The 72,089-nt window shown below is 37.1% G+C and overlaps 1 long non-coding RNA gene across 1 annotated transcript; it reads right to left on the bottom strand.

Moving 5' to 3' along the window:
- Positions 1–47,849: 47,849 nt before the first annotated feature.
- LOC134739658 (uncharacterized) lies at positions 47,850–55,867 on the bottom strand. Its single transcript, XR_010126529.1, has 3 exons — positions 55,763–55,867; positions 52,850–52,937; positions 47,850–52,032 (listed from the first exon to the last, which is right to left on the bottom strand). It is a non-coding gene; the product is annotated as an uncharacterized LOC134739658 (long non-coding RNA).
- Between the last annotated feature and the right edge of the window lie 16,222 nt (positions 55,868–72,089).

The following is a 72,089-nucleotide window of genomic DNA, read 5'->3' as shown; positions in this document are numbered from 1 at the left end:
TATTATTATATATATTATATATTATATAATGTGTGTGTGTGTGTGTGTGTATACACACACACAAATATATTCATCCTTCACCCATTGATTTATACTTAGGTTGGTTCCCTATCTTGACTATTGTGAATAATGCTGCAATGAACATGGGAGTGCAGATATCTCTTTAACATATTGATTTCAATTCCTTTGTATATATACCTAGTAATGGGCTTGTTGAATTATATGGTAACTCAATTTTTAACTTTTAAAGAAACTTCCATCCTGTTTTCCATAATGGCTGTCATAATTTACATTCCCACCAACAAAGTGCAAGGATTCCTGTTTCTTTATAGTCTCTCCAACACTCGTTATCTTTCATCTTTTTGATAATAGCTGTCCTAACATGTATCAGGTGATATCTCATTGTGGGTTTAAATAGCATTTTCTGATGATTCGTGATTTTCAGCACTTCTTTCATATACCAGTTTGTCATTTGTGTCTTCTTTTGAGAAATGTCTATTCAGATTCTTTGCCCATTTTTAAAATCAGGTTACTTGTTTTCTTACTATTGAGTTGTTTGAGCGTTTTCTTTTTTTTTTTAGATGGAGTCTTGCTCTATCACCCAGGCTGGAATTCAATGGTGTAAGCTTGGCTCACTGCAACCTCCGCCCCCTGGGTTCAAGCCATTCTCCTGCCTCAGCCTTCCAAGTAACTGGGACTGCAGGCATACGCCACCATGCCCAGCTAATTTTTGTATTTTTAGAAGAGACGGGGCTTCCCTATGTTGGTCAGCTGGTCTTGAACCCCTGACCTCAAGTGATCCACCTGTCTCAGCCTCCCAAAGTGCTTGGATTACAGGCGTGAGCCACTGTGCCTGGCCAGTTGTTTGAGTTTTTATATACAGATGAACTTTAGAATTATTTTGGAACATTAAAGAAAAATCTCATGCATATATTTAGGGTATATTGCTTAATTTTTAAGTTAATATGGAGAAAATTATTCTTATTATATCATTTCATGTACAGAGTAAATCTGAGAGAAAAAAATTCTGACTTACTTCTGAGTAATTTTGCTTGGTCTACAGAGGGGGTCTCTATACTAAAGCTATTTCCATCCACCATTACAGACAGATCTACTGGTTTTTGTTTTGTTTTTTTTGAGGGGACAACAGTGACTGGGAAAAAATTTTAAACAGGCAGTGATATAACAAACCAGTTCATTTCCAAAATGCCTGAATATGTAGGTATTAAGTTTTATGCTACATTATTTTTTTACTTAGTCACAAGAGACTTACTTATCTGTAATGTTTAATTTTATGTGTTAACTTGACTGGGTCACAGAATGCCCAGATATTTGGTTAAACATTTTTTTGGGTGGGTCTTTGAGGGTTTTTCTGGATGAGATTAACATTTGAATGAGTAAAGAAGATTGCTCTCCTTGATGTGAGTGGAACTCATTAAATACATTGGAGAAAAGAAAAAGACAAAGGACCAAAGAAGAGAGAATTCCCTCTCTTTGCCTAACAGTTTTTGAGCTGAAACATTGGTCTTTTTAGACCTCTGGACTCAGACTGGAACTTTCACCATCACCTCTCCTGGTTCTCAGGCCTTTGGAGTATGAATTCTGGGATTTTTCAGCCTCCATAATCACATGAGCCAATTCCTTATACATTTCTCTCTTTGTCTTTCTCTCTTTCTTTCTGGTTTTCTCAGTCTCTGTCTTCCTCTGTCTCTGTATCTTTCTCTGTGTTTCTGTCTCTCTCTTGGCCATTCTCTCAATTTCAGTCTCCCTCTCTCTGTATGTATGTGTATATATATGACTAATTACAACAGAATGGGCCTCCTGTGGTAATTATTGTTGTAGAGTTTGAGTTTATTGAAAGATTTAATAGGTATGTATTTAAAATAATTCTTCACTGGAGCAAACCCTCATAGAGTATTTGTAGTATTGGAAGCTCTAGTCGACTCCATGGAAATATTCCTACATTGACATCATAAAGCTTTTTCAACTTATTTTGTTGTACTTTTAAGTGGAAAAGTCAACTTGGATGATTATGATCTCCATTTAAACATATGCCATTGAAGACTAACATGAATTTATAGTGTTGAAATCCTAATAAAACCTTCAGCTTGAATTGAAATATTTTTCAGAGTCATGATTGATAGAATATTTATTTCCCCTTCCATGTTTTGAAGATTTAGTGTACTCTCTACAGAACTGCTAAATATACATGTCCTTTAGTTCAATTCAATTCAGAGAGAACATGCTTTCCTTTTTTGTATGTTTGTGTACGTGCTACAGCTCATAATGACCATATTGCGGTTTGAAAATATTCATCTTTTTTAGTTTTACCAGGAAATACAAAGCTCTGCTGCTTTTAGCACTGAGTTAAAACTCCATCTAGAAAATGTCAAGCCCTCAGAGAAGTTATTCTGATGAAATGAGAGAGGAGACTTGGCTTCCTAAATTATTTTGCCTTTTGCATAGTTTTTATTTCTTTACTCATTATTTGTTGGGTGTGGGTGACAATAATCTAAAAGAAAACATCTGGTTAGCATGTGACTTGCATCACCAAATCTCTAAAACTAAAGGATATGTGATTCATTATTGTCTTCTTTTTTTTGAAGCAAACATTCTACATTTCTTTACTGGAAAAAAGTGCAATGCTATACTTTATGAAAATTAGAAAAAATGGGAGAGGATCTTGGGGTTTGACTGAACATAATAACCATCTAGACATAAGGAAAATACATATATCAATTATCAGAAAATAGATAAAACACTGTTACACAATTGTCAAGGCAGGGATGAAAATGAGGAGAATTAGATGATCTGTAACAAAAATAAAACAATAATAGTAATAATCCTAATCATTTATTGAACACTCATTATATGCTAGACACTGTGCTAGGCTAAACATGAATTTTCTCATATATAATTTTCAGGGAAACCCTGTCATCCAGATACTATTATTATTATTATCATTTTTGAGTCTCAGAGAATGACTTACTCAAAGATAAAGGTTATTTGTAAAGTAACATTGGAATTAACAAAGCTGTAGAATATTAGAAGGAGGATAGATCAGATAGGAAATTTAGTCAAGTCCTAAAATAATGCCAACAATCTCAGTAGTTATAATTGCTAATATTTATTAGGAATTATAATTGCTAATAGTTATTCACTAATATTATTTATTGTGTGCTTATTATGTGTCTTTCACTTACTTTGTAAGTATTGTCTCATTTATGGTCATAGTGAGTCTATGAGCTAGGCACTATGTTCATTCTTATTTTACAGACAAGAAAATTAAGGCACTGAAAGATTATTTAAGTCTCTTAAGAATCAAAATCTTAGAGAATGTCCTTCAAAACATCATGACGTCACCTTTCCCAAGTTCTGAACCAGCTGAGGAAGAAACTGAGATAGTCAGCTAAGGGGAAAATCAAAATATCACTTTATGAGCGACATATTAGAATGTGGCTTCTTTGTGTGGGCAACTGGACCTCCGAAGAACGAACCTTAGGAATGGTTCTGCTTGCCTGGGCAGGCCTATCTAAATGGGGCTGTGAACTTGCAAGAAGAAGGACATGGTGGAGCTGAAGCTGACAAGATCTCTTCTTGGTGGGCCCATTCCTGAGTGATAAAAAGGGTGGGCATTGGTCCTTGAGTGATCACTTTCTCCTACTAAATTCACTAGCCAGATATGCCATCCACCCTCAGGGTTAAGTGAGGTGATGGAAAGAGGCCTGGAGGATGAAGCCAATGAAATATCTCCATGTAGAAGGGAACAGCAAGAGTATAGAACAAATGTTTTCCCCAACAAGCTGCTTAGTGGTGAAGCAGATCCACTCACAGATGTACACTGGCATTCTTTCTAGTATGTCAGTAAGATAATGTGTATAAAGCACCTCGTACATTGTGGCACTGGGAAGCACACAATAAATGGTAGTTGTTGATATTATTATCAATATTGAGCTGTTGCCCTAGTGTTGGAGTCAGGCTTTTCTGACTTCTGATCTCACATGTTGAACCCTGTATTGTTTCTCAAAGCGTGTCCGTGGGAGGAAGTGTTTTTTCATCATATTGGCTAATGATCTTTCAACAGAGTAGCTTTCTCTTGTAATCAACTGTCTAAGACTGGACAAATGAGGCACAGAAATATATAGTGTGAATCAATATCTTTCAGTGGCTGCACAGGGAGCCTCTGGATGTCACTCGGTGGGAAGGAGTCCATTCTGTAGTGGCCCAGCAGCAGTTTTGGAAACTCAGGCTTTGTTCTTTCCAAGTCAGGCTTAACCAGGTCTTGGGTAAAACAAAAATAATGTTTTTTCTTTTTTTTTTTTTAAGCAAACTACTGCTTTGTCCATGAACACCTTGTCAACTTCAAAGATTCACTTCTGTTGGAAATAAACAGCATGAGCAGAAGGCTGCCAAGTTACAGAAAATTTGAAGATTCTTGAAGATTCTTTGATGACAACAAGTACTTTTTCATTAATTTGAAAGGATATTTTATGAATAGCCAACAGTTCTAAGAAAAAAAATGAAGTCAAAGATACTTTGATAAAAGCTCATTTTTTTCCGTGTGAATTTCTGAGGTGATGGACTTTAACTAAGCCATTAAAATTTTTAGGTGTTCGTGTGCGGGTGTGTGCATGAGAGAGACAGAGAGCGAGCAAGTGCATGACAGCGGCTGGTATGGACGTCTGTATGCCTGATTTGCTTCTTCTGCTGCCCTTATTTATAAGGAGCTCACTATGTGCTAGGCACTGTACTATTTACCTGAATTATTTCATTTAAGATTTGTGACTTCTGCTACTGTCATTTTTAATGAGCTTACTGTGTGCTAGGCACTGTGCTATTTACCTGAATTATTTCATTTAAGACCTTGTCTGTCTTTCTCACTCCTGTATCCCCAGTGTTTGGCACCATGTCTTATGCATAGATACTTGGTAAATATTTGTTAGTTGTTGAATAAATGAAATAATAAGAATGGAAACCATTAGTCAATATGGAGGTATTAAACCAGTGATGTACAAGGTTTCTGATATTCTATAGTTTTCAATTCCTGCTCCTAGTTAAACAATGGACATTTATTGAACACCTACTATGTGGCTGGAGATGTACAAAACTCTGAGGACATAGCTAAACAATTCGCAATCTCCAGACTTAATGAATTCAACTTATTGCCCAGCATATGCCAATATTAACTGGTAAGTCTTGAATGTAATTAAAATCTCACAATTTATTTGATGCTTTCTCTATTAAACAGACTTGGCAGGGTGGCTTTTTGATGCTTGAAGTGCTGATAAATGCTGATTTTTAATGGTTTTCAATTGAAGATGTGGTGATGACAACATCCCAAACATAACTTTGTTCTTCCAAGAGGTAAGAAAAGCGACATTCGTCTGTCTAATTTTACATTTTATCAACTAAGTCAAGCAATCAGAAATGGGCTTTACTTGTGTGGAACAAAAAGTATCTCAGAAGAAAGAGGAGAAGGAGGACAGCAGCAGCAGCAGCAGCAGGAGGAGGAGGAGGAGAAGGAGAGGGAACTATTCTTTATTATTTTTTAAGGATCCACCTTGGTTCCAGGCATTATGCTGGCCACTTGACATGTTATTTTTAATTCCTAAAACATCCTGCAAGGTATGAATTATTATTCCAGTTTTGCAGATGAGGAAAACCAATATTGGAAAGGACACTTGCCTTGTCCTTGCCACACAGCTGTTAAGTGGTAGGAGCAGAGAACTCACACCAAGGTCTGGTTTCAAAAGCTTTGTCTTTCATCAGGAAGGGCTGCCCTAACTCTTGATTGATCAGCATGTGATCAAGAACATTTTATATAATCTAAACTCCTTTTTATTTCATTCATTTCTCAGAAGTCTCAAGACTATTTATTAAATTCCTAACCTTCTTTGTTAGAAAGGTTGTAGCTAGACCGAAGAATCAGAAAAAAATTTAGATTATATCAAAGATGTATCTAATTTTCATTAAATTCTGAGTAGCTAAAAGTGTAGACGTTAAATTAATATTTTATAATATATTACCAAGTATATAATGCATAATAAAACACATACATATTCCAAGCAGAGAATAGATGGGTACCTTTCCTTATATTTTAACTCACCATATTCAGCTCACATATTTTTAAATAATTTATCTCCAACTTCTAAAAATATGGCCTTTATTCCTTGATCTTAATCCTGTTTTTCATTCATAGGAAAGTGCTATTTTTATGGTCCAGTGAAGCTTATATACCATTGAGTGACATTTAGATACTACAGTTATTTCTGTGTGAGGAGAATTAATCTCTGCAAGAAGGAAACTCAGAATCCTTCCCTCTGTGGCCAGGCCCATCGCAGAATATCCCCAGTTATGTTTTCTGTTGAGAGAGCACAGCCTTCAATAGTGTTTTAAAATTTAAATATGAAAAAGTTTTAAGAGCCAGTGTAGTATCTTGTTTGTTGAACCACTTTTGTATCATATTTTGTGACAGTTAATTAACAAATACATGTTTTTATGTATAAATTAATTTTTATTAGAAATTAATGGTACTTGTGTCAGCATTGTGAAAGTATTGAGTGTGAAAGTATGTGAGCAAGTGAGTAAAAATTTCTGCAGTTGGAAATGAATGAAAAATATGCTGGAATATGTTTATGAAAAGGGAATTACAGCTTTTACACTGATTTAAAATTTTAAGGATCAAGTAACTGAGTTTGATTCTTTTTAAACATTGATTTGATTTTTACAATTTAGTTTTATTTTCAGTCCTGTCTCCAGTAATCATTTTGTTTTCTTTCTTTCTTTTTTTAAGGAGAGCTCTCTGACTTTTTTCTTTCTTCAGGCAGTGGAACACAGGCTGGTTAAATGTACAATTTTTCTTCCTTTATCTGCCATTCGCCTTTCTTCCCTCCTGCCCTTCTTGAAGCTTTATTCCTTGGTTCCTCTGCAACAATACATCCATTACTGATGGCTAAACAGACCAAGTATAAACAACACTGAGAATGTTCTCTCAGTTTGGCTTTTTTTTTTTCTTTGGTCTTTTTTTAGTCTGGCCTTTGACAAAGGTTCATGACAGTAAATTGCTGTATGAAAAATGTTAGTTTGGTCACTGGTTGGTAATTGGGAGTGGACTTGAACGCATGGTCTTGGTTCAGATTTCCATAGTGAAGAGAGGTCACTGTCCCAATTGGAAAGAAATTAGCCTTGAGCTCTGGAGTCCTCTGCTGTCAGGACCCCCTGGGATTGCTTTGTCTGCCTGTTTACCTTTTGGTATCAGTTTTATACATGTGATCACTAAGCTTTGTTTGAAAATGTGATATAACTGAGGTGGTAAGATTAACAAAATGGAAGGCAGAATGAGAAAAATGAGAAAGATAGTTTTGGTAGTGAAAACCCCAAAGAAAGCTTAAATCCAGCACAAACCAGATTTTCTTGTTGGTATTCAGCTTTTAGGTAAATGACAGAAGTAGGATGTTTGAAGCAAAGAGTGGAAGGAGATGATGGAAACAATCCTAATCATTAAAGCAAGAGACAAAAACAGCAGAATAGGTGAGTGGGCCTCTGTGTCAGGAGCAGGTGAGGCTAATATATCAGTTCCTGACAGTTGGATACATCAGGTTGCACAAATTACAGGCTTTTACCGAGAGAATTTTGGAGCAACATTAAGGTTTTAATATGAATTCCTTCTGGTGACAATTATCAGTTAGAAGGAACTGTGTTACACATTGTGAAAAGAGGGCACAGATCTCAGGTCACTGAATGCTCAGCCTTTTAGTTGTGCTTGGATCATCTTGTGTAGCAAAATGCACGGCTGATTTAAACGACAAAATGGAGGCAGACGTTTTTAGAAAAAGGGGAGGTGTGCACAAGCTCTTTAGACTTTACTTTTGTGTAGGTATCATGGGAAAACAGATAGCTAGGCCAAAGAAACATACACAAACAACACATTCTATTTACATCTGTGTCCTTTAAAAACACAATTACTTTATAATCAGTTATTCTTTTAGCAGGAGAATTTTTACATTGCCAGCTCCCCACCTCTCCAGATGACAAAAATAATCAGCTTCTTTCCTCAGTTTCAGTGATTAAGCATATGTGGAATTTTTCGATATGTTAAATTTTAATTTCTTTGTTGTGATTGTTTTATGACTTTGAAGGTTACTTTAAAGCATTTTGTATTTGATTTCCTAACAGTTTAATAGAGTATCTGTACCTTACAAGGAGACTAATCAAGTAAAAGATGTTGTTGTATGAGAAATAGGAGAGGGCATAAAATGGGGTAACCCATAGCTGATTTTCCTTATCATTGGAAGAACAAAAGGAATGACTTTAATGAAAAAGAAAAAAAAAAACGAAATAAATACCAGGCACGCTTAGAAATGGTGTTATGGGAATGTAGCCGTGTGTGTGTGTGTACGTGTGTGTAGCCCTGTGTGTGCGTGTGTGTGTGTGTGTGTGTGTGTGTGGGAGAGAGACAGAGAGATTGAGGGAGGGAGGTATTTTATGAGGATATTGTTGGCTTAAACATGTGTGGTTTCAAGGATCCCAGGATTCCATTCTTTCTACTTTGAGACTTTGTTCTAAAGTTTTCCTTTGTGCTCTTTTTGTTTAGTTGACTTATTTTCTTTTCTAGTTGGTTTCTTATAAGCCCTTCACAGTTTTTTTAGTATTTTTCTGCACATGTACAGTAAGTAGGATATGTTCAGTGTGTTTTTAATTTTTTAAATGTTGAATTTAAGGGGGGCCAGGGAGCTTCCAGTCCTTGCTAATGAAGCTTAAGCTACATTTCCCACAGGGTTTCAGACATTGTGTTCTGGCATATGAGCCTCTAGGAATCAACTTGCATTGGAAAAAAGCTACTTCCCAATGAAGAGTCAGTGCTTCAAATGTGCTCTAAAAACAATGTTCAATGCTCAGTGGTGAGGGTTAATGTAATGTCAGTCAGCTTTGTGACTTTCCTTACTACTTTCTTGCAAGTAAAATATTAGAAACATGAAACAGCTCTGTTTTGATATGGATATAACACAGCACCACACATAGGGGGAGTGGATATTTTTGTATCTTTGGACAGAACCCAGCATGGTTTGGTGTATCCAGGCATTCCAGAAAACAGCACAGCTGTAGCATATTCACGGTTCAGCCTCCCAGAAAGGACACAGTTCCCATGTGGACAAGACTAGGTTAGGGTAGCAGCCAGCTTCCAGGCCCAGCAGAACAAGCACTGGAGGCGCTACCATCTGTGAGAGATGTGCTTGGTACCTTTGGGAGTTCCATAAAACATCACTCTTGGCATAGAAGTCAGAGCGCTGATTGTCAAGAGGTTACATGATGCAGCAGCAGTTGACATAAGCCTGGGGAAAATCAGCTCATAAGAGATTCAGTCCAATTGTTGGCCTAGCACCTTATAAGGCTTTGGTGCTGCACAGTGTCTTCTGTGCCAGGGGTGTCAGGCACCAGGCTGGGCCACATAGACCATAGACACAGATGCCACCAAAGAGAGTGGGGGCAGGGGAGGAGGAAAACACAGATACCTGTGGTTGTCATGAAGGCTCAATTCTAAACCTATGCAACTTTTCCTGGGGACTGCTCAAAATAATTGGGGGTGGGCATGGGGTGGGGTAGTGATTAGGATGCTACATGTCAGGCAGTAATGGGTGAGCCCTAGGGTAAAAAATACTCTTTTTTAAGTGTAATTTTACCACCATCTACCTCATTTTTTGTCTTCTCACTTCTACTTCTACTGCTTATCAGCCTGGAAAGAAAGGCCCAGTGAAATATGTCACGTGCAACATTGATCACTTGGCATTACTTATATTTTTGGGTGGAAACAGGCACAAAATCCCTTGCAGCTGGGCTATAGTATCAGGAACACTGAAAAAAAGTTACTGCTTTGAAGTTTTTAATTTCTTACATAGGACTCACTTTCTGCCTTTGATACTACACTTGAGTCTAAACAAATATTTACTTAAATAACCAGTTAATAGATTTTTGGAAATATTTAAAAACATATTACTCTGCAGTTTTAGTCAAATTTAAGCACAATAGGGTGGAGAAAATACCTTATTCACTGTTTTTTCTTCCAAAGACTGGCATAATACTCAATGTTAGGTGTTGCGAGACCTTCAACTTTAGGCAATATTGATTAATTTGATCCATATAAAACATAAAGGCAACTTCTTATCTTTTTTTCAGGAATTATAGTTTTGTTAGACTTAGAAATATTACTGAAATATTCTCCTTTAAATCGAAGAAGTCCTGTAAGATAAATTATTACTTAGAGAGAACATTATAACTTTGTCATAAAGAGAGGATAAGAATTGACTAATTATCCTGTCTTTTCTGAAGACTGTTTCTCATGGCAGGGGAAGATCAAATATTAGATAGACAGTTGGACTGTTTGCCTTTTTGGCTCGAGAACAAGTGCTAATGTCTCGCAGGAGGCTGAGCAATGTTCACAAGCCATCCATGGTATGGTTTATTTTTATGACTTACTGACATATGTTATGGGCAGTGGAATAGGATGTCTTCTTTTTTCCCTGTGGCTTGTTAAGTATTTAAATGAGCAGACAAAACCATGCATCTCCTTTTTCCAGGAGCCCTGTGGGTCATGCTTTTTCATCTTTCTCCTTATTGAAATAGACAAGAATGGAAATGTTTGCAAATGGAGCTTACTTCCTAATTTAGCAAGCTTCAAAAAAGTGCTAACTTCTTTCCAAATATTTTCACAAAATACTCTTTACCCAGATTCATTTTCTCACTTCAGACTTTACAGGGCTACAGGCCCTATAAGAAGTTTGGTCATTTCCACTTCCATTACCTACAATCACATGCTGTCATTCTCCTCTCTGATCCAAGTTATAAGTTGCTGACTTTCCTGTTCTAGAACTTAAGAATTAGGAAGAAAAAATTATAAAACCACTGTGAAAAAAATGTCCCCAAGTGAGTCAGTGTCAATTAAAGGGACTACCTGATGCAAATAGCACATCAGCACCAATTTTGTCATTTAAGAATTTTAAGATCAGAAGCAATTACGTTCAATAGCACCTTGTTTTTATGTGTCTACCCTTCATAGCCTTGGCTAGTAAGCCTGCCTGCACCATAATTTACACTGACATCTAATTTCAGTGGATCTGCAAGCAATCTAACAGAAGATGGAGATACTGAGAGGAGAGAAGTCCAACTTTATCACTGCAGACATAAAGATTCATTATTTTTGCCAATTTCAAAACCTTATAAATATGGTTTCTTCCTCTGTTTTGCATATCTCATTACTTGAATTAATTTATCTTTAGGCAAATGATTTCTGCTTACAACTAGATGATTAAACATTTTAGCTGGTTACAAAAAGCACCTAAGTATGGTAACTATGACAGTTAGAGGTTTTTCTATTTTAGAGAATTTTCTACAAGAAAAACAAGCACTAAGTCTTTATTTATTTATTCATTTATTATTATTATTATTATTTAGACGTAGTCTTGCTCTGTCACCAGGCTGGAGTGGAGTGGTGCAATCTCAGCTCACTGCAATCTCTGCTTCCCAGGTTCAAGCCATTCTCCTGCCTCAGCCTCCCAAGTAGCTGCTGTTACAGGCACATGCCACCACACCCAGCTAATTTTTGTATTTTTAGTAGAAACGGGGTTTTACCATGTTGGTCAGGATGGTTTTGATCTCCTGACCTCATGATCCACCCACCTCAGCCTCCCGAAGTGCTGGGATTACAGGCGTGAGTCCCTGCACCCAGCCCACACTAAGTCTTTTTTAAAAACATGTAGTCACCGAGGAAGTTGTATTTTGTGGTACACACTATTTGGAATTTCCACCCAGCTCATTGCAGTATCCCGTTTTTGGGGAATGGCATTCGTACAAGGAAGGGACCCTCTATAGGCCACCTGGGGCCCTGTGCCCACTGCCTTTATTGCTCTACTTGGTAATTAACTCAAGAAAACAATTGGATTCCTTCCTGGGGAATTTTAAAATTGAAAGTAGAGAGAAAATTTCAGGCTTTTTCTGATGGTGAGGTTATCAGATGAGTGCATTTGAAACTGAAGATTTCATGTTACTGAATATATGGAAGGAACAGGTATGGAGTAGATCAGAGATTCTCAACAGTGGTGCTATGAATACTTGTGGGCTGGAAAATTGCTTGTTGGCATGGGGTTAGGAGTGGGGGCTTATCTTGTGCATTATAGAATGTTTAGCAGCATCCAAGGCCTCTACCCATTAGATTCCAGTAGCATTCCCCAGCAGTGACAACCAAAAATGTCTCCAGACATTGCCAAATGTCCCTTGGAGGGTACTGTCTCCCAACTGAGATCCACCAAAGTAGAGGAAAACAAAGCTAAATGCATGGAGAGAAGCAGAAACTAGAAATGGCAGGAGCTTCTTACAGATATTGTCCTAGATACTTTTGCCTTTCTGTTGTTTCTAAGCCTCAGATCTCTTCCTATCCTTCCTATAGTTACGTGAATTATACCAACCTTCTTCCAGTTGGCAGTTTTTTCCCCCATTTTTCTCCCTAAAAAATTCAGCTATGGTTCTGCCATTGGTAAACAGAATATTTCTGAGTGATATGATTTTAGATTATGGTAGATTAAGTTTATTTTAAAAGGCCTTTTTTTTCAGTAGGAAAAGATATAGATACTAAAGGTATATTCTTATTCATCAACTTTATTCCCAGTTGAGGAATACTTAGAAGTTTTAAACAAATAAATTAGTTAAAAAGGTAAGTGTGGGTGGGAGGGAATGGAGAGCAATTTAGTTTAATGGGAACAGAGTTTTAGTTTTGCAAGGTGAAAAGAATTCTGTGGATAGATGGTGGTAATGATAGCACAACAATGTGGATGTACTTAATGCCATGTAACTTTACACTGCAAACCACCATGGCACGTGTATATCTATGTAACAAAACTGCATGTTCTGCACATGTACCCCAGAACTTAAAGTGTAATAGAAAAATAGTTAAGATGGTAAATTTTATCTTATGTGCATATTATCAGGATAACAAACAAACAAAAAACCCAAAAAAACAAAGGTAGGTGAAGGCAAGAGTAAAGGAAAGAAGAGGAAGATTGGGTTGGGTCAGGTTTGGGTTATGCATTCCTAATGAGCTTAATGGTTAGCAATTCATCTTGTAGCAGAGACACCACCCACAGTTTACAAAGCGGACAGCATTTTGCTTCTGCTTGAGATGTTATTATTCCTTCAGTAGTCACTTTTGAAGAAGATATATTGAGAGAGATATTCAGAATATAAAACCTTCTGAATGATTTTTTGTCAGTTCTTTTGTGTTTTAAAGCTGCTTCAGGCTACCTTTAGACCTCTAGACCTGGTGCTAAATACAGGAAAGCTCTCTTGTCCGTGTATGGGTTTAACCCATATAGGATCCTACATCTTGAAATTCACACTTTGAAGATATTTTTGTTTTTGTTTTTGATTTTCCTTTTTCTTCTCCAAAATGGTTTGTTTTCTCAATTCTAGGGATTGATCAGTTACAGCTAGAGGCACTTAAGCCTTTGTCTTTAGAACCCCCAAAACGGACACTTGTTCATCAGGGGTCCCTAGTGTAGAGAGTGAATTGATTCTGACCATGAAGGGAAAAAGGATATCTACAGGCACAGATTAGTAAAAATGACCATTTCAGATAGGCAATGGGGCCAAGAAGCAAAGAGAATCTTGTAGAAGTCCCATGCTGGAGGCAAGGTGCATGTCTCTTTCCTTCTGAATTCTTCCTAAGATTCCTTTCTCTGTTAATGTAACTTGAAAGTGAATTTATAATATCATCAGATACATATTTTACAGATAAAACATAATACACAGATTCCTTGTTTTGAGTAGCTGATTAGAAACTATTTCTATTTAATAGAAATGAAAAAAAGTCCCTAAATAAAGCTTTTATTTTTTCCAGGGTGGGATGAAGAGGCAGATTTATAAAGCCATACAGAGTCCCTTAACTCCTTAATCATTTAGACAGGTAGTCAATTTTCTCAACAGAGGTCATCTTTTGCCCTTATATTTGTAGATGGGGTTGGGGATCAGGCAGTAAGGCCATAATCAAACTCTTTGCTCTTAGAGACAATGGATACAACACAAAATTTTTATAAAACCAGAAAGTGAAGACAAGAAAAACAAAAAGAAATGCCCATTGGATATCCCAATCAAGTTAATCTTCCATAGTATTTAACTGTATTACAAACAAAGGAATGGTTTGTGGACAACTGAAGAATTTTCCATGCGTACTTTAAACCATAGTTATAAAATATTCTGCATTTTTCTTGTCATCCATATTAAATACCCAAGGCTTGAAAAAATGATTGAGGCCTTATTATTACAAATATCTTCTAAACTGAGAATTCCCTAGTGCACGTTTTTCTAAGACATTTTAGGATATACTAGATGCTCTGATATCTCATTGAACAGATGGGACACAGTATCACATCTCAGATAGTGTGGCCAAATTCTCAGTGCTGCATATTTGTTTCGTATCCACTGCCTTTTCTTATGATTTGAGGTGGTGTGAAATTTTGGTTAGATGGTAAATTGGTTGCTTTTGAGGGTCAGGATGTACTTCTTGGAGTTTTGTCTTGGTTGTAAAAGTCCTTCAAATATGTTTACAAGGGAGAAGATGTATATTTTATGAAAAAATATAGAAATCTGTTTGTGTAAGTTCAAATACATTCCTGCATAAAAGCTTGATGAGGTCAGAAGAATGTAAACTTTTGTTGGACAATGGACACCTTTGAGAATCTAGGAAAATTACGTAATTTGTCTTATAAACCTGGACACTTTGAGAGGGTAAGTGGGGTCCAGTGAATAATTACACTGAGAGAACAGACACAAACAAGATTTATCTTGGGAAAACTGGGGGATATTGTCATTTTAAGAATTGGGAACAATATGCTCATGTCTGCACACTACTTATGTTTTATACATCGCTTTGCAGAGTTCACATCTTCATATTAAGAGAGCTTGGATTAGATGCATTCATCCAACATTTATTTGTTTTCTGTCTACTTTGTCCCAGGCAATATTTTTAGGTGCTGGAGATACAGCACTGCACAAAACTGAAATATTTCCACCCTCATGGGATTTATATTCCACTGTGGTAGTCTTATAACATGGGAGTTAGTTTGACAATGCAGAATTCTAAAAATGGTACCCAAGATTCCTATCTCCTGGCTATTCAATCAGACATGAATCTATGTACTGCTGTGAAGGGACTTTGCAGATGTAGTTAAGCTTAAGAACTTCAAAATAGAGGGAGTGGCCTGAATTACCCAGGTGGGCCCAATCTAACCACTTGAGCCCTGAGAATCAGAGAAATTTCTTCAGCTGGAGTCAAAGAGATGCAGCAGAAGAGGAAAGCAGGAGAGATGAGGCAAAAGGGGAAGTCAAAGAGATTCAAAGCCTGAGAAAGGCTAGACTTTCCCTTGATGGCTTTGAAGGGGGCCATGAGCCAAGGAATATAGGCAGCCTTTAGAAGTTGAGAAAGACTTTGACTGACAAGCAAAAAGGAGATGGAAGCCTCAGTATTATAATCACATGGAACTGAATTTGGCCAACAACTGAAATGAGTTTGGAAGTGGATTCTTCCTAGAGACTCTTGATAAAAGCCCTGCAGCTTGACACTTTGCTTTCAGCCTTCTGAGAATTGGAGCAAAAGAAGCAACAAAGACCACTGGACTTCTGACCTACAGAACTGTGAGTTGATAGATTTGTGTTGTTTTTAGCAGCTAAGTTTGTGGTAATATGTTATGGTAGCAATAAAAAACTAGTAAGAACAATAAACAAGAAAAAGAAGCAAAATATTTGCTAGTAGAATATAAATGCTAAGGAGTAAAAATACAGCAAACAAGGTATTAAACGAGAGAAGAAATGGTATTTTAGGTAGGATTTCCAGGAAGGCCTTACTGAGAAGTTACTTTTGAGAAAAGACCTGAAGGCCATGCAGGAGCAAGCCACGAGGATATTGTGGGAAAGGCTTTTCCATGCAGAGAGAGCAGTAAGAGGAAAGGCCCTGAGGCTGGAGCAGGTTTGTTTGATGTGTGAGAGGAGCAGCAGGGAGGCCAGTATGGTGAGGGCAGAGTGACTTTGGGAAAGAGTGTAGGAGATGTGGTAGAGAGAGAATGGGAGTCAATTTTCTGAAGGCCTTATCAGTCGTAGCAAAGGCTGTTGCATTTATTCTGAGTGACAGGAGCTGTGGGAGGGTTTTAAGCAAGGGAGGGAGTAATAGGATTTGCCTTGTGCCTCAGCAGGGTCACTCCAGCTTGTGTGTTGAGAATAGACAGCAGGAGGCATGAGTAGAACCAGGGACATCAGCTAGAAGGCTACTGCAAAAATCCAAACAGGAGATGGTGTTGGCTTGAACTTCGATCTGGGTAGTCAGAGTGGTGAGAAATAGTCATAGTTGACTCATTTTGAAAGTAGAGCTGATAGAATTTGCTGAATGACCAGTGGTAGAGGATGTGGGTTAGGGAGAAAGAGCATCTTTCACAACTCTTTCCTAAAATGCAAAGTCAAGATTACAGAATGGAGTGATCAAAAAAGGGGAAGTTGCCCAATGTTTTGGAATTTTAAAAATTATTTCACTATCTGTTTGGTGAACTTATTCGGTAGATTTAATTGCATGTGTGTAATTCTGGAATGTCCATGTTGTGATTTGGTTCCCTTGGCAACTGCCCAGAGGTGCTGGAGTGTAAGGTGTAAGGGCTCCCCACAGGACTCTCTGCATGCCTTCAGGAATGATCGAAGCTGCTGAACCCTCAGACCCAGTACTGCCTCCGCAGAAGTTCTCGGGGGTGTTCCCCAAATAACACAGAGATGAGTCAAATGCCTCACAAAGTGGAGTAGACAGAGTTGTGACCAAAAAAAATAAAACACAGGCAAAGCAAGTTTTAAACAGTTTGGAAACTCAAGAGCTGGAACATAGTAGTAAGGTGGAAATGTCAGATAATATGAAACTTTTTAACCTGGAGAAGTAAAGTCAGCGGCATGGTTTGATAACTTGACTGAGTATGCAAAGCATTACAGCTCAGTAAATGGTGGCAGCTCTCCCCTTATCTACAGGAGATAACCCAAGGGATTTAGGTCAGCTATAAGGCAGAGCTTATTTGCAACAAAGATTATTAAATAATGGAAGGAGTGCCCGAAGAATCTCCAGAGGCGTTTTTCAATACCTCCGGGACATATTTTGATATGGTAGTGCTGGACCTCTCCACAAGATGGCAATCATGGGTTGACTCCAATTTTTGTTTTGATAAAAAGATCTATAAAGTTTACTTTGGCAGGAAAAAGTAAAGAACTGTGACTTATGCTTCGCTGTCATATTTCGTATTATATTATCTATGGATGAGTTATATTTTTCAAAACCACCATCTCCACTTATGGAGTTTTAAAACATATTATTTTGTAAGGCTGGGGGAGGCATGTTGCAATATTGGAGTGGCAAATATCTCTCTCTGTTCTCACATCCCAACATCAAAATATTGATCTTCTTTTTGGAAACATTGCAAAACAAAGTTTCACATGCCTTAGAAGTCTGAAATGAGGTATGTCCTAAAACCTGGTAAATAGAAGAAAGTTGGTTAGAAACCTAGATGTCTCCTCAAACAAGAAATTATGATTTTGGTTAAGGGATATGGAAATAGTGCATTTTGCAAAATGATCTTAAAGGATTATTGCTGCTTTAAGAAGCAAGAATTTTTATTCTTTATATTTGACATGGAATATATTTAATTTAAAATTCAGAGGACAAATGCCCTCTTCCTTTTTCTAAAAAGAAATTAACTACTACTACTCATCTTGTGTAGACGTTATAAAGCTTCAGGTCATGTACTCAAGGTACCTGCTGAAACTTTATTCATTTATGACAACTGTATTCTCTATTTTATACCTCTATTTTGCCTGATGGCAAAAAAAAACCATGTTCATTACCCACAAATTAGTTCAGAATTTTGTCTCTCCTCTTTCTCCCTGAAATTAGTTCTGGATGTAGAAGCAGCCTCTGGATGGCAGAGATGATATCTGATTCTGGTATTTGTGCATGTGGTGTCTCTGACATGGACATTCGTATATTTGGGCTGGGAGCATGACCAGTCCTCCGTGCTGGCATCCACTGAAAATCATGTGATTCTCACTGCTTTCCTTGTCACATAAACCGTTGTCTGCCTCCTAGTATGGCATCCCCTCACTACAACCACAAAGCCAATGTCCATGATCTTTCATTGGCATAGGATGCTACTCCATGCTACTCAAAGACCTGCTGAGAGCCGCTGGTCTGGCCCGGTGTGCTACTGGGCTTCGTCTAACTGCAGTGTCTACTATGACACTGCTGTTTTCCAGCCTGCACAGCTGGGTTGCTGTATGTGTTGCAGCTGACAGGCATTGGGTCCTGTCTTTATAACCTCCACCTGAGGACTTGAGGTTTGTGATATCAGGAATACAGGTCTCTCTGATGCTTTTTTTGTTCTCCCCACCTCTCTCTACCTCTGTCCTTCATTGCATAATACAGATATCTACACTGTAAGATCTGTATGTCAGTTTCAGCTACTGGCTCATCAGTTAGAAAATCCAGAAGACAGTATATGTATAGGCAGGGTGTTTGATTTGTCTGTCCTAATGTATCTGAAGAATAGTTGGCAAACCAGTGTTGATGCAGCACACTTTGGGGTGGCGGGGGGCGGGGGTGGTGAGAAAAAGCATAAGTTACGGATGATAGCTAAGATACACTAGGATAGATCCAGGATCCTCCAGCTACTAGCTGTGTGAGACCTTGAATAAGTCACTTAACCCAACTGAGATTAGGTTTCCTGATCTATGGTCTAGAAAGCACCATATGATATTCGAAAGATGTATTTGATATCAATTTGTGAAAAGTAAATGTATATTATACCTTTTTCCTGTTTAATTTAAAACTATGTAGGTAAGAGCTAAATTAGGACAGAAGTATTTAAAGCCTTGATTTCTTTTTTCTAAACTCTGAGGTTTAGGGATATATGAGCAGGTTTGTTATATAGATAAACTGTGTCACAGGGGTTTGGTGTACAGATTATTTCATCACTTGGGTACTAAGCTTAGTATTCAATAGTTATTTTTTCTGATCCTCTCCCTCCTCCCCTTCTTTACCCTCAAGTATACCCTGGTGTTTGTTGTTCTCCTTTTTGTGTCCATGTGTTCTCATCATTTAGCTCCCACTTATCAATGAGAACATTCAGTATTTGTTTTTCTGTTCCTATGTTAGTTTGCTAAGGATAATGGCCTCCAGCTCCATCCATGTTCCTGCAAAGGACATGATCTCCTTGGTTTTATGTAAAGCCTTGATTTCAATAGCTTAATTTTATAAGGCAGTTTATGTACAGTTGATACATGGTTTGAAAGAAGTATATAAAATTTGCTCATTTTCAATGGCCTGAATATAAAAATTATGTGTATAAATAAATTCAAGGATGTCCCATATTATTCTAAATATAAAATTAATGTCATAAAACTACCATGTTGGAAAAAAATGTACTTTTTACTTTGGCTAGGCGTACTATCAAATCCCTCTTCATTAATAAGGGTTTTAAAAGAGAGAATAAAGAAGAGGGAAAGGGAAACATGGATAAATTTAGGAAGAATGAATGAACAAATGTTATTGGAAACACTGAAAAAAATTATTTCAGATAGCATTGTAGATGTCAGAGGGTTTTCAGTACAAGTATTTAAGTTTACATGAATTGCAGATGGCTAATAATACATCAGAATAATTAAATTATAGATTGCAAATAGCACTTATGTGGGTAACTTCCCAGTTGTTCTTTACGCAGTATTTGGTGCAAAACTCTCCTCCTTTGGGCTTGAAAATGTCAACTTAGGTTTCATAAAATATGCCAAAGGGGAATTTCATGTGTGCTTTGCAATATGCTGGTTTCTACCGCAGTTCCCTTCCCACTGTGGTTATGCATCACATGCGTACTTCCCTCTGTGAGTGCACTGGAGCTGCAGTGGTGAGGGAGAGAGTTGCCTGCCCAGGTTGATATAAGTGGCAGCTCAACGGGGTTTCACTGGAACATTTATAAAGTTTTAGATGGTGGTCACTGCCAGCTCAGAAGATAATTATAATAAGTGAATTTTGTCTGGAAGCCAGGGAAAGAAAATCTATCTGGCATTGTGATAAAAGAAGACGACTTTATTGTTTTACCAGCCCCTGTACTTGCAGTTGGAGTCTGTGGCAACGGTCGGGGATGGAACTCAGGCTCTCCCTCTCATGCCTTTCTGAACCCAGAGCAAAGCAATTACATTTTTAGACAAAACCATTTAGAGGACAACCAATTTCACTGCAAGCATCCTGGAATCCAACAGCTTAATATGGCTCTGGTTGGAATGACATCTCTAAAATTGTATCTTTGCTGCTGTGTGACTCCTAGTGTTTCCTATAATTTGGTAGCAGAAACCATATGTCTTTGTGCCTACTGTGTGCAGTCCCCTGTGGTGGGCTGCTGCCATCCTAGCCATGTGGCTGCCCTGTGATAGGAAGTAAGCCTCAAAGCAGGCTCCTCTAGGAGGCAGGGAGAGGATGAGTGAGAAATTTCTTACTAGGTAGACAAGTGGCTAAGCTCATTATATGGCTTCGTCCACTGTCTCTTTTGAAACGAGATTCCTCATTCTTTTAAGCAAAAGAACAATTTTACTAGTAAACAAGATTTTCTCTGCAAAGCTGGCCTCAAGAAATGACATATAAGTAGCCCTGTAATAAATTCTGATAACTTAATTAAAGCTAATGCAATATGCAATTCCAGTGCATTGTCAATCTTGGTTGAATGTGTGCTTCATTCTAACTGGCAGTGCAAATCACTTGTGAGGGTACAGGAATAACATGCAATCCAAAAGAATCCATGTAGCAGCAGCTTTTTATTGATTTGAATGGAAGTACAGCATATTTTGGTGGGGCTATATACAAAACCCTCATTTTAAGGGTAATGAGACTTATTCAGATATAACTGTAGATAAGCAGCATCAGATATTCATGCGTCTGAAAAGTTGTCTGTTGTTTCAATTCATATAAAGAAAATCTTTTCCACATCAATTTGTTTTATGTTCTTGGGTTATTGCTTGAGTGCTCAGTCTTAAGATAATTTTACTGGTTTAAGAATTTAATAAAATTCACTATTAAAAATAGAAAATGTACAAATATATCGTCTATATTTTTTCCATGGCTCTTTTTATGACAAAATCCAAACATAAGAAAAGAAGAAAATATTTGTGAGAAGTGAAAGAAGTATTATTGGATTCACAGACCCTTCACAATACCCAGGAAAGCACACTGTTAGAACTGCATTTACTTCACCTCCTGTTGTGTCACATACGATGTCAAGAAGATATTTTTATGAAGTAAGTCATATCATTTTCACCACATTACTAGAGTTTTCCTGAACTGCTTAATGGGAATGTTTTAATTCTCACGGAGACTTTCTAAGTCTGTCTGTGAAAGTGGAAATAGACTAGTAAAAGTGCCAAGAAACAACACCTGCTCACAAACATGAGAGCCAACCTGCTCCTCCCTGCCCATGCCCAAGTTCAGAGCGTGATCTAACAGTTGAGTGGTATCACATTAGAAGCAGACAAGCAGTTTACATAGACCAAACTAGGCAGTAGGTAGGATAAGAGCAATTGGTCATTGGTCACTCATGGACAGATTTCAAAAGCAAAAAGTTAAGAGATGTTTCACACAGGTGATTCTGTTTCAATAGAGCCCATTCTTGCTGAATGAGACAAAGAACTTTCTCAATAAAAATTAAGAGCCTCATAGGTTAGGCAAAGAGGCCTGCAAACCACCCCTCCAAGGAGTGACCGTCCAACCACACCTAGGAGCTTCTCTAGCCAAGTCCCTGCTGCTGTCTGGGCTGGATCTATACACAGAGATTAGGTTCAAAAAGCTGTGACCCTGAAAACCAAATAGCTCTGCTGTCATCCTCGGCAAAAGTGAAACATGCAGGGTTCCTGCTTCCTATCCATTGTCTTTCACATTAAAGTGAACCTTGTGGTTAACTTGGAGGCAACAAAGTCTAACAGAAACCTGGGCCACCACAGGCACATGCCTACTTTGACCTTGCCAAAACTCTACAGTCCTATTTCCTTTCCTTTCTCCTTTCCTTCCTTTGACGGAGTCTTGCTCTGTCACCTGGGTTGGAGTATAGTGGCGCAATCTCCGCTCACAGCAACCTCTGCCTCCCAGGTTCAAGTGATTTTCCTGCATCAGCCTCCCGAGTAGCTGGTATTACAGGTACGTGCCACCATGCCCAGCTAGTTTTTGTATTTTTAGTAGAGACAGGGTTTCGCCATGTTGGCCAGGCTGGTCTTGAACTCCTGACCTCAGGTAATCCGCCCTCCTTGGCCTCCCAAAGTGCTGGGATTACAGGCGTGAGCCACCATGCCCAGCATGTACAGTCCTCTTTTAAATGCACTGTCAGCCACACAAACACAACATGGGCCTTTGCCAGTGAAACAGGCACTTTCTCTTCAAGACTAGCCTCGTAAGCAATAAGAGGACTCAGACAGCAAAAGTCATTGATTGTTACCTTTTAGCCGCGAGTGGCTGAGTAGAATGACATGTGTTTTCTACATTGTGCATGAACAACTTTTTAAGGGGACTTCTGTTCTTAGGTCACTGGTATGCCAAAATGGGGGAAAATGCTTGTGGTACTTGTGTAGTTTGCAGTTTATTTATGTATGAGATTGAAATGCAGTTAAAATAAAGATTAATTAGTTTTTATGTGTGACTGTTATAATTGGTATATTCCCTTAATATTGTCTAAAACATTAAAACTTTTTTTTTTTTTTTTTTTTTTTTTTGAGATGGAGTCTCACCCTGTCACCACGCTGGAGTGCAGTGGCGTGATCTTGGCTCACTACAACCTCTGCCTCCAGGGTTCAAGCAATTCCCCTGCCTCAGCCTCCCGAGTAGCTGGGAATACAGGCGCGTGCTACCATGCCCAGCTAATTTTTGTATTTTTAATAGAGATGGGGTTTCACCATGTTGGCCAGGATGGTCTCGATCTCCTGACCACATGATCCATCTGCCTCGGCCTCCCAAATGCTGGGATTACAGGCGTGAGCCACCGCACCCAGCCCATTTCTTGTTTCCTTAAAAGGTTTTATTATTATTATTTTTTTAGTGTGGAACTTTAATAACACTTTAGTACTTATTAGTATGTAAAAGTTCTTCAGGTACTATAAGAAAATTCAGTTTTTATATATGTATTTTTTGGAAGTCTTTTCATTTATATATGTTATTTATATTAGAAACAAGTTAAATGGACATCTTAAATAATTTTAAAATGCCCTCTTGTATAATTGTTTAAAATATAACTATAGATAGTTTTAAATACAGTGAAGACCTGTTTATAGAATTAGTAATTATGGTGTTAAGAAAATCAGTATAAATTCTGTAGGTTTATGTTGATATCAAAATCTTCTGAATACTAAAACTCATTGACCAGGCACAGTGGCTCACGACCATAATCTCAGCACTCTGGGAGGCCCAGATGGGAAGATCACTTGAGCCCAGGAGCTTGAAGCTGCAGTGAGCTTTGACACTACCACTGCACTCCAGCCTGGGTAACAAAGGAAGACCCTCTCTCAAAAAAACCTCCCAAAACAAAAAATAAACAAAACAGAAAAACATAGCTCATTTGCTGTGGTATACCTTCATCCTATATAAAATTTACTGATATTCAGTGTGAAATACTCACACTGGAGTCCCTCTCTTTATTAGTGAATTTGGAGGGATGTTTGATGCAAAGAAGTTTCAAGGTTCCGTGATTTGCCATGACTGAGGGACAGAAGATGGAAAACTCTACATAACCCTCTTCCAAGAAGCACAGAAAAAAAAGTATGAGGCAGCAAATAGTGTCTGCAGCAGAAAACACACATGTAGCACAATGAGCACTCTGAACCACAAGAGCACAGTGGCACTAAACCAAGGATATGAGTTGCTTGTGGTTAGCCAACAGAGCAGGAAGTCAGATTATTTTAGGGCATATTAATGCATTCGTAGAACCCAATTTATTTCTGTATTTAAAGTAAATGTAAACATTTGCAGATGAAAAAGCCAATGAGTTTGTACAAATAGAAATGAGTTCCTAAATGGACTAAACAATCAATAAAGAAGAGTAGAGGATAAGAATATTGTGGGATGTTGGATTATGAATAAGAGATCTTAACTATATAAGCAAGTTCTTAATAGACCAAATTGGATGAATGCTTTTTCCAATTTCTAATGACAAACTGGAAGTTCATCTTGGGAGCCAGAGTATGGTACTCTTTAATGTACTTATTTATTTAAAAATACTTACTAAGCACATCTTTGCAAGGTGAACGAAACAGATAATGTATTGAGGAAGACAAATATTAAGTAAATGAACCTATCACATGTGTGATAAGTATGCTGAGAAAGAAAACAGGCTAATATGTATAGAATGGGTATGTGCCAAGGACAGGTGATCATAATTGATCAAAAGAAGACACTGGGAGGCCGAGGCGGGCAGATCACAAGGTCGGGAGATCAAGACCATCCTGGCTAACACGCCGAAACTCCATCTCTACTAAAAATACAAAAAATTAGCCAGGCATGGTGGCACGTGCCTGTAGTCCCAGCTACTTTGGAAGCTGAGGCAGGAGAATGGTGTGAATCCGGGAGGTGGGGCTTGCAGTGAGCTGAGATAGTGCCACTGCACTCCAGCCTGGGTGACAGAGCGAGACTCCGTGTCAAAAAAAAAAAAAAAAGATAAAATATTTAATAAATGAACATATTACATGTGATAAGAATGCTGAGAAAGTAAACATGGTATACGTTAAGAATGGTTACTGATCATAATTGGGCAGACAGTAATCTGGAAGAGAGGAGGGAAGGCTCCTGGAGCCCTTTGCACTAATTTTGCCAGTGTTGTAAAAGCAGCCTTTTACACTCTAGATCTTTCTCTTCATACACATCTCAAAAAAGTTGTGGCAGACAGGGCATAGAGAGCTTCGTATATTTGCCATGATATCCCTTCTCCCTTTGCTTATCTCCTGATTACCTTGTTTAATTAGGGATGTCTGGTGACCATGCTGTCCTGGAGAGAATAAGAATTAGTAAAAAGAGGCTTCTCTTTCCAGTATTGACCTATGTGCTAAGGGGATATTCAAAGTCCTTCCAATAGAGTCAATCTGATTTATTCTTACTTCCCATCTCCACTCCCACCTTAATACTGATGCATGTGAAGAAGCAGAAATGGGAGGAAAACACAGTTAAGGACAAAACTAGAATGGAAGCAATGTGTAGATGCGTAGTGCACTAGGAAGATTGTGAGGAGTCTAGTGTGATCAAAAGATGAATTTGATTTTTTAAAAAATCACCTTATTTGACTATAAAACATTTGAATTTTTTATTTGGATGTTAAGATTTTCCTGGATCTTTCATATTTGGGTGACCTCATCTTATTGATAATTTATACTCTAAACATCTTTAGAGGTATTATAACAAATCCTTGAATTTACTCATAGTAACCTTAACAAAAGGTATACAGTACTTTACCTCTTTAAGTTTATTCATTCATAAAACATGGTAAGTAGCAGATACTGTGCTAGACCCTCACAAAAGTGAGTATGACGAAAATGACTTTCCAATTTCTTTAAGCTCAAGAGTTCCCTAAAACAAAATAAAGCACCCCAAAAATCAAACAAGTAAAATAATAGAGCAATTGTATATAGACTTTACTTGAATGTTATTCTGGAGTAGGGAATATTTACTTCTTTTTAAGAGACTGACCCAGAAATCTCTTGATTTTATTAGCCCAAGAGATGAGAACAAGAAGAGAGATCACTGGCTATGGAAAATTTTAGCGTGGTATCCGTGCTGGTTATTTGCTCAAATTCTTCTCTCAGTTTCTACTTGTGGGCTTTATATTGCTGTGGGAGGACTTGGTCAGGCTGTGTTTCCTTGTCTCCTGAGTTATCTGATTTCTGGCTGGCTCTGGCCACTGGGAGACACTGGAGAGAGATTTGAAGCAGTGAGGACAAGCCAGGGTATTTCCCCCCACCTCATTCTACCTCAAGTGGTATCTCCAGCAGCAGCTGCATCTCTTCTGTGGCTCCAACTCCTACAAGTCAGCCCCCTCTTCCACGATTTAGGCTTTCCTGGGTAAACTACATTACAATTCTAGCCCTTGCTGGCTGGATTTGACTTCTGTAGTCCAGCTGTACCACCTCTGCTATTGCGTCTCTAGAGAGCTGTAGAGATGAGTCTGCTTGCTGTTGCTAATCTTTGGGTTGCCTGTTCATTCTCTGTTTGGCTTCCCAACTGTTTAATTACTGGGAAGCCAAATCCCTGTGTTAAGTGTCTCCTGTTTGAAATGCCTCAAGTGATGACTAACAGAGTATCCAATGCTGTCTCAAAGCACTATGTCTTTCCCATGAGTAGAGACAATATTCTAGTGCTGAGAAAATGGACCTTCAAAAGAAGCTCTGCCTTTGGCAGAACACTTTGAGCAATGTTATTTCTGTACTGTTTGAACAGTCTTCTTGATTTTTTCCTTTTGTATCTTCATCAACCCCTGCTGCCTTATCCTCAAAATGCACTTAGACTATGCTTCTTTTACTTACCTTTTCTAAAATATTACTTTCCAATTGCATCTCCTACTGACCTCAGCTTCATATTTATTTTAGCCAGCTGAGACTTAGATGACCTGTCTCCACTATTCCTGGGATCTCACCATAGTCTCCTTTCACCTTTGGCATTCTCAGTGATAGTATTTGGCTGAATGCTTTCCTGCCTCTGTACAGATCATAAGTGTTGACACAATAAAGACAAAAGGCTACTTGATTAGCTCATGAGTAACTCAGTGCAAACCTGCCTACTTCTTATAATATGAGTTTGCAGCCATTGTAGTGACGTTATCATCATGTATATAGTAGAAGTAACCCAAAGAAAGCTGTGGGGAGACTTACTTTCCAGGCTCTGTCTTTGAACATATGTGATATGTACAGAAAAAAAAAAAGAACCATAGTACCAGCCTTCCCACCTGACTGAATTATTCAGAAGGCCAAATAAGAGACTAAAAGTATAATAAAGTTAATAGTCAGCTGCTTGATTTAAACATGTGTTACTTTATTCCAATAATTCCATGAGGTGGTTGTAATTCCAGCTGAGAAAACTTAGGCTAAGGCCAAGTGACTTGTCCAAGGTCATATATAGAATAAGTGGCATATCCAGAGTTCTAACCCTGTTTGCTTACCTTCAGTGCCCATGTTCTTTCCACTTTACCTGCCTCTGGATGTGAAAAGATTATTAATCAAATTGCTTTAGGAAAACAAGTGTTATATGTAGTATAAATTCTGCAGCATAGCAGGAGACGTTATCCTTTTTTGAATCAAGGCTGTCACATAGCAGAGAAAATAACCATCAGATTAATTGTTCTTTCTACACAGCTGATGTACTTAACAACCATCTGAGCTATTTCCTTTCTGAGTGAAAGCATTTGATTTTTTTAAATAATCTATGTTCATATCTCTGTCTTTGGCTATACAGCCTTTCTTCTTGGACCTTTAGCTATAGACCCTGGTGGGAGCAGGAGTGCATTTGATCTCTTGAGCCTGCATAAAGACCCACAGTGCTGTGAACAAAAAGTGATGCATGCAACAAACAGTGTTAGCTGGCAGTTCTCTGCAAATCAAGGTAATCTAGCTGTTGGCTGTTTGCTTTAAGAGTTCAATGAAATGCATTGGCTTAAGTTTTGCTTTTGTTGTATCACAAAAAGAACTCTAAGAACTTTCAAAGACATGCTGAAACAATCATTCAAATATTTTCCCCATATTTTTACTGTACACTGAGTGTTCTGACAATGTGTTATGCTGCACTTTGCCACATTTTGACTGTCAGTCTGCTTGCTCCATGTTATGTTTATTGCTGCTCATTCAGGTTACAGATTCAAACTGAAGTGCACCATGCTGATATCATGTGTAGACATTAAAAGAAGGAATATTTTTCTTCCCTGGATTTCTGACATTGTTGAAAAGATTCTAATTCTGTATATCTATCTATCTTTTTTTTTGAACATGCAGAGAAATGAATAAAGATGACCTTTTAGCTCAAAATTATTTTTTGGATATTTGGAGTTTATCAATGACTATGCACTGTCAAAAAACACCTGCCTATTTTGTGACAATAAAGAGCAGCCTAGCTGTCAGCCTCAGCTTGATAAGAGCACTCTACTTGCTTCTTCATTTTCCAGGGAGGGAAAATAGCTATAGATTCAAGGGCTCTGTAATAAAACATTGATCTCATTGGGACATTTATTAGCACATTCAGCTACCGATGATAAAATTGCCAAGTCTTTTGAACACACACTTATTTTCTTTTTGTCTTTTTTTGGGACAGGGTTAAACACAATTATTACCATTTTCCAGTCTTATGTATCATTAGGAGTTTCACCAAAAACTTTATTTTTATGCAGTAAGGTTCTGAAGCAGGATGAAGGGGGCCGCAGAAGGGAGCTGTGTGGGCATGAAGCATAGACAACTCATTTTCAAATTCTGTTGAATAGTCCTGGAAGTGTCACTGCTCCACCTAGACATGCTGAGTGCATTTTGATTTATCTTCACAGGTGACCAAAGCAATCATAGGATGTGAAGTGTCCATTTGGCCACTCCAGGCTGACAAGATGGCAAGTTGCCTCTGGAGCAGTACCTCTCCAGCTGCTGCACTGGAAATAAATGAAAAAGGCAATGGTAACTTAGGCAGAAGGAAACTAGTACGAAACTGCAAGACATTTCTAGAGTGATTGTTTAGGGAATAACAAAGAAGCCGCCCTCTAGAAGCAGATAGTAGGTTAGCACAGGGGTTGGCAAACCATTTCTGTCAAGGGCCAGATAGTAAAATTTATAGGCTTTGTAATCGTACTTTCTCTGTTGCAACTATTCAACTTCATTATCATAGCCTAAAAGCAGCCATAGACAATACATTGTCTTTGGCAATTAGCAGACTTTAGGTTTATTTTTTTGGTAAACATTTTCTGTACACTTATATTAGGCTATTTAAGGTGGTAGAAACAAGGGAGAATAGTGCCTGACTAATATAGTCATGTACCACATAATCACATTTTGGTCAATGATAGACTGTTTATACAGTGTTGGTCCCATAAGACTAGAATTGAGCTGAAAAATTGCTATTGCTGAGTGACATAGTAGCCACCATAATGTCATAGCATAATATTATTCACGTGTTTGCAGCGATGCTGGTGTATACAAACCTGCACTGCTGGTCCTATAAAAGTCTAGCACATAAAATTATGTACAGTACATAATAGTTGATAATAAGTGATTGTTATTTAAGTATTTACTACATTTAAATTATTATTTTAGAGTGTATTCCCTCTACTTATTTTTTAAAAAGTTAACTGTAAAGCAGCCTTAGGCAGGTCCTTTAGGAGGTATTCCAGAAGATGGCATTGTTATCAGAGAAGATGACAGCTCTATGCATGTTATTGCCCCTGAAGATCTTCCAGTGCGACAAGAATATGGTGGTAGAACACAACAATATTGATCACTCCGACCCTGTGTAGGCCTAGGCTAATTGTGTTGTCTTAGCTTTTAGCAAAAAAATGTAAAGTTAAAGAAATTTAAAAATAGAATAAAGCTTATAAAATAAGGATATGAAGAAAAATAGTTTTGTATAGCTGTGCAATATGTATTTTAAGCTAAGCATTATTACAAAAGAGTCAAAAGTTAAAGTTTATAAAGGAAAAAAGTTACAGTAAGCTAAAGTTAATTTATTATCGGAGAAAGAAATTAAAAATGAGTGTAGCCTAAGTGTACAGTGTTGAGAAAGTCTACAGCAGTGTATAGTAATGTCCTAGGCCTTAATATTACTCATCACTCACTCAGAGCAACTTCTAGTCCTGCAAACTTCACTCCTAGTAAGTGCCCTATACAGTTATGCTATTTTTATTGTACCTTTTCTATGTTTAGGTATTGGTAGATACTCAAATACCATTGTGTTACAATTGCCTTCAATATTCATACAGTAACATGTTGTACGAGCTTTTATCCTAGGAGCAATAGGCTATAACATATAGCTTAGGTGTGTGGCAGGTTACACCATCTAGGTTTGTGTAAGCGCACTCTATGATGTCTGCACAAAAATGAAATCACCCAAAGACATATTTTTCGGAACTGTCCCCATCATTAAGCAACACATGACTGTGTGATAGTTCCCCTAGCTATTTTGAGTGGAGGTTTGGCAGTAATCCTACCACATCCTAAATCATGAGTGACCTGGGTCCTTGTAGCAGAGTGACATGAAAGTTACAGTGGTTTATTGTTAGAGTATCCTATTTGTAACACATTCATTAATATGCAATTTATCCTTAAATGATTTTTTCCTGTTTTGTGCCTTTGTCTTCTGGATGTCTCGTGTTCTGTTTCCAGAGTTTGAGAACTGCTCCTACTATATCACTTCTCTGCTTTAACCTTTAGTATATCTTTATTGCTTAAAGAATAAAGTATAATTTCCTCAGCCTGTCATTGAAAAACTTTCCCAATTTGACTGTTTTCCTAGTTTTATCTCTACCTCTCCCCTGCATCTTACATTCTTGCCATATCTTATTTTTGCCACTGCCCTGAGCATAGCCTGACTTCTCCATCTCTGGGCTGTTATCACACTGATCCCCCTGTGCCTTCTGCTTTATCTCCCTTTGAGAAGTCTACCTGTGTCTCTTAGTCTCCAAAGAAGGTAATGATGCCATAATGCCACATATAATTATAACTAATTATTAAAAATATTAGGAAAATTATCTTTTCTTTGCAAATATATTAAAATTTTAGGCTTATATTTAATAATAAAACCAGAGAGCTTCAAATTATAGCAATTTAGAGTGTCAAATTTGGCCCAATTGAGCTCAGAGGGTATAATAAAGATATCATGCCAATTTCAGCAAATTGCACAGTTTATATCTATTAACACCTTCCCAGTGTGAAACTACCTCCTTGTGAGGACTATTAGCTCTCTCCATAAAGGATTCAGACTGTGGAAGATGCAATATTACTGGTATTTGCAGTTTAAATAATGGTAATAATAATATCTAAATTATAGCTATATTGAGCAACAACACAAAAAACCAGAAACATGCAGACCTGTGACCATATACCACCTTATTTCTGCAAAACAAATTTGGGCTGATGATAGATCCCTCTTTCTCCTCTCTTCCATTTCTAAAGAGCCTAAACATACAAACAAAGGAAGCCCAAAGAACAAAATGTTAGCATTGAACTCCAATATCTCTTATAACATGCAACATCCCTTCCCATGTAGCTAATATAATTTTGATTTTTAATCTACACATGACTCACTAAAGTCATGATTGAAATATTTATTATACTAGGGATGGATTGTCCTACCAATTTGAAACTAAAGTTTAGTCCATGTGACAGGTAGCAGAAATGAGTCCTCATGTCATATCTCAGTTTCTCCTTTGCTTTAGATGTTCCTAGTAAGAGCAGTATTTATTTTACTATATTGTTTTTGTATAAAATATGATAATTTATGTAATTTGGAGTAATATATGAATACCATCTAGGATTTATCCAAGATAATGTACTAAGAAGTATTTTAACAAAATATAGTGGCTATAATAAAAGAATAAAATATAGTCCCTCCTATTTCCACATAAATTCCAATCAGGACAGCAGCTATCAAAAATCTAAGTTTACTTTAGCATTTTAAGACTCAGCACCTTAGCCTAAGCATCATCATTCCTAGAAGATCCTGGAAGCTTTCGTCAAAGGAAGCATGTGACTTTGACTCTCAGAGCCTTGGAAGTGTTAAGATCTGCTACTTCAGCTCTGCAGCTCACCAGTACAGATGAAAGGCTAGGAAGCTGAGACTCTCTGAAATTGGTAATTGAATAAACCTGCCTATATCATTTTGCTGGCAGGATTTGATTTAGAGGTGAGCACATTTGTTTAAAACAAAATAACATCTTTGCTTAGACAAACCAAAGAAAGTATATTATATAATCATATTTTTCCAATCTGCAAAACAGGGAATATCAAGAGCATAGTTTAAAGGAGACAGTTAACATAAAGAGATGGCTAAACTGCCCAGCATAATATGTAATAAACGTGATCTTTGGGGCGACAGGTCGAGAGAGGAGAGAGAAAGACAGAGAGGCTCGAATAACAGAGTGGACCTGATGGGAGGTACAGATGCATGGTGGGATGGCTAGTGAAGCTTAAGTGTCTGTATATTCTTTCTACTGATAGATCTTTTTTGTTCTCTGTATGGAATGGTAGACTATCAGCAGCCTGGGCTACTATTCCCATGACACAGGCCTAGTAGAATTAATGTTTACCTCTGGCCAATCAACTGTAGCTAGGATGGAGGGTAAAATAATATTGGTAATATTGTCACAGACCCACCCTTCATTCAGTGGTGGCAATTTTGGAGAAAGGGGGTTGTTCTGAGCTGGGTATATACCTTAAAGCATTTCTACAACAATTCTGCACCCAAGATAATGACTAGCACATAAAAAATTCCCCTCATTTTAGAAATGATTGTTACTTAAAATATTAGAATGAAACTGATAGTTATTGTAACATTCTTCCTGTAGCTTTCAATGTAGCCTATTACACACATGCTTGCTATAGAGCAGTCAATGGTTTCTGGATCTAAAGGATAAGAAAGCCATGGAAGCCTCCTTCAGGAGATGGTATGGAACAAATTCATGTGTAACTACAAACAATAGCTATAATGGCAAGAATTATAGGGAAAAAGGGCGTGTTATAGAAGTTTAGCAGAGGAAAAATATTAAATCTATTTGGGATCAATTGGAAAAGGCTTCATGAATATGGTACCATTTGAACTGCACCATGAAATGGCTTATATGCAAAAAAAAACAAAACAAAACAAAAAGCTAAGACAAAAATTGGGAGAGAACATTCTAGGTGGAAGAAACTGCATGGATAAGGATGTGAATACAAAAAGCTGTGAAATATGAGCATAATTTAATAAATGATATAGATGTACTAGATCATTGACTATGTAATAAAATGTTGGAAAAGCGTATTTGTTTGCAAAGTTTGGTGAGTAAGTTAGGCAGAGCCTTAGATAACAGGTTTTGAAATCTAAGTATGATCTTAAATTTTATATGTGTCAGCTTGTCTTTATTTTCATCTAAATATAAGGAAAAGATGACACTTCATGGAGAGAGCAGTTCCAGAATATGTCAAAGAAAACCTGCTCCTGCTAGGTTTTTTCAGGCCCAGCTGAGTGCTCAGGCATTCAACAAGGACAGAAGATAATAAATGTCGATAATACTTGACAGATAGAACACATGATATTATTGATAAATAGTAACTATTGGCCAGGTGCTGTGGCTCACACCTGTAATCCCAGCACTTTGGGAGGCCGAGACAGGTGGATCATGAGGTCAAGAGATCAAGACCATCCTGGCCAACATGGTAAAACCCTGTCTCTACTAAAAATACAAAAATTAGCTAGGCGTGGTGGCTTGTGTCTGTAGTTCCAGCTACTCGGGAGGCTGAGGTAGGAGAATCACTTGAACCAAGGAGGTGAAGGTTGCAGTGAGCCAAGATCTTGCCACTGCACTCCAGCCTGGTGACAGAGCGAGACTCGGTCTCAAAAAGAAAACCAAAAAACAAAAAACAAACAAAAAAACCAGATAGCAGGGTCCCCATAAAGTGTTGTTTCCAAGAAACTCCAAATAGCATATTTCCACCTAAGCTTCTCAGAAGGAAAGTTTTGTCATGTTTTGTTGTAATATAATTTTATACCAATTAAATAGAATATAGAAAATAAGAATACCTCAGAGTGCTCTTTAGGAGAAATATAAAAGGAAAGATGGAAGAAGCATTTGAATCTCACAACATTAGGAGGTAAACTCTTTCTCAGAAGGGGTGAAGGCTGCCCTCAACCTCTAAGAGAAAACTTGCCTAGGTCAACATCCCAGAGAATATCCTGAGTCCAACTCAGGCGTAGTAAAACAAACCAGGTTTGATGAAAAAGAATCTTTCCAGACATCATAATACCATGTAATTGTTCTTTGGTTTAATGCAAATGCCTCAGATTTATTAAGAATGAAGATGGTACAGAATCAAACACAAAGGGCCATGTAAACAATAGAGCAACATCATAAATATGTTTGGATCAAGATTGTCATGATTACTGTGAACTTTTATCTCTAACTCCACAAGTATATTGTTTACACTGCTTTTTGAGAAAAAAGCTTGGTATTAGCATTGTTATAGTCAGTAAGTAATAGATACAGTTTCTCACAGATTAACTGTGCAACATTAAATCATTGCATTTGGGTCTCAGCATCACACCACCAAAGAATTTATGAGAATTTGTGAATACACATTTTTAAATGTTTGAAGTTGCTTTTATGGGGGCATTTCAAAGGTTGCTGAACCCACAAATTTACCTGTCAGGAAGGGGCCATAGCATTGATGCCATTGCTTTATTTTGGTTAGGATGTAGGTGATATTATGCCGTAGAGTAAATGATGAAGGGTAGGGATAGAAGCTGGAGGAGTGAAGACAGATGTGAGTGAGGTAACACTAAAATTAAAATGTTTTTAGGAATATAAGCAAGCTACATGAATTAATAGTGATATATAATGCTATTAGAGTTATTATAAATGAGGAAACCTTTAGCATACTGACATTCAGGTGAAGCTCAACTTTGGGTATACTACGGGAAAAGCAGAAGGTTAAAGAGTGATGATTTAGTAGACAAAAAGTTTTCCTTATATGTGAAAGAAATAGGCTGATATTGACCCTGATCAAGAAAAGGGAAGAGAACATTTAGAGGGAAATAAACTATACGTACTGTCATAAATGTCAGTAACTTTCTTAAAAATCTATTGATAACTAACATACAATAAAAAATACTTCTAGATCATGGGTCTGATTCACTCATCTACGAATGAGAGAAGGGAGAGAGGCATTTCTAAGGCTTAATTTATAGAAGAATTTTTAACTTATGTCTAGGAAGAGTGCAGGGTTGGTATTGTTGGTTTCATTCCCACTTTTAAGAGGGGAGAATCGCCACTGGAATGCCACATAGTTCTGAAATTGTGACGTTAGCTCCAGTGCTAGCAGGACCTTGAAAGTTCCACATCCCCTTCTCAGTGACTGATCACAGCCTGAGTTTAACCATATTTTATTTCATTTTAAAATTTTTATTAAAATTGACAGATTTTACTTGTAACATATTTATGAGGCACAAAGCAATGTTATGATTTATGAATACAATGTGGAATAATTAAGCTAATTGACCCATCTGTCACCTCAAATACTCATCATTTTTTTTTGGTGGTGAGAACATTTGAAATTTAGAGATTTTGAAATGTTCAATGCACTATTATTAACTATACTCATCACACTGTGAATAGACCTCAAAAAACCCCCTTAATTCTTCTGAGGCTTTCTACCCTTTGACCTTCTCTCCATTCTTCCATTCTCCAGCCTCTGGTAAGCACCATTCTACTCTGTGCTATTTACCATATTTTAGGATATGGGATGCTGTCAGTGATGAGGCATTCCAGGATTCAGCCTCTAGATAACCTTATAAGTGTGATTCTTAAATTGAAGTCTAATTCTAACAGGATTTCCATATTGTTCCTGTGACCACATATATACTAGTATTTATTCTGGTAACTGGAGTCCTCTGTTTTGCCCCTTTGCCCCACTCTGTAACTCAATAATCGGCTCAGTCCTTCATTCTAACAGTTGCCCACAGTGTTTACCTTGCTCTTGCAGGAGTTTTTAACCCATTTATGCCTGAGGTTGCAATTGTTTTTGTATTTTTGCCATCAGACCTTGACAATGACCTTGAGCAGTAGGATATAAATAACTCCCACATGCTTAGCATTCTAATAATGGAACTCTAGGCATAAATGGGTTTAATAACCACTATGTTATGTAGGTAAACCTCAGATGCAGAAACCTTGAATCAGGTGTAAGTATTAGAGCTAGAGAAAGATGACAGATGAGTAATGCAAAATCTAAATGCACTCTGCAAGGGGCTGGCTTGTTCATCATCATATGTACTGATGCAGATATCACTGAGTCTGAGCTTGCCTGGCTTTCCCCGGACACAATTCCTTTCCCTCTGTTGCTACTGCCCTCTCCAGAGTCATCTGATCATGTAGGCTCTGACCAAACCAGAAGCTGGCAGAGCTGATTATTGTCATTCTTAGTTTGGAGTCCTCTGAAAGCAAAGCATGAGACAAGGACTTGGGTACATGTAATTTATTGGGAGGTAACCACAGGTCGCACATGTGGGGAGAGCATGACAGGGAAGAGTGATGCATTTCAGATGTTGCTGCTGTAGCCAAGATGAGCTCTGCTTAACCAGAGCTCTGCAAAGAAATGAGCATGCTTTTGGAAAATGTGTGCATGAAAACAGGAATCTGAGCATTAACCTGCAGTTACCGTCTCCATAGGCTAAGATGTTCCCATTCTCCACTCAACTTTCTCTGTCTTTCCAGGCTGCCCTTAGTCACTTTGGAATAGTTTTGGTTTCTGCCTATTATTTTTGTTGGTAGCAATCCCTCCAGCTCAACTGTTTGAGTCATAAAAGAATCATTCAACAGATCAATGGCCATGTTTTAAGTGCCAGGGACTCTGCTGATATCTTTGACTAGTTTTTACCTTCACTTTAACCTGTTCATTTTAATTTATATATTTTCAGGGTCTTTCAGGAAGAAAAAGATACAATGGGATCCTTTAGGTCTTTGCATTCTTAAAGATTTCTCTTTCTTTAAGACTTCCATGGCAACAAATGCCAGCCAATTCCAAGGTCTTTATGGCTATACTTTTGTTCCATATTGTTCAGGTGCTAGGATGACTGTCTAACTGAATCCTTTTTCCTCCACTGTGATCAGGGACTTGGTCATTGTGATGGTACAGTCTCCACTATGGTTGCCACCACCAGCATTTAATAGATGTTCTTGTCTATCTGGTGAGTGATCTAGGTCCAGAATCCTATCCTGAGGCATTGTTCTCTGGATATTCTGGGAATCAACTGTCTTAGTTTGAGTTCCTTGGAGAGTAGAACCTGAAACAAGGACTTGTGTGCAGGCAGTTATTTTGGAAGGAGTCACTTCAGGAAATAGGAGTGACCAACTGGAGAAAAAGAGGCAGGAAATATTATCATATGGCTGTGTTATTGAGGACTTCGCTATTGGCAACAAAGTCTCAGTTCTGTAGGTACCATGAGTTCATACAATGCCTACAAAGCATTTGAGTTGGCTAATTGCTGCTAAATTATATTGAAAACCTAGATAATGATAATAAGAGGAAAGAACAGTGAGACGCTGAGAGCTATTAATAATCAAGCTAAACCGTAAGAACCAGAGAACTTCCAAGGTTGGCTAGAAAGATGTCTTTATTACCTATAGTGGAAAGGCAGACATTGTAGGCTGCAGACCTAATTGGTAGGGTTTCGGAGTTCCAACACTTGAATGCTCAAAGCAGGCAGGTGTCTCATGGAACAAGTGCAGTACCAGGGGAAATCTGAGAACCTGAATCGTGGAAGACATCTGGATGAATACCTCTGAGGATTGTTATACTAAAACATCCTCAACATTTTCTGGGCATGCAGAAGTAGTCCAGATAATTCCCGGTCAAGGGCTAGCACTTCTGTTGTGCTGGTAGGTGCTGCCAATCCTGATCATGCCCTACATTGAATAGAAGTCTAGGCTGCTTCCCCACAACCTTCACTGGGGTAAAACGTGCATAGCAGTCTGATGGCTCTCCCAATCTTACTTGGATCCTTTTTTGACATAGCAATTTTCCCCAATAGAATATTTGCACATTTAATCCTGTCTTGGTGTTTTGTTTTTTTTTTTCCCTTGGAGGACTGGCCCTACTACACAAAAAGTGTAAGAAAGAGAGAAAATTGAGAAAGAACAAAATCTTATTAAAACAAGATACAACAAAAACCTAAATAAACTAGAGCAAATTGTTTCACTCACTATCCTTTAGTAGGCATCAAAAGAAGAAAACAGTTACAGGTAGAGAGGAAGAATTGAAAGACAGCAACAACAACAACAAAAAAGTAAAATGATATGGAAAATGATCATGAACCCAAATCAGGAGGATATTAAACAATTTAAATGGAATAGCAATACAGAGAAACAGGGACATGACAGGAAAAAAACAAAGAAAAGGAGCATAAAAAAGCTGGTGCCCCTAAAACAAAGTCATGTATTATGGAATAGGGAACTGGTGATTCAATAGAAGGATACAAAGGGCATGCAGCAGACAGGGATATGAATGACCAATTATTCATCTACAAAAATAGAATTGTATACCTGCAACAGTTTAGTCCTTTGTGTGATTTCTCAGTGTTGTATTCAACTCAAACTAGAAGGATATACTTCTGAGCTATATATAATTATATCTGAAATTGATATTTTTTGTTTACATCCAAAGTGGCACATGGGTAACTGTTAGGATTAAACTTGATTGAATCATTAAGCAGTTTTGTGTTTCTGGGAATGCTTATTCAGAAAGTTGAAAAACTATGCATCTATAGCATGTGTGCATTGTTTGTTTTATCTCTTTAACTAAATTTGCTTACATATTTCTACAATTTAATTCATTGTAATTATAGAGCAATATAGGAGATAATATTGGTTGCATATACATAGTGGAATTTCTAGAATTTGATTCATTTTAATTATAGAGCAACATAGGGGATTATATTGGTTGCATGTATGTAGTGGCAGGGATATCCTGGATTTTATTACATTTTTAAATATATGATCTACTTATGTTCTTGTTTGTTGATATGAAAAATTAACATTCTTAGAATGCAGGGAAGCTTTAGAAGACATAACTCTTTAGCCATGTGGCTAAATTTTGTGTAGTTTTCATACAGCTTTGAAAGGTTAAATGAAAAAGTCTCTGGCAGTAACAGCATATTTTTGATGCTATTGTTAGTTAGTTTTCATCAACACTACCAATGAAAGCTATCTGAACACCCAGGTTCCATCTTTAAAATGAAGTTACAACTAGACCTGATTTTTAAATTTGGACTTTCCTTAGTTTGCTTTAAGAATTGTATTGAAAACGAAAGGATAATGCATTTTAACTTCACTTTTGCCTGCTTTTAAATACAAGACAAATCTTGACAATGAACTCTTAGTTGATCTCAAGTTGCATCAAACTAATAAATGTGAGTCAATGATAAAATTGAAAAAAGCATTTTGACTGCACTTTTACACGTAAGCCACAGGCACAAAGAATGACTGAAGTTTCTTTTTTTCTTCTGTATGCACTTGTCCATTGGTATCCATGAAGGATTGATTTCCAAGATCCCCCACCCCCGCCAGATACAAAAATTCATGGATGCTCTAGTCTCTTATATAAAATGGAGTATAGTTGACCTTCTGTATCTGTCGACCTTGGCTATATTCATTTGTGACAGGAGAGCCCAATGTTTGGTCCATCAAGTCCAGGAAGTGTTCACATCTAGAACATCTTGTAACTTCATTTCAGAGCTAATTATTACAGGGCTCAATAATGTACCATTGAGGCACATCCCTAAGATCCTTTTGTCCTGTTATATCAACTTTCTCCTCCCTCTTTCTTTTAGGCTAGAGCCCAGATGTCTATCACAGTTGAAAATAAATCTTGCCTCCAAGTATCATATTTTCATAATGTAACTCTTTGGGGGAAAATCTCCTGACCCAGTAGTGTTTGTTTGGGGTGGAAGGGAAAGGTAAGGGGTGCCTATACCTGAAAGGAGATTATTTTAGGATTGATCCAAAAATAGAATGCTTCTACTCCTTTATTTTTTTTTTTTACATGGGAAGTAAAACAATTATGTAATCAATTACAAAGTATAGTAAATGATTTATTCTGTGTAGTAAATTTGAGTACATGAGCAATTATATCTAAATCATCAGAAGAGTAATATAAATTCCTATTCTACCAGCAACAGTGATACTTTGGCCAGTCCTTCTTGTGTGTTAGCAAAGAAAGTGAATAGAATTACATGTTGCTTTTGACAACATGTAAACTAGCAGCAATTTCAGAGAGCAAATAACTTTGTTCTTTTTTTTCTATGTGTGACTGAACAAATATGCAAAATGAGACACTAGACATGTCAAGAGAAGTTTATGAGAAAAAGCAACGTCAATAGATTTTTCCATTCTTAAAAAAAAAAAGTGCCTGAAAATGTTGGAACCACTCATCCGTTTACAGTATAATCACGGAATCTTTAAGAATATCAGATATTTGGTGCATTCAAATAAGCAATTAACTATCAGAAGGAGGGCTAAAATTTTTAATTTAGACAAAGGTATATAGGCATTCTTAAAAGTAAAACTCAGAAATGAGGCAAGTTCTGAAAAGTTGTACTTGTATTTTGTACTAAAGAACAGGCAGAGAAGTCTTCCCATTAGGTACATGGGAAGGTGTATAGATATATGCCGTCTTCCCTGAACCAAGACTTGGAAACATGATATATTAAAACATAGAAATCAATGGTAAAACATGTCCTATCTAGGATGGTGTGGAAAGAAATTATCAGAATTGGACTGGAACATGCACTATCCCTGCCCTAAGAAAAAAGATTACACCAAAGAATTGCCTCTGAGTACAATGTGGACTTGTTTCTTTGATATCGATGGCTTCGCTCATAAAAAATTCAGCCCACGAGGTTAACCTGTCCATCAGGCTTATCGTACAGAATGCTTACTGTGTCTGAGTGCTCTGTGGGTGTGACGGCCTGCACACACCAGAGAGCGTGGGCTTACTTGCTGTGCCCTTTCTGAGAACACCGCAGAGCGACAATGAGAGAACTGAACTTCATCAGCCATGCGGGGCTCTCCGCCTCAGACTGTCTTTGAATTAGCCCACCCTCAGTGATGTAGACTTGTTGCTCTGAGAATGTGCTACTGGCTCTGAAAGTAAACCTCACAGAGCAGTTCCAAGACAATTTTTGAGCAATTACAATATCATTAGAATAAATTTATTTTCTCTCAGAGCAGTTATTTTGAAGGGGACAATACTCATTTAGAGGGATAGTTTCTGATACACTTGCAGAAAGAAAACCCTCCAAAATCTCACTCGAATGCACTCATGGAAATTAAATGAATATACAAATTACCCAGGCTTAAATATGGTTTGAGTGAGGTGAATCTGTGTTTATTTTACTTAGCATCTGCATTTTTGAATTTATAAAGCATCTTTGTGTTGCCTGTTACTTTTTCATTTGAATTTCTTGGTCAAGCTCCAGTCATCATTTGAACGACAAATGTAGCAGTAATATAATGGTTTTTAAAAGACTGTTATTATGCTGTCTTTGAACTCCAGCCACATGTGCCTGTCGTGTGATTATTTTCTTTTTTCTGCATAATTTGGAAAAGCTTCAGATGTGAGTTTTTTTTTCCCTAAAAGCACAGTGTTTTCTCAGTTCCCATTTTAACTGAACTCTGTGCAATGTCAAGAGCTTATCCTGAATTCCTCTTTCTTCCTCATTGCCCACGTCAACAAGCCCTGCTGTGCCTACATCCTAAACATCTCCCCCAAATCTACTGCTCTTCACCTCTGTCTCCACTGCCTTTGTTCAAACCATTACCATCTTTCAACTGGTTTGGGATCTTGCATGGCTTCCTCAGTGCTCTTCCTGCTTCCCCCTTGTCCTCTAAAACCCTTTCCACACAAGCGACCTGCTGCGTGATGCTCTTGAAAAGTAATTCAGGTCATGTTACCCTCCCACATAAAACGCTCCTGTTTCTTTTCATTGCACTTGGAAATAACATTTTTCTCTGAGGATGCTGCTCTCTATCTCTCCCTCCAGTCTCATCTCAAGCCATTTCTCCAATGAGTTGCTCACGATGAAACCAACTACACTCCTCTGTCTCTATACTTGGCCTGGTTTGTTCTGGTTGGGATACTCTTCCCACTGAATTTTTATGGCTAGCTACTTCTTATCTTTCAGATACCAGCTCAAATGACACCTCTTCAGAGAGCTAATTCCTGGCCATTTAATCTAAACTAGCCACCAATTTACTCCATTATACTGTCAGATTTGAATTCTCTGTAATACTTATTACTCTCCAATATTTTTCTTCTGCATGTATGCATTTCTTGTTTATTGCACATAAGATCCATAAAAGCGGAGATAATGACACTTTTACCTCTGACTCCCCACTGGCTACAATGGTGCTTGCCCATGGTCAACATTCAATAAACATTTGTTTAATAAATGAACAAATATCAAAGTCAAACCTATCTTTAAAAATCTTGCAATTTTCCTATCTGTGATCTCTTGGATTGTTTACTTTGTTGGTCCTATTCCAGTCCTATTCTGTGTCGTGTCCTTTCTAAGCCTCAATCCTGGGGCCACCACTGTTATGTGCTGCATCTTTATATGCTACATCCTGTAAGAATGGTTCAGAGCATGGGGTATTAATCCCACCACTTAGGTTTAAAATATGTCTACTCCTCTGTGTCACTTTGGGAAGGCAAATTAACGCTTTTGTATTTTCTTTTCCAATGTATAGAGTAGGACTTGTTTCCAGTATTAAATGAGTTAATAATTATAAAATGTTTAGAATCATGCCTGACATATAGTAAGAAGATAGTACATGCTACCTATGTATCTTTTATTTTCAGATTTTCTGTGATAGTAATTTTCTCTAATCTGTTTATACAATAGGTGCTATAGATTCTAGTATATTTATATAATACCACCGTCAACTGGAAGTGTAGCATATTTGGTAAACTGGAGACTTCGGTTAGCATTAATTAGCTGAGAGATTTTGGGAAAGTCACTATATCTTTCTGGGATTGAATTTTGTCCTGTGTATAATGAATGATCAAATTATACTCATTATAAAATTATAAATATATTATAAAATTATAAAAAAAATTAGCAGGTAAATCATTTTGTAAGCTTACATTGAATTCCATTTTTAACAACAGCTAGAGATTCCCTAGTTGAAAGAGTTCAGTCACAGCCGGGATCTGCCTGGTTTCTCCTTTCCTTTCCTTCCCTTCCCTTCCCTGTTACCTCCTGGCAGCCCCTGAGCACAGCCCCAGGAGTTGTGCTTTTCTCTTCATCTTGTGAGCATTTTTGATGGATATTACTTTAGCATTTTATTTTTAATCACTAGTCCGGACAATTTAATTTTTAATCCATTTTTATTGTTTAGAAACTGCCATTTCAACTTCTGTAGTTCAAAGCTGTAGGCTTCATAGCTGGTATAACTCTCTATTCTGTATGTGTGTAAAGTTGATTTTTACCCATGGAGTCACTCAGTTTTCTGTGGTTAACTTTGCTTTGGTCCTATTTGTTGGAATATCTGATGATAATGGCAGTTACCAAGAGTGTGGTTTCCAGTAACTGCTCTTACAATGGAGAAATGTTATATGTATCTCATATGGTACATACTTATTAAAATAAATGTTTGATAATATTCACTTCTCCATATTCTGTGAATATCTACAATATCTATAACCTGCAAAAATTGAGAAAATACATTTCTTTATACATATTTTGTTACATGAAACAAAAATGATTCTGGCATGTGTTCAATGCTTTTCCAAATCCTTATATTAAATGTCTCATGTCTAGAAAAATCCTTGGCTTGGCAAGTTTTCATCTATTTGGGATAGACACCCATTGAAAATCCTGTATTTAAAGCAATCCTAAAGTGACTCTTCTAGAGCAATAAATCCTTTTATTATGAGCATTAAAAAAATCACTCCCTAAGTTATCTGATTTGTGGGGTTGAGTTTTTGTGTATTGTATTCAGTTTTCTCAAAGCAGGTATACCTGAATATTAAGTATTACTTATCTCTTTCTTTTGCTTCTGACCTTAATTCTTTTCTTATGATTGGTAGAAGCTGTGACTAATGTGTTGCCATCACAGCAGTATTATTTTTAATGTAGTTCTGAATTCTAATTATATTTTACTTTGTAACTTTTTACCCTCCAGTTCTATATAGTTTTTAACTTTCTTTCATGTGCATAGGCAAAAGTAGAAGCTACACATTTCAGCTAGAAGATTTATTGCTCTTAGTTTCTCTTTACTTCTGCTTATAAATGTTTGTGTTCTATATAAGCACCTATATTTTTTCCTTATTATTAAAGTATACACATCTTTATGGAACACTATGTTCTAGAATGATGGATCTAGGAATCTCTGGTTGGTCTTACAAGATCCCAACTCCTTTAGCCCACCCACAACATTCCCAGTTTCACAACTACCACCTGTCCTACGCCATCAAGACTATCCTCATGACACTCTCTCCCCTGTGTAAGTCAGTGGCCCCAGGTGTCACTTAGACTCTAAACCAGGCACGATTCCATCAGAGTGAGTCACATTTCCTATCCCTTGCTCTCTGCCACTAGGATTCATTCTGTCCCTTTTCTGATATTTTTCATAGTATACATTTACTCTTATATATTTTACTTACACATTATCACCCTGTCTCCCTTTTCTCTATGAGAATAAAAGTTCCACATGGATAGATATGTTGTCTGTTTTGTTCACTTCCCTATCTCTACTTAATAGAATATCAACAAACACATAGCAGGAACTTAATCTTTGTTGAAAGAATGAATGAATTAATAAATAAATCCCCAGTTGTCTATTGCTCCCCCTTTTAAATCTCCCTTTCCCTGAAGCTCTCTAAGTAATTCTTTAAAGAGAGACTGTATATTAGTTAAGGTAATGTTAGCTGCTACAACAGATTAAACCCCCTAATCTCAGTGATTTGGCAGGTCATGTTACTATAATTTGCTTCTATAAGAATTCCATAAAGAGTCTAAAATGAGTGTTCATGGTCATCTGACACTTCCTTCCAAGCAGTGATTTGGCAACCCAGGCTCCTTCTGTCATTGAACTCTGCCCTTAACACAGGGCTTCCCAGGTTACTGTGCTCATCTGTGTCAAGCTAGCAGAAGGAGGAAGGCCACTGATAATGGCATGTGGCATACATGGCCTCTGCTCAGATTAAATTGTCCAGAACCCAGTGATAACCCTCCTCTGCAGGGAGGTTAAGAAATGTAGACCTTCTATAGGCCCCAGGAGGAGAAGAAACAAGTTTGATAATTAGCTAGCCAATCTCTATCAAAAATGGGCACACCCCATTTGTAGAGCTTGGAGAATTAAGTAAGACCTGCCTAAACCACCTCAGTACTATTCTAATAAGATTCTGTTCCAAAGAGCTTAGGGGAAGAGATGCCAAAGGGCCAGCCTTATTGGTGAGTCTAAACAAACTCCTGCTCATGACAATGTCTCCAGTAATGCTTCATAGGTTCCTCTCTTTCCCTTTCATCTCCTCCCTCTTCTGTCTTATTATTTTTTTTTGTGAAGAACTATGAATCCTAGGATGTCATAATTTCAGAATCCAAATTGCAAAAATTTCTTGCCTCTTCTATGTCTAACCTGGACACATTTTGACTTTTCTGATTTTACTTAATATGTGGCTAAGTAGTGCCAAGCACTTAATTTTGATTTTTTTTGGGGGGGGGTTGAGGGGACAGGGTCTTGCTCTGTTGCCCAGGCTGAAGTGTGGTGGTGTGATTTTGGCTCACTGCAACCTCTGCCTCATGGGTTCAAGTGATTCTCCTATATCAGCCTCCTGAGTAGCTTGGATTACAGGCGTGAGCCACCACACTCAGCTAATTTTTGTAGTTTTTAGTAGAGATAGGGTTTTGCCATATTGGTCTCGAACTCCTGACCTCAACAATGCTCCTGCCTTGGCCTCCTAAAGTGCTGGGATTACAGGTGGGAGCCACAGTGCCAGGCCTTAATTTTGAATTTTGGAAGGCAAGAGTATGTGGTACTAAATTAAACTCCAGTGTTCCCACAAAGTGAATTCTGCTCAGTAACAGTCACCAGGTTTGGGAATAGATGCTGGAGTTCTAAGTTGTCACCCAATATCATGCCAAAACAGAGTTAGATAATTACTACTTATTTCAAAATGCTAAATGGGTAGGCCAGATGTTTGCACACGGGAGGAAGTATTTTTAAATGACAGCTTTTCAGTGACTATTAAACCACGTGGGAGTAAAATGTTACAAGGCTATTTATTCAAACAAATAGTTTAAAAAAAAGGTTTTTGGACATATTAATCAGTGAAAAAGAGAGGACAGACCTTAAATGAAAGTAAAAAATAAAGCATTAGTTAACATATTCAATGACCTAAAAATAGCAATCACCATCAATGACACAGGGCAGTCCTGAAAAAGACCAGGCTTTCCAGGAACAGGCGATTTCCAATTCAGAGACAACTCAGTGAGCTTTAATTTTACATGAAAAGGATATTAAAGCTAACTTTGTCTTCTCATTAGGGATATAGGGTGGTGCTGGAATCTGAGATGCAGAAATGTAGATGCAGGCAGCTTTTATGCTGCTTCACACATCTTTCGATGTTCACACATAACACACCTTACTTATTTGACAATGTGGAGACTACAGTGAAGCACCACTCCTTATTACTTCCCCTCAAATGTGTCATTCAACATTTATAGACTCTAAGGATCCAGAGATAAGATAAGGTCTCCCCTATGGAAGCTTGTGCCCTAATAGGAGGTACACACATCTATGAGCAGTTATAACATGAGACAGAGGTCCAGATAAGAGCTGGACTCAGAGGAGGTGACTATCTGGGTGGTGTAGTGTGATAGGACACTTACCAGGTTGCATAAGGGTGAATGTTCGCTGCTTAAACTCTGAAAGCTAGTTGGTGAGCCAAGACCATGGTGACCAGCTGAGGAGTACGTGTCCCTGAGAACCCAAACCATCCCAGAAGGTATCTCGGAACATACCAAGGAAAAGAGTCTTATTGCTCACAGTAGGCAAAGAGCCAGAAAATTAGCTTAAAAGCAGCTTAGAGTTGGGAGGGGGCACCAATCTCTGGAATTGTCCTGCTGTCACCCAGGAATGCCCTGTATGTAAGTCGTAATAAAATCTACACACCAAGCTGGACTTGTCTGAGTCATTCTTTGGTCTCTTGGCTCCTTCCCAGTTTGAAGGGACATTATAGTCCCAGGTTTTTCCCATAACAGGTGGCCTCACTGGAAGGCTATCTCTCCTGGACTCTGGGCTCCAGGAAGGCAGAGACAGAGTCATTCTCATTTTTGCATTCTGGGTGCCTAGGAAAGGGCATCAGGAATAAGAGATATCTGCCTCCAGGGTTTGAAACATTGTTTTACTTCTCTTAATAGTTTCAAATAAAATGGACTATTGAAAGGGGGCAGCTATAAAGAGAGGAGACGCTGTCATGCCCAGATTTTCCAGCGTTGGTATGAATCTTCAGTCTAAAACAGGACTTCTCAACCATAGGACTATTGGCATTTTGGACTGGATAATTTTTTGTTGCAAGATGTTCTGTGCATTATTTAGCAGCATCCCTTGCCTCTAGGTACTAAATGCCAGTGAAAGCTTCCCATTCCCTAGTTAAGACAAAAAATATCTCCAGATACTGCCAAATGTCCCTTGTGGTACAACATCATTCCTGTTTGAGAATTCCTTGACTAGAAGATATCTCTTCTTTCTAGACTCTGCCTCCTACTTTCTGCATATTGATTATATATATATATATTTTCTTTTTTTATTTAAGTTCTAGGGTACATGTGCACAACGTGCAGGTTTGTTACTGGATTAAGAAAATGTGGCACATATACACCATTGATTATATTTTTACTTGCTGTAGGACATTTTTATTTTATACCTTCATATAAATACTTAAGCTTTCTCATGTTAAATATTATCTCAAATAATATGAAATATAGAAGCAGGGACCATATTTGCTTTGTGCATGCAAACATGTGCAAGTATGTGTTGTTTATTGTACTCATGATGCCTCATACCTTCTGTGGGGATCACAGAAATAATCTGGTAATGAAGGAGTGAAGTTTGGTAATGAATGAATGAATTTGGCAATAAAGAACAATTGCGTGTTCTTTATTTCCCTGTATCTACATCCAAGCAATGTGACTTCACATCTGTTCCATAAAGAGGAGATCTATTTCCCCACCCCTTTGATCTGGCCTACCCTTATGATTTGACTAATGGAGTAATAGAAAACGGAAAGTAAGATGAGACTTGAGAAGTTCCCTCACATTGAGGCTTATTCTTTTGCTTTTTGGAACTCCGGGGGCTAGCCCGCTGGAGGCTGAGAGACCACATGGGGAGAGGTCTCATCATTCCTAGGTGTCCCAGCCAATACCATCATAGCCCAGCTAGCTGACCTTTAAAGTTTGAAAGAATCGAGATAAACTCAGTGGAGCCCATCCAGACTACAACTGACTAGGAGAACCCAGCTCAATTTTCTCATCTGCAGAATCATGAGCTAAGGAAATGGTTGTTGTTTTGAACCACGAATTTTGGAGGTTGTTTCTTATATATCAAAAGCAAATTAATGAATACTTCACATCTTAGTTCATTGGAGCTCAGGACTGTTTTGTAGAGAATGAGTAAGAGTGATGTATAACTGTTTTAGGGCTGTAACAAAGCCCCACAAACTGGGGGGCTTAAATAAAAGAAGTCATCTCACAGTTCTGGAGGCTAAAAATCTGAAGTCAAGATGTTGGCAGGGTTGGTTCCTTCTGACAGCTGTGAGGGAAGAAATGGTTTCAGGCCTCTCTCCTTGGCTTGTAGATGACTATTTGCATCTTCATGTGGCCTCTGTGTGTGTCTGTGTCCAAATTTCTCCTTTTTATAAAGACATCAATCATAGTAGATTAGAGCCTACTCCAAAGGCTCATCTTAGCTACATGTGCAATGACCTCATTCCCAGTAAGGTCACATTCCGAGGTAGAGGAGCGGGGGATTAGTACTTCAACATATGAATTTTGGGGGTATGCAATTCAACCCAAAATAAATACGAAGTTGGCAGAAATTGAACTGGTAATAATGCCAAAATACTCGTTGCTATACTTCCCTGTCTTCCTAAGGAATTAAATTTTATTGATATTTATGTTGAAAATAGAGGGCCTCTAAAAATCTTTATAGAAGTACTATTATCCTATTATAATATTTATATTACAGAAAAGAAGAAGAATAGCATGAAGATTGTGGTGGTAAGTGGTCCAGGAAGGAAGCTATTAAAGGAATTTCTCTATTGTAAAGACTAGGCTTACTCTGTAAGGATGGAGAAGAGATAAGAGACATGAGCTGTTTCGGAGGCATTATTGCTATAAATATGCTGTGGCTGTCAGTGCACACCTGAAAGTTGTATTCCGTTCTGGACATCACCCTTTAACAGTGTGATAGACAAGGTGGGGCACACACAAGTGAGATTGCTCAGGAGGGAAGGGTTATGATAACATGTCATACCACTTAAGCTAGAGAGAGGGAAAATGCGGCGAGAATGATAACTGCTTGCAGCTGTTTGAAAGGCTGTCATGTGGGAGAAGGATTAAACTTGGTCTTAAGTGGCCCAACACATCAAGAACCAATGAGTTAAAGCTTGTGGCAGACAGCTTTTGGCTGTAATATATGGGTTGAAATTCTTTAGTCAGAGTAATCCTAGGAGGGAACAGTCAGGGATGTTTTTTCTAGTCCTGTGATTTCAACTTCGACTGCAGCCAGTGCAAAAAGGAACTATTGTGTCAAGATCTTTGTGGCACCTGTGATATTGTATGACATTTATGGCAGTGAATTAGCTTTCTGTCACTTGATTGGTGAATGGATTAAAAAGACACACACTGCAAAACCCCTAAATGGTGAAACAATATTCTAATTGTTACATAATCAAATGACATCAACATCTTTTTCATGAATTAACTGAAGCAAAAGAAAACGACCCCATCCCCAAATCTACAAGATGTCTAAAACCAGCTATATGTTTAAAGAGTAACTTTGATCTCTTCTTTTCCATTTTGAACGTACAGTTTGCCCTTATCATGTGTTGCCTTGTTTTCTAGTTATTGTTGTGTCAGAATTTATAAATATAGCCTATAACTATATAATGCCACAAAACATGAAGCTTTCTTTTCCTCTAATTGTTCTCACTTTAGTCCTTGTCTTCCTAACTAGATTTTAAGTTGCTTTTGAACAAGGACCAAAGGCTTCATGCTTTTTGTTAAAATGGCTTATGAAAGAGCTTTCAAGCTATTTTCTATGGTCTGATAAGCATCATAATATGACACAACTGGGATATGTTTTTCCTTCATTCTAGAATTACTTCATAAACAGAGGCAAACAATACATAGATACATTTATTAAACTAACACAGTAGTAAACTCATCAATAATGTTTATAAAGGATCCACTTTGACCAACAGAGTGTTAATACCATGGAGACTAGAAAGTATCCTAGGATCCACTTATTCAGAGTCTAGCTTTGCCAGAGAACTAACATACCGGATACATTAAGTTCTCAATGGCTTGGCAATATGAAGAGAGATGAATGCAGTTGTAGTTAGGGGTATTTTAAAAACCAAGTCAGCTATGAAGGATGGGAGGAAAAATACAGAAGGCAGATGAGAGGGAGAGAATTTCAAGAATAGGTAGCTGTTTGAACAAAAGCCTAGTTTTTTGTGTTAAATCGTGTCCCCAAAAGATAGTTCAAGTCCTAACCCCCATTGCCTGTGAATGTGACCTTATTTGGAAATAGCATCTTTGCAAATGTAATCCAACTAAGATGAGGTCATACTGCATTAGAGTGGGTCCTAATCAAATGATTAGTGTCCTTATAAGATGAGAGAAATTTGGACACGGACATGGAAGAGAATGCCATGTGATGAGAGAGGCAGAGATTGAAACAGTTTGTCAAGGAGCCGGGAAACACCAAGGATTGCACCAGAAAAGAGGCATGGAGTAGATTCTCCCTTAGGTCCTTCAGAAGGGATCAATGTTACTGATACCCTGATTTTGGACTTTAGAATTGTGAGACAATACATTTCCGTTGTTATAATTCATCCAATTTGTAGTATAGGTTGAACATCCTTAATTGAAAAATCCAAAATCCCAAATCAAACGTTTTGAGCACTGACATGATGCCACAATTGGAAAATTTCACCCCTGCAGCCAAATGCAGTTGAAACTGTTTCATACACAAAATTATTTAAAATATTGTATAAATTACCTTCAGGCCATGTGTATAAGGTTTATATGAAACATAAATAAATCTTATGTGTAGTCTTGGATCCCATCACCAAGATGTCTCATTATGTATGTACAAATATTTCTGAATCTGAAATCCAAAACACCTCTGGTCCCAAGCATTTTGGATAAGGAATACTTCACCTGTGCTTTTAAAGGCAGCCCTGGGAAACTATTACACCTAGAGACAGAAAAGTAAGTGGGTGTGGGGGCAGAGAGGAGACCTGCTTAGATGAAACAAAGGTTAAAAGATGGGGAAGAAGGAGCAAGGCATGAGTTGAATTATGTAAGAACTTCCCAGAAATAACACTAAATGCAGCTAATAATTTTCTATAGCACATACTATCTGCCAAACATCATTATAAATGCTTTATGTATATCTCATTTAATTCTCACAACAACCCTTAGAGGTAGGTACTAATGTTATCCTTACTTTACAGATAAAAAAAAAAAAACAAAAAACTGAGGCAAGATGATTAGGTAACTTGCCCAAATATATGTAGCTAGTAAGTAATGTGATGAAGTCAGGATTAGAACCTAGAAAACATGCTCTCTTAATCATACCTACATTTGAAATGGGCTGAAATGCAGAAATAGTGTCATCTTATGGGTATGACAAGAACAGTTAAGCCCATTATGTTCCCTTCATCAACAGTCTTGTTATGTAAAACACTTTTTTTTTTTTTTCTGATTAGGATGTTAAAACCTCTTCTTTGGATGGTATAGCAATTTGTCTTATAACTGTTTATGAATCAGAACTATTTCCTCTCACCACATTACATTTCATTTTCAGACCAATGTCTAATAGTTAATTCCTCTCTGTTGGGTCACCCAGTCACCATAATTTTGCTGATTCCTTTACTCTTCTTGTCCAAAGAGTATGTTAATTGCTTCAGGAGTTCTGTTTTCCTCAGCATGGTTATAATTAATCTAGAAGACAAGGCCTGGATAACAAAAGCAAAATTACTTCTTGTTGTCAATAGTAATTCCCCCCTACAGATTTTCCCAGAGTGTTTCTTATTAGAGGAAAATGAGCAAACACATTAGATACACCCAAATCTGATGGCCAAACATTTCTTTGAAATGACTTAGTTTAAGTTTTAATTTATAAAACAATTTAATAGAGATTTTAAACATATGGAGATATATGGCAATAGTTTTGTATGCTATCTTATAAATTGAAAAAGAAAAAATATGAATGTTATGGTTAATTTAAATATGATAGGGCAGAAACTGATTTTTCATAATGTTTAATGAAAATATAACACAAATATATATTATAAAAATGTAGTTAGAAGGATCGTTTATGTAAAGCTGGTGGGAAAATCCATACAACTTAAGGATAATAGAGCAAAGAAATGAAAAATGGAAAGGAAGACAATAAGATATTTAGAAAGGAAAAGACAAGAACATTATTAAAAAAAGTTGTCTTTAATTTTAAAATTATCCATATGCTACATATTAGGATTAATTAGAAAATAAAAATAGGAACGTTCTGATATGTTTACTTCATGATTTAGTGCAGTATTGAGAAGCAGATATGTAAGTATAATTTCTAACATCTTAATTTTGATTGCTCATAGACTGCCAAGATTGGGAAGGTAATATCAATAAGTCACTGGTACAAAAAGTCTCTTGTTTGTTAGCCAACTGACTTTCCTTTAAGATGAGAGGAAAGCCTTTGGATGTCTAGCCAAAGATAAATATTCTATACTAATTGACATAAAAGAGTTTTGGTTGTTACACCAACTATGGACTCACCTTGTCAGTCACCCTTATGAGGAATTATTTGCAGTTGGACTGTAGATGAACGAAATGTACATTACCACAAGGTCAAATTTTCTGGCATCTATTTATGAAAATGATAAAGATGATGGAAACTTAATATTTTTGTAATCTTCAAATAAGGGGTTCTGAATTATCATTTGTCAACTTTAATTTTCTTTTTTTTTTTTTGAGATGGAGTCTCCCTCTGTCGCCCAGGCTAGGGTCAACTTTAAATTTATAGGAGAAAATAATCTATTGTTAATCACTCATTTTTAAGGAATGCCAGTATGCATTACTTGCTCATGCATTAGTTGTGGCTGCCAGTAAACTGTAATTACAGCAAGGATGGGTGCTGAACTGGGAGATACATTCTTAATTTTTGAAAGATATAAAACATAAAACCCTGAGACAGAAGGAAATTACCTTTTCCTAAATCATATACTGAGTGGTCCACCTGAGAATGGAATCACACCCATGAGAGCTTGGATACTGGGAGAAGGGCATAGATGTGGTGGGTGATGGAAAATGTATTAAAAAGAACGAGAAAAATCTGAGTTTTATTTCTAACTCTCTTGTATGCTAAGTAAAATGTGGCCAAATCATTCTTTCTCACACAGTTATTAAGTGTTTGTTTAAGGTGTGTTGAAGGTTTTTTAATTTTGGGGGACTTCAGTTTTCTATATTTATCAATTTAGAAGAAAATAAGTGGATTAAGCTCTCAAGTACCTCTCAGAGCTAAGATTTTTTGTCTTTGTAAACATCTAGTTAACACTTTGGCCTGTGGAAGATGCTTTGTCTGAATGTGTTTTCTTCTAATCCTTTCAATATGTTTTGATAAAATGTCACCACCTTTATAAAGTGGGATCTGAAGGATCACCTCAGATTCCAGGGTCTTGAACTTAAGGCTAGTCTCAATGCTAAGACATAGGAGCGCAGCCATAGTGCTGTGTGGCTAAAGCCTTTACAGAAGACATACTAAGAAAAAGGACACTGGAGTGGACTGCAGTCAAGAAAATTACTGTGCAAACCATATTTTTCATTGTATCAAAATTGATCATTTCCTACAACAAACCTTATGGTATCATCTACTTCAATAAAAGGCAGAAGTGCCTTCAGGTCTGAGCAAGAAGCGTTGCCTTTTTGAGTCCCATGCCTTTCATTCCTCTGCCTTTCTTATTCCCCTTCACTAATTCAGTGAAGTACCACTCCTTGGACTGTCTACCCCACTCTTTGGTGTGTCTTTCTCTAGCTAAAAGAAGTGTAGTTTTTTTTACTACACACATTTCAGAATTTCTACTAAGAAGAATATGGACTCTTCACATTGTTTATTTACCCCAAGCTGAGAGTATTAATGTTAGAAGAAAGAAAATGTAGAAAACTTGCTGAATTCTGGTAAAATTCTGGTGTAATTTGAATCATAATCATGTCTTGGATTCAAGCTCATGCCAAAGTAGTATATTTATTTGTGCTTGGGCTAGATACAAATGTTTAGACAGTAAATGCAATATTTTATTCCAAGTTTCATTTCCTCGTAGAGCTGGTGTGAGGATAAATGTGATAGTGTATGTGAAAGCAGCTGGCAGGTTACATGCAGGGACCCACCAAATTGAAGGTGAGTCAGGGAGCTTAATGGCCAAGGCCATAAAGCTACTGAGCAGCAGAAGAAAGTTTAAATCTAAGTCTCAACTCCTCATTCTGTGTAATTCCCTTAAGCGCAGTGCGTTTAAAGTATCTACTTGTGTAAAGCCATCATTGGTGAACTGGGAGAAGAGAATATGAAACTACCCAAGCCTTACATTAGGTTTTGAATATTAAGATATTAGAATAAAAACTATTTCAATGCCTCACAGAAATTGTATTCTGAAAATCCTTGGCAATGCAAGTCCATCATTGTCAAATTAACTGAAAGTGAGCTATTAATAAATCTCTATTTTATTTATATAAAATATAAACCTCATAAAGTTTATCTTTCTGATAAATATTTGTAATAATACAAAATAAGTAATTTATCTTAAAAAAGTGTAGTTTATATTTTCCAAATCGTTCACCAGCAGAAGAAGAATTCTATTCTGTATGAATAGTATAATTGCATCTATACTGGCATCACATGGACTCATTCTCATGATTAAGAGCTCTATGGGCATATAGGCTTATGTTGCCAAAATTTCCAGCTCTGTGGAGTTCTGAAACTCATGAACAACATTTCTAAGTTATTTTAAAAGGTGGTTCTTTATATAGAGGAATCCAATACATGGAATTTTCCTCTTCTAACTCCTTCTCACCAGAGAAAAGTGATTCTAACTCCAAGGTGCATTCCATACCCATCCATGACTTCCTTAGCTTCCGAACCCATCAAGAATTGCCCAGACATCAGAATAGCAGCCAAGCAAAATGAGGTGGTTAGTGCTCATTGGCATCCATATTGGAACTGACTTTTTCCCAGAATAATTTATTTTCCATTGCATAGTATTCACAATAGGTCAACATGTTTGTTTAAAATTTTTGCTCTAAAAGTTAACACTACAGCTATTTCATATATTGAAGTTTTCCATTCTCTCGATAAAAACAAGACTAGATTTATGTAACTGAATTATATTTAACTTTTAGTTTTTAAAAAATCTAAATTCTACAAGTTAAAAATAAAAGACGTGAATGAAGAGAAGATGTGATAAAATTTATTTTCCCAATGACACTATCACTGTTTTTGTTTTCTCTTATTGTTATAATAAGTTATTGGTCATTTGGTTACATTTAATTATGTTCCAGGCTAGGTCACAATTGCCTCGCTGCCTTTCCTACCCCTACTTGTTTAAACTCTCTGGATGATGGTCTCCCTTCTTTAAACTCAAGCTGCTCTGAAGTAGAAAGAAACATCCTGATATCATCACAAAAGAAGATTCAACTTACCACTTTCCTGAGAAATGCTATTTTAAAACCTCTTCTTATTCTTCAGACTACCCTCTTTGATTTATCCTGTTTTTCACCTTCAAAGTTTCTGTGTCTTTCTCCTCATCTGCCTCTGTGTCAGCACAGCGCTGTCGCTAGAATCTGTATCATCATTCTCTTTTCTAACCCATGTGTCTGGGTCTGACCTCTGCTTCCCTCATGTCTTGGTCTTTGTTAAGCATTTCAGGATCAAATTAAATTTTATGACAGCACCCTTCTGGTATTTTTTAAAAAAGACTATCTGGTTAGGAGGTATATAGTTTTTAGCAACATTTCAACTTGACAGCAATCTGTATATGATTTATGTAGCTTGTTATTTCCCTGTGAAGAAAAGAAAATCTCTTTATAATCACTAAATAATTTACTCCCACAAGAGACCCCTAGAGAGAAATAACAGAAGAATCACTGTGTTGAGAGGAATCATCAAAGCCCACCTACCTCCTGTCCTTTGGGTGGGACTCTTGTCCTTTGGGAGGGGTCTCATTCTTAAACATTTCTGGGGAAGGGAGATTCCACAATTCTGCCTGTCAGCATGTTTCAGTGTATCATGTGATTTTGGACTTCAGCAGTGGAGGACACATTCTGTCTGTCATTTTGTACTAAATATGAATTTAGGAAATGAAGAATAATAGTGGCTTACAAATGGGACTTTGTACCATGGGAGATGATTGGTTGCCAAAATAATTGTGATTGTGAAACAGACCTTCCCTATAATTAACTGTGTTCCTATGATCACACAGTTCTCAAGAAAACAGATTGGGGAAGATGTATGTTCAAGGCTTCTATCTTAGGTAAAGTAGAAAGAAAATAAAAATGTCTTGAAGGACGGACAGTGGTTCGATACCAGAAAAAAACGGTTGTGTTCCCCACTTACCACCATCATTATTTCTGTATGATTTTCTTCCCAGCATCCTTGCTTCTTTGATGTCATCACCATCTGTGCTCCTCATCTCTTGTATTTCTCCAGCAAAGCTCCACGTTGCTATTGAAATTCACCAGAAATATTCTTTGTGATTCTTTCTTTGCCTGAAATGGTTTTTACCCAACATGTACCTATAGTTGGCTTTCTCGCCTCTCTTGGGTTTTTATTCCATGTTCACTTTCTCTTCGATCCAAAATTGCATTTGTACCTGCCACACAAATACATATTCCCTACCCGACTACTAGGTTAATTGCTCTTTGTAGTGCTTATTTGCATCTAACAGACTGGATAATACCCATGTTTATCATGTTTATTGTCTCTCAATTACCTCTAGAATATCAGCTCCACCACTGCAGGGATCTCTGACTACCAGGCAACTCCCTTGTAATATTAGTAATCTGTTCCAGAAAATCATATGTTCTGTGTGAAAATGTTAACCAGGAATCCATTTCCTATTATTAGTAGTAGACAGAAAGTAATGTATTATACATAAACCCAAAACCACAACCAATTTCCCAACATGTGTATAAAACAGTAAAACATTTGTAAGTAAAAAACTATCATCAAGCAAAAATGTAAAATGCATGAAAAAAATATTTTTTGGTACTTCAGACAATCTACTTATGAACAAGCAGTTGTCTTATTTATAGGAACACACCACTTCTTAAAACCAGAGGCACCCCAGACACACATTTTCTGTGCTGATACCATAATTTTCAAAATATCTACATGTGATTTTGCTATTTTACAATTTCTTTCATGATAGAACTTGAGACACTTCGTGTATAATGTTTAGTTAAAACTCATATTTGAGTTTTAGGAAAATATGTTTTTTTCTAATACATTTTTTCTCTAAATTTGATTCTAAAAATATTTTATTGAAAGATAATAGGTATTTTCTATGACGTGTTTGTATTAAAAGCCTAGTGGTGTTCTACCCAGAAAACATCAGCAGGGAAACAGCTGGCAGGGTATGCCAGGATTTTGTTCACTGTTCTTCCACAGATCTTAAAACCCTACTTGGCACATATTTAAGTGCACACTAAATATCTGATGATGGAAGTAAGAACGTTTAGTGCTTACGAGGCTCGGGTCTCTGGATCAAGTGGCCGTGATACAGATATCAACTGTGTATTGCTACAAAAGCTTGAGAGACAAAGTTGTCCCAGTAAGTAAGTAGACTTTTCTAACCACAGCTTTGTTAATAAGATGTGACCCATGGCAAGTGACAGGCTTCTGGAATCCAGTTTCTCCTACTGAATAACGGAGAGAGTAGGACTTCAAAATCCTTAAGATACATTTTAATTTGAACATGTTACCATGTGTAAAATAGAAACTAAAATATTGCTTCTTGATAGAATTTTTGATTGGATTAAATGAGGATTCCATTTAAATCACATAGCACATGGTTAGCGGTCAGTGAATGATAGCTATTATTATTATTATTTTCATTGTTTGATCTATACCTAAAGATGCATCTGTTCACTTAATTTCCAATTTAGCTTTAGCTACTGTTGAGCCTAGAATGCAGTCAAGGGGTAGCTTTATAAATAGTTTTGCAGAAGATCTCTGCCAATTATCTACAAATTGAATAAGTGCATAGCCACCCGTTTTATTGTGGTGAGATCATTAAATTAATTATTTGTCTTCAGTTAAATTAATTAAAGAAGACATCAACCCTCAGACTTGGAAGCTCCTATTGGACCTTCAGTAGAATTATAAATCGTTTTAGTTTATTCAGTTTTGTATGTCTCCTGCCCTCCATTAGCATGAATAATTAAGCATGAACTGTACAAAATTTTCAAACAAGGATATTCTTTGATCTTGGGGCATTTCTTGATTCCATCCCTATTTCTTTTTATATTACATTTAAAGAGAGTTGCATTTTTTCCCTTCTACCTCTCACTTTCCAAATTGAGATTTCAATTATCTTATGTTGGGAAAAGAATATTTCTAGGTAGGACTGATAATATGTGTGTTTTAACCTTTTCATACTTTATTATAGTGAGAAGTGTGACAGTAGCAAAGAATAACTACATGAGACAGCATCCCAAAGTTTCTTTAAAGCCGTATCTTGGAAGTATCCAAAAAGATTTGAGGATGAAGGGGGAGAGGCTTAAAAGTGTAAATACCAATAAGCATGTGTTACTTTGATAGTCAGGAGGAGTTTTTAAAATGTAAAAACACCATGAAAAAAATGTAAACTTTTTCATTTATGAAAAATCACAGGGAAAATTTGAAAGGTTCAGTTGTTAAGAGTACTTTTTTCCATTTGCACAATCACTAGATTTAATCAGCTCATCAACTGATTTCAGACCATGGCAATTTCTTTTGAATGCTGGGCTCTTTTTACGAAAGTACCAACAACAGGTGAACATGTGTAAAATAAAATTCTCTTTTATTTCCAGGAAAATATGACTGCTGCTGTGATAATATAGATTCATACTGTGATAACATTCTTTTTAACTTTAAAAATATTTTATTTTTAAATTACATGTAATAATTGTGCATATCTATGGAGAACATTGTGATGTTTCAATACATACAATGTATAGTAATAATATTAGGGTAATTAGCATATCCGTCATCTGAAACATTTATCATTCTTTGTGTTGGGAACATCCGATATCCTTCTATATATTTGAAACTGTATAATATATCTGTATAATATATTACTGTTAACTATAATTATTCTATAGTGCTATAGAACACTAGGACTTATCTCTCTTATCTAGTTGTAATTTTGTATGGTTTGAAAATTCTCTTTTTATCACTCCTTCTCAGCCTGTAGTATCTTCTGTTCTACTTTTTACTTTTATGAGATCAACATTTTTTAGCTTTTGCATGAATGAGAAGAAGCAGTGTTTAACTTTCAGTTCCTAGCTTCTTTCTTTTTTTATTTTTATTTTTTACTTCAGTTTTTTAGGATACGTAATAGATGTACATATTTTGGGGGTACATAAGATTATTAACTACATTCATATAATTTGTAAAGATAAATATCAGTGTAGTTGGGATGTCTGTTACCTTAAATATTTCTTTTCTTTATGCTAGGAATATCCCAATTACTCTCTTACAACTATTTTGAAATATGCAATAGATTATTGTAAACTATAGTCACCTTACTGATTTATCAACACTGTCTTATTTCTTCTATAAAACTATATTTATACTCATTAATCAACCTCTCTTTATCCCCCAGCCCACCCTTCCCAGCCTCTAATAATCACCAGTCTACTATCTTTATGAGAACCACATTTTTAGCTCCCACGTGTGAGTGAGAACATGCAACATTTGTCTTTCTGTGCTTGGCTTATTTTACTGAACATAACAAGCTCTAGTTGCTTGTAATAGCATTATTGAGATTATCCCGGGGAAATGAGAGGGGAAGAATAACTTAATAAATCATAGAAAAACCTGAGAGTTGGAAAGAGCTAGTAACCTGGGAAGAAGGCAGTTGTTGATTGTGCACTTGTATGTTTGTGTAAATATTGATACTGGCATTTTGTAAGTTACTGTATGACGTTTTGAAATAAAGGTCAAAGAATCATGCAAAAGTGGTGTGGACATTACTCTTACACTGCATCTCCTGTTGATAAAAAATATGAGGCAAAAATATATGTACATTGGGGAGGGCCTTATGTATCAAGGGCTTGGCCACTCATTCCGTAGAGGAGTTGTCGTTGCTCTCTGGTCTGCAAATGAATGAGGGAGCTAGAGAGATCCTTTGCACTGGAAACTATAAGTTACTCTGTTGTCTAAAGCAGAAGTTGGCAACCTATGGGCTGTGCACCCAGTTTGGACTGCCACCTGTTTCTGTATGGCCTATGAGTTGAGAATAATGTTTACCTTTTTAAATGATTGGAGAAAAAAATTCACAGGGAGAAAATGTTATGACATGGGATAATTTTATGAAATTCAAATTTCAGCATCCATAAATACATTTCAGTTCCAATAATTGTATTGTCCCATAGACGTGCCCTTTTGCTTATGTATTGTCTGCAACTGCTTTCATAGCACAGTGGCAGGGCTGAGTAGTTGCCACAGGGATGGTATGACCCACAAACCCTAAAATATTTACTAACTGGTACTTCATGTTTGCTCACCCCTGGTTTAAAGGAATACAATACAAAGCCTCTGACATAGCATTTCAAAGATTAGGGCTTTGCTTTGCTTGAATCTTCCCATTTATTAATAGAATTCCCCAGGCACTGGGATTGGTTTTATTCTTAGGAAGAATTTAAGGATCTATAAGTAAGTAAGAAGTCAACCTTGCTATTCATGTTATAGATCTTCAACCATGATTACGGTAAAAGGGCTCTTACCTGCCTTGGTTTATGTGATCAAGTCTCCTCCTTTTACTGCAGTTTAAGTACCTGTGAGTCCGTTTTTATTGCTGTGTGCTTGAAACCTTACCATGAAACCCTGCCATCATTCCTGACCTCCAGAGGCCAGGGTGTATCTCAGTCTTACTAGTTCTTCTTAAAACCATAATACTTCCCTTGCATCTTCATTTCAGTGATTGACTCCATGCCACCTACTCTCAGGCTACCCTAATACTGCCTGCTTTCCTGCTTGAGTTTTAGATGATTGTCTGAGGCCAGTTTCCTTTATCATTAACTTCCTGACTTTCCTCTATCCCCAGTGGAGGGGCTTTCTCTGATGGCTCTTCCTAGTTCTGTGAATCCAGTGTTTTTGCAGTGGCGCAATCTCCCGCTCACTGCAAGCTCTGCCTCCCGGGATCATGCCATTCTCCTGCCTCAGCCTCCCGAGTAGCTGGGACTACAGGCACCCACCACCACGCCCGGCTAATTTTTTTTTTAAAATATTTTTAGTAAACAATCCTGGCTAACATGGTGAATTTAGTTCTTTCACATGACTATTTTGCCATTAGAAAGAGCAGATAAGTTATTGTGAGCCTTTTGGGAAGGATGGCCTTGTTGACCTTATCATCAAGGCCGCATGAGCTGCTAGCGAGTCTAACTCCCCAAGCTTGAGAACAGCAGGTGGAGATGCAGAGAGGAAAATACCGAGGGTCTGCACTCAGTGAAAGAACTGATGACAGATGTACTGAGAGATGGAGAATCTTTCCAGAAATCAAAATCTTAGAGACTAGAGTTTGAGTAGTTGCTGATATCCACACAGACAGAATTAAGCATTGAAAAGAAATCGGAGGGTCGGGCGCGGTGGCTCATGCCTGTAATCCCAGCACTGTGGGAGGCCGAGGCAGGCGGAGCATGAGGTCAGGAGATTGAGACCATCCTGGCTAACACGGTGAAATCCCGTCTCTACTAAAAATAAAAAAATTAGCCGGGCGTGGTGGGGGGCGCCTGTAGTTCCAGCTACTCGGGAGGCTGAGGCAGGAGAATGGCGTGAACCCGGGAGGCGGAGCTTGCAGTGAGCCGAGATCGTGCCATTGCACTCCAGCCTGGGAGACAGAGCAAGACTCCATCTCTTAAAAAAAAAAAAAAAAAAAAATCAGAGCAGATTAGGCTGTTCTAACCATGTCAGGTTATTGCCAGGTCTTAATTAATTTATGATAAAAATATGTTTTATTCATCTTGACCATTTCTAGAGCTTTGCAAGTGTGGCTTTATGCTACAGTTCTCAAGGATAAAGAGTTACAGGTTCCCAAATATGTATTCTGGCTCTGCCAATGTGAGCTTAGGTAACTGCTTTCATTCTCTAATTGTCAATTTTCTCATTGGCAGAATAGGGCAGTACTTGGTTTATTATGAACACTAATATTAAATATAAAGTGACTAACATATTGCTATTGTATACAGGTAGGCAGGTAAGGCTTCATGGTAAAATAATGTCTGATCAGAGACCCGAGGGAAATGAAAGAATGAGCCATGGACGTTTCTGGGGAAAAGTATTCTAAAGAGGGATAGCAAACACAACGTGGTGTGTTTGAGAAACCACAGGGAGCCTGCAGAGAAGGGCGAGGAAAAGTGGGAGGACACTAGGGAATTAAGAGGTTGTGGAGGCTCAGATCGTTTACATGTTTGTAGCTGATTGAAATAAATTTGGATTTTTACTCTAAGTAAAATGAGAAGTCATTGGAGGATTTCCAATACTGGAGTAACATAATTTGGCTTATGTTTTAGAAAGATTGCTCTGGCTACAGTGTCTCTACACTGTAGGAGAACAAAACCAGGAGGAAAACCAATAAGGAGACTATGGCAGAAAACCAAGGGAGAGAGGTCAGTGGCTTCAAACAGTGTGGCAGTCATGGTGGTGTTCAGATGATGGATATATCTGTAAAATATAATCACCAAGATTTGTGGAAGAATTAAATGTGAGATGTGAGGGAAAGAGGGGAGTTACATTTATAAATTTTTACAAATTTTTCTGCTTCCATGTATGTCGGGGTAAGATCCTACCTGATGAGCTTCCTGTAAGAAACAACTATGAAAGCTAAAAACAATGCAAAAAGCAACTCTAGGTTACTCACAGTGAACTGAAGTATACTACTTTAGTGAGGAGAGCATGTTATTTTTGGAGGAGGGGAGATGATCAACTATGCCACTAAGTTCCCTCTTCATGTCCTGCAGCCTAGTACTAAGTGTCCACTGAGTGACACAGGATACACTAATGGTGACAGAGTACCATGGGCAGTGGCAGCAGGAGCACATGTAGAAAATCTCTTGTTTTTCTGGCCCTAGGAACAACAAAAGTGAAGCTGGTAATCCATGAATGCCAAAGAGTGTGGAGAACTCCAGAAGGTAAAGAGCTAGAGAGAGTATCGGTCTCCCTATGCCTCTGACTTTCCCCTGAATGTTACACAGGCATACTTCATTTTAACTTGCTGTACTGTATTAGGCTTCACAGACTTTGCATTTTTTTTTAAATTTTTACAATTGAAGGTTTGTGGCAACCCTGTGCCGAGCAAGTTTATTAGCACCATTCTTTTTTTTAAAACAGAAAATGCTCACTTCCTGTCTGTGTGTCACATTTAGGTAACTCTAGCGATGTTTTACATTTTTAAAATTTTATCTGTTATGGTGATCTGTGATCAGTGATCTTTGATGTTACAATTGTAATAGTTTTGAGGTTCAACAAACTACACCCAAATTAGGTGGTAAACATTGTGTGTTTTCTGACTGCTCCACAGACTGGCCATCCCCCTATGTCTCTTCATCTCCTCTGGCCTCCCTCTTCACTGAGAGACAACAATACTGAAATTAAGCCAAATAATAACCGTATAATGGACTTTAAATGTTCAAGTTAAAGGATGAGTCATACATCTCCTACTTTAAATCAACAGCTGCAAATGACTAAGCTTAGTGAGGAAGGCATATTGAAAGCCAAGATAGGCCAAAAAGCTAGGCCACCTGTGCCAAACAGTTACATTGTGAATGCAAAGGAAATGTTCTTGAAGGAAATGGAAGGTGCTATTTCACTGAACACATGAATGACAAGAAAGTGAAACAGTTTTACTGCTGATATGGAGGACGTTTTAATAGTCTGGATAAAACATCAAACCATTCCCTTAAGCCAAAATCTAATCCAGAGAAAGGCCCTAACTCTCTTTAATTCTGTGAAGGCTGAGGGAGGTGAGGAAGCTGCAGAAGAAAAGACTGAAGTTAGCAGAGGTTGATTCATGAGGTTTAAGGAAAGAAGTCTTCTTCATAATATAAAAGTGCAAGGTGAAGCAACAGCGCTGATATAGAAGCTGCAGCAATTTATCCAGAAGATCTAGCTAAGATCATTGATGAATGTGGCTACCCTAAACAACACATTTTCAATGTAGACAAAGCAGACTTTTATTAGAAGAAGATGCCATCTAGGACTTTTATAGCTAGAGAGGAGAAGTCAATGTCTGGCTTCAAAGGACAGGCCGACAGAGGCTAATGTAGCCGGTGACTTTAAGTAGGAGCCAGTGCTCCGTTACCATTTCAACAATCCTAGGGCCCTTCAGAACTATGCTAAATCTATTCTGCCTGTGCTCTATACGTGGAGCAACAAAGGCTGGATGATAGCACATCTGTTTATAGCCTAGATTACTGAATTTTTTAAGGCCACTGTTGAGACTAATAGCTCAGAAAAAAAAAATTCCTCTGAAAATATTACTGCTCACTGACAAGGCTCCTAGGTACCCAAGTGCTCTGATGGAGATATAGTAGAAGATTGTTTTCATACAACACCCATTCTGAAGCCCACGAATTAAGGAGTGATTTTAACTTTCAAGTTTTGTTATTTAAGAAATACATTTTATGTAATGTAGATAAATTTATGAATTAGACTTCCTAAAATCAGTAAAACCTCAGTCATTTGGCACATTGGAAAACTAATCTTTCCAGATTTAATTTTCTGGGATATTTTAAATGTCAAAGGTTAAACTAATTTTTAAAATAGAAATATTTTGAATGTATCTTAAATATATTTTAGCTGTCTTTTTTTTTTTTAAATCAACTTTTAAGTGTCAGGGTACATGTGCAGGATGTGCAGGTTTGTTACATAGGTAAACGTGTGCCATGGGTGGTTTGCTGCACAGATCAACCCATCACCTAGGTATTAAGCCCAGCATCCATTAGCTATTCTTCTGATGCTCTCCTTACCTTCACCCCATAACAGGCCCCAGTGTGTGTTGATCTCCCTGATGTGTCCATGTGTTCTCATCATTCAGCTCCCACTTATAAGTGAAAACATGCAGTGTTTGATTTTCTTTTCCTGTATTAGTTTACTGAGGATAACGGCTTCCAGCTCCATCCATGTCCCTGTGAAGGACATGATCTTGTTCCTTTTTATGGCTGCATAGTATTCCACGGTGTACCACATTTTCTTTATTTAGTCTATCATTGACGGGCATTTGGGTTGATTCCTTGTATTTGCTATTGTGAATAGTGCTGCAATGAACATACATGTGCATGTATTTTTTATAATAGAATGATTTATATTCCTTGTGGTATATACCCAGTAATGGGATTGCTGGGTTAAATGGTATTTCTGCTTCTAGATATTTGGGGAACTGCCATGCTGTTTTCCACAATGGTTGAACTAATTTACATTCCCACCAATGGTGTAAAAGCATTACTTTTTCTCTGCAACCTCACCAGCATCTGTTGTTTCTTGATTTTTTAATAACTGCCATTCTGACTGGTGTGAGATGGTATCTTATTGTGTTTTTGATTTGCATTTCTTTAATGATCAGTGATGTTGAGTTTTTTTTTCATATGTTTATTGGCTGCATGTATATCTTCTTTTGAGAAGTGTACTGTTCATATACTTCGCACACTTTTTAATGGGGTTATTTTTCTTGTAAATTTAAGTTCCTTGAAGACTCTGGATGTTAGGCCATTGTCAGATGGATAGATTGCAAAAATTTTCTCCCATCCTGTAGGTTGTCTGTTTACTCTGATCATAGTTTCTTTTGTTGTGCAGAAACTCTTTAGTTTAAGTAAATTCCATTTATCAATTTTTTCTTTTGTTGCAATTACTTTTGGTGCTTTTGTCATGAAATCTTTGCCTGTGCCTATGCCCTGAATGGTATTGACAAGATTTTCTTCTAGGGTTTTTATTGTTTTGGGTTTCATATTTAAGTCTTTAATCCATCTTGAGTTAATTTTTGTATAAGGTGTAAGGAAGGGATCCAATTTCAATTTTTTGCATATGGCTAGCCAGTTCTCCCAGCACCATTTATTAAATAGGGAATCCTTTCTTATTGCTTGTTTTTGCCAGGTTTGTCAAAGAGCAAATGGTTGTAGTTGTGTGATTTTATTTGAGTTCTCTTTTCTGTTCCATTGGGCTATGTGTCTGTTTTTGTACCAGTACCATGCTGTTTTAGTTACTGTAGCCTTGTAGTATAGTTTGAAGTTAGATAGCCTGATGCCTCCAGCTTTGTTCTTTTTGCTTAGGATTGTCTTGGCTATTTGGGCCCTTTTTTGGTTCCATATGAATTTATCATAGCTTTTTCTAATTCTGTGAATAATGTCAATGGTAGTTTAATGGGAATAGCATTGAATCTATAAATTGCTTTCGGCAGTATGGCCATTTTCATGATATTGATTCTTCCTATCCATGAGCTTGGAATATTTTTCCATTTGTTTTTGTCCTTTCTGATTTCTGTGTGCAGTTGTTTGTAGTTCCCCTTTATCTCCATTACTCACTAGTTGAACTAAATAACAAGCAAGTAAAATATATGATGTCTTTGTCAAAACAAAAATACCTTAAAATTTTACTTAGGGCTAGGTATTTGTATATCTAATGAGAAATTTTAAACCTCAATTTTTTCTTCCTCACTGTATCCCAATTAATGTTGATGTATGCATATTAAAAATGAAACATTTTATACAAAATTAGCAAGGCATGTTGGTGCATGCCTGTAATCCCAGCTACTCGGGAGGCTGAGGCAAGAGAATTGCTTGGGCCTGGGAGGCAGAGGTTGCGGTGAGCCAAGATCACGCCATTGCACTCCAGCCTGGGCAACAAGAGCAAAACTCTGTCTCAAAAAAAAAAATAAATAAATAAATAAAATAAAAAAATCACACCAATAATACTTTCAAATGTGTAAACTTTTAAGGTATGAAGTAAAACAAACCTTACCTTAGACACAGGGTCTTATTCCTTTGTGGAAGCTTATTTGTCTAATCTTGAAAACAAGATGAGTATTGAATATTTTATACATATGATAAAATATGAAACAGTACTTTTTCATATTTTATCATATTTTTAAGATGTAGATTGAAACTAATGTATATTTTATACTATAATAGTAAATTGACCTCTGTAAATGTTTTAAGATAAAAATTAAATGTATGAGAATACACAGTAGATTGAATAAATGTGCTAACTCAATTTAAAAAAGAAATAGGCCAGGCGCAGTGGCTCAAGCCTGTAATCCCAGCATTTGGGAGGCCGAGGCAGGCGGATCACAAGGTCAGGAGATCGAGACCACGGTGAAACCCCCTCACTACTAAAAATACAAAAAATTAGCCAGGCATGATGGCGGGCGCCTGTAGTCCCAGCTACTAAGGAGGCTGAGGCAGGAGAATGGCGTGAACCTGGGAGGCAGAGCTTGCAGTGAGCTGAGATTGCGTCACTGTACTCCAGCCTGGGCCACAGAGCGAGACTCCCTCTCACAAAAAAAAAAAAAAAAAAAAAAGGAAATAAATTGTGTATGGCTATAGCTGCCATAGATAGTGATTACTCTGATCTGGGAAAAGTTACTTGAAAACCTTTCAGAAAAGATTCATTATTCTAGATGCCACTAAGAACAATTATGATTCAAAGGAGGAGGTAAAACTATCAACATTAACTGGAGTTTGGAAGAAGTTGATTCTAACCGTCAGTCATCAGGGGTGACTTTGGGGGGTCCAAGACTTCCGTGGAGGGAAGTACCTGCAGATGTGGTAGAAATAGCAAAATAAGTAGAACCAGAAGTAGAAGTAGAGCCTAAAGAAGGGAGTGAATTGCAATCTTATGATGAAACTTTAATAGATGAGGAGTTGCTTCTTACAGGTGAGCAAAGGATGTGCTTTGAGATGGAATCTATTCCTGGTGAAGATGCTGTGCACATTGTTAAAATGAAAAAGGGTTTAGAATTTTCCATAAACTTAGTTGATGAATCATCAGGATTTGAAATGATTGACTCCAAGACTGAAAGAAGTTGTACTGTGGGTAAAATGCTATCAAATAGCATTATATGCTGCAAAAATTTTTCATGTGTGTGAAAAGAGTAGTCAATGTATGTGACAAACTTCATTGTTGTCCTGTTTTAAGAAATTCTCAGTCACTCCAACCTTCAGCAACCACCACCCTGATAAGTCAGCAGCCATCAACATCAAGGGAAAATCCCCCACCAGCAAAAAGATTACAGCTCACTGAAGGCTCAGATTATTGTTAGCAATATTTACCAATAAAGCACTTTAAAATTAAGGTATGTACATTTTTTAAGACATAATGCTATTGCACCCTTAATAGACTACAGTATAGTGTAAACATAGCTTTTATATGTGCTGGGAACCAAAAAATTCATATGACTCACTTTCTTGTGATATTCACTTTATCACGGTGGTCTGGATCTGAACTTGCAGTATGTTGAGGTATGCCTGTATGTGCAGACTACACGTGGAACAGCTTAGATAAAAATTAGACTGAAGTGAGACTGGAGCTGTTGCCCAAGGAATAGGGGTTGTAGTACAAGTCTAGCTGGAAATATTACCTGCCTGAACAAAGGAAACAATACTAATGGAGAATAATAGCAGAATTCAGAATCTTCACAAATTAACATACATAACATTAAAGATGAAACCTAAAAGTACTTAGCATACAAAACCAACAAAATGGAACTCATTCTCAAGAGAATATAAACTCTACTAAGTCTAACTCAAGGATCAATAAGATGTTGGAAATAATAGACAAAGATTTAAAAGTCACAGAAATACTTATCGTCTATGAAGTAAAAGAAAGCATGTTTTCAATGAAGAAAATTTCAGCAGAGTAATAGATACAGGAAGAAAATTAGATGTAAATTATAGCATCAAATAATGTAATTTCTAAAATAAAAATATTAACAGGATAGATTTAACAGCCGAATGAAAATGACAGAGGAAAGAGTAAGTAAAGATAGATCAATAAAATTATCTAAGGTGAAGAATGGAGAGAAAATTGAAAAAATGAGCAGAATGTTGGTGAGCTGTGAGACAACATTGAGCAGTCCAGCATATGCAGAACTGGAAACCCAGAAAGAGAAAAGAGAAACAAGGGCAAAAAAATATTTTAGGAAATACCAAAAATTTCCCCAAGATACATGAAAGACAGAAAGTCTGTAAATACAAGATGTTAAACTAACACCAAGCAGAATGAACACAAATAAGCCTGTTTAGAAACATATTATAGTCAAACTGTTGAAAGCCAAAGATAAAGAACAAATCTTGAAAGAGAAAACTGACATATTACATATAGGGGAACCAGAATCTAATAGCTGCCTTCTTATAAGAAACTATGAGGTCCAGAAAGAATAAAACGTCTTTAAAGTAATAAAAAGAAAACAAAATCACAAAAACCTGTCGACTCAGAAGTCTGTTTCACTGAAAATATCCTTCAAAAATAAAGATGAAATAAAGACATCTTCACATAAAATAAACTAAGACAATTTGTTGCCACAAGACCAGCGTTATAAGAAATGCTAAAGGACATTCTTTACTTTTAAATATTTTTTGTTTGAATTTTATTTTATTGTGATAACACAAGACAAGATCTATTTCTTAACAGTTTTTTAAAGTATATGATACATTGTTGTTCGATACATCTCTAGAGTGCATTCATCTTGCTTAACTGAAACTTTATGCCTATTGATTAGTCATGTTCTTTAGATGTTCTTTAGAATAAAGAAAAATGGTAGAAATTTAGGTTCTCAGGAAAGAATGAACAGCATCAGAAATGGTTAACATCCATATAAAAGCAAATGAAAATTTTTGTTTTGCTTTTTACCTCATACCTTTAAAAACTATGTAAGCATTTAAAGCACAAAATATAACTTCCTATTGAGGGGATTATAATGTGTGTAGGTATCATAGAGATACAACCATTATAACAAAGGATGAGAGAATATGAACCTCTAAATGTGCTAGATTTCTATATTTTATGTGAACTAGTAGTATTAACTCTACTGTCTGTGAAGAGTCAGAGATATACATTGCAATCCCTTCAGTCAACAGTTGAAAAGGTTGCAAGGAAGAGTAGCTAAAATATCAACAAAAAATTGAAATAAAATTCCAAATACATTTAAATACCACCCCCAAAAAGGTAGGAAAAGAGGAATAGAGGACAGTCATGTAGAAAACAAAAATTAAAATGGTAAACCCATACTTAATCATACCAACATGACATTACATTAAATGTTAATGGACTAAACACTCCAAATCGAAGTTGATATTATTAGAATGGATTCAGACAAACAAACAAAATGTATTTTGTATAAAAGTGATGCATATTAAATGTAAATACACAGGTAGGTTGGAAAAAAAGATATCTATATATGTAGTAAACATAGGAAGGCTGACTTTGCCATATTAACATTAGATAAAATAGATTTGAAAACAAAATAGTATTAAGAGAGATTGTTCATAATGATAAAAGGTTCAATTCTTCAAGAAGTCATAATATTCATGAATGTGTATGGGCCCAATAACAAAGATTCAAAAGACAGGAGGCTAAAGTTGACAGAATTAAATGGAGAAACAGGCAAGTATACAATCATATATGTATATTTTAATAGCCCCTCTCAAGAACTGAATGAATAATTAGACAAAAACCAAAAGACCATCAAAGCCATAGACAATCTGAACAACACTATCAATCTCTTTGACTTAATTGATATTCATACGTCGATACAGCCCCAGACAACAAAACACTTTCTTTCAAAGTGCACATAGTACTATACCAGAATAGATAATAATCTGGCAATAGAACATGTCTCAATAACTTTAAACATATTGAAATTATACTGTTCTTGACAACAATGAAATTAAAGAGTCAATAATAGTGAGATAACCAGAACCACCCCCACCAAACTCTGTGCCAAGAACATACAGCAATTAAATGAAAGACATCTAAGTGATCATTTGGTCCAAGAAAAAATCACAAGAGAAACTGGAATCTGTTGGAACAGAATGATGACAAGCATACAACATCAAGTTTGTGGGAAGCAGCTAGTGATGGAGGTGGCCTTACAGGTCTCCAAAAGTATTGAGTAATTGATTATCCACAGATGAGGTAGGAAGAAGGGTTTTATGCTCCTGAACAGCTCATTTTCATAGTCCTTTCTGCTCTGCACCTTGGTCCTGTTCAGGAAAGATTTTTCTTCTGTCTTAAACTTTGAATTCCTTCTGAGTTTTAAAGTTACTATTCTGCCTTTTCTCTTTCCTTATCTCAGGCCATCCTAACTCAGTTCTCAGAGGGAAAATATTAGCCTGGCAAATAGGCCTCAGAGAAGGGAATTATTGCTTTGCAATTAAGTCAGCAATTCCTTTGAATGTATTTCTGCACTTTGGTGTGGGCTGGGGGAAGGAAAATGGCCCTTGGGGTGAAAGAGAAAGTATGAAGTGGTGGGGCAGGAAGTTAATGGAGCCAAGTCTTGAAGAGGAAGAAGCAGCCAATAAGAGCACATTGAAAGATTCACTGTTGAAATGGGAGGGAGTAAAAGATAGAGACTTATCTTCCTTACACCTTGGGGAGAATGAAGAGGCTGGGAGAAATCTTTACTAAGAGATTTCAAATGATTCTGTCTGGTCTTCTCTCTGACAGGTACAGGGGCTATACCTTCATCCTACCACCACCACTCTAGGTGTCCAAGGCCCCATTCACCAACCATAGAGCTTTCCATGAGTTTTGGCAAACTGAACTGGGGTTGTCCATGTA

This window comes from Pongo pygmaeus, chromosome 5, assembly GCF_028885625.2.
Source record: "Pongo pygmaeus isolate AG05252 chromosome 5, NHGRI_mPonPyg2-v2.0_pri, whole genome shotgun sequence".
In the NCBI taxonomy this organism is placed as follows: domain Eukaryota; kingdom Metazoa; phylum Chordata; class Mammalia; order Primates; family Hominidae; genus Pongo; species Pongo pygmaeus.
This window is presented reverse-complemented; position numbering and strand designations above follow the sequence as displayed.